Source organism: Rhinatrema bivittatum, chromosome 16, assembly GCF_901001135.1.
Source record: "Rhinatrema bivittatum chromosome 16, aRhiBiv1.1, whole genome shotgun sequence".
NCBI classification, from domain to species: Eukaryota; Metazoa; Chordata; class Amphibia; order Gymnophiona; family Rhinatrematidae; genus Rhinatrema; species Rhinatrema bivittatum.
Genome location: NC_042630.1, coordinates 32571789 through 32643310, shown reverse-complemented (window position 1 = coordinate 32643310; position 71522 = coordinate 32571789). Strand labels below are relative to the sequence as shown.

Below are 71522 nucleotides of genomic sequence, written 5' to 3'. Positions count from 1 at the left end.
AGCCCCACCTTCGGGGACACAGACATCTCAGATGCGAAGTCAGAACTCCTGGAGGAAGGGGAACTCCCTCCGGGTCAGAACCCCATCGAACCATGAGACGCTTCTTCACCAAGGACGAACTTCCAGACCTGGTCACGCACAGCTTAAAAGAGCTTGCCATCCCGGGCACAAGTGCCTCGGGGGAACCTTAGCTGATCCCACTTTTGGAGGGACTCCGTCAGACCTCCCGTCATTTCCCACTATTACAAGCCATCCAGCAACTAATTGACCTGAAATGGGATGCCCCAGAAACCACGTTCAAAGGGGGCCTGGGCTCTGGCAGCCATGTACCCTCTGGACCCTGCCGCCAAAGATCTCCTGGCATGTCCAAAAGTGAATGCCATGGTCTGCGCGGTCTCGAAGCGCACTACTATCCCGGTGGAGGGAGGAGCAGCACTCAAGGATGCTCAAGACAGACGTCTGGAATCTATCCTTAAACAGTCCTTTGAAGTCTCCGCTATTTCTTTACAGATCGCGGCCTGCTGTGCCATGGTGACACGCGCCTGCTTAGCACAGACCAGGAACAACACTCCTGGGGAAGCCCTGGAACCAGCCGCATCATTCCTCGCGGACGCCGCTTCAGATCTGGTACACACGGCAGCTTAGAGGAGTCTCATCCGCCGTGGCAGCCAGAAGACAAATCTGGCTCCGATACTGGTCAGCCGACGCATCCTCCAAAACGAGACTCACAAGGATGCCTTTCAAAGGAACACTCCTGTTCAGAAACAAACTAGAGAAGCTAGCCAACAAATGGGGTGAGTCCCCACTACCGCAGCTACTGGAGGACAGGAATAAGAGAAACCAGCAACCCTTCCCCCAGACCTCCAGGGGCAGAGGATCACAGCGCTTCAACCCATATAGAAGCTCATATCAAGCGGCCCGCCCCACAGGCCGGAGCCAGTCCTTTCGGAACAAGCACAATAAAAGGGGAGCCAGCTCGGGCCCAGGACCCAGCCGCACCCCACAATGAAAATCAGCCGACCCATCCAAAGGAAGAAGCCATAGGGGGCAGACTGGCCCTATTCTACCAAAGATGGGTCAAGAGAACTTTGGACAAGTAGGTCCTGTCCATCATTCGAGAGGGATATTACCTGGATTTCCATCACCTCCCTCCGGACAAGTTTGTGGAATCCCCCTGCCACGACCCTTCCAAGAGAATGGCAGTGGAAGCTACACTGACCAGATTACTAGCCTTAGAGGCTATAATACCGGTGCCTCCACAACAAATAAATATTGGCCATTATTCCATCTATTTTATCGTTCCCAAGAAGGAAGGAATGTTCAGACCTATCCTGGACCTCAAGGCAGTCAACCGTCACCTGAAGATTCCTCACTTCCATATGGAAACCCTACGCTCGGTAATAAGGGCGATACAATCGGGAGAGTTCCTTACCTCCCTGGATCTGTCGGAAGCCTATCTACACATTCCAATCTATCAAGAGCATCAGCGTTTTCTATGCTTCTCGATCATGGACCGTCACTACCAGTTCCGGGCACTACCTTTCGGGTTAGCCACTGCACCCTGGTCGTTCACCAAGATCATAGTGGTGGTGGCAGCAACACTGAGGAAGGAAGGAATCTGCATGCACCCTTATCTAGACGATTGGCTGATCAGAGCGAAATCCTCAGAGGAAAGCCACCAGGCAACTAACAGAGTCAAAACTCTACTGGAGAGCCTTGGGTGGGTGGGGAACACAAACAAGAGCTGCCTGCAGCCTTCCCAATCTCTAGAATACCTGGGAGTCCGGTTCGACACCAAACAAGACAAGGTCATCCTGACACCGACAAGGAGATCAAAACTAATGACCCAGTTACGAACCCTGTTTAGCGAACTTCGCCCCACAGTATGGGATTACCTACAAGCTCTCAGCCTCATGGCATCCAAACTGGAAGTGGTCCCATGGGCACGGGCTCACATGAGACCCCTACAACGCTCACTACTATCACGATGGAATCCACTGTCCCAGAACTACACCGTACGGCTTCAGCTCCCGGACAGAGTTCGGGCCCAACTACGATGATGACTACAAGAAGCCAGGGAACGAGACTATCCTCCCCAACCTGGATCCTACTCACCATGGATGCCAGCCTACGAGGATGGGGAGCACACTGCCAGGAGCTAACTGCCCAAGGGCAATGGAACAAAGAAGAGTTGGGATGGAATATCAATCGCCTAGAAGCCCGGGCAGTCAGGCTAGCCTGCCTAAGGTTCGGTCACAGACTCCAAGGCAAAGCGGTCAGAGTAATGTCGGACAACGCCACAACAGTGGCCTACATCAACCATCAGGGAGAAACCAGAAGCCAACAGGTGTCTCTGGAAATAGACCCCCTACTGTCAAGGGCGGAAGTGAATCTCAAGAGATCTCGGCTGTCCACATTGCCGGGAAAGACAATGTCGCAGCGGACTACCTCAGCAGAGAGAATCTAGATCCAGGACAATGGAAACTGTCAACCACAGCATTCCAATTGATAGTAAACCGTTGGGGAACACCAACCATGGACATCCTGGCAAGCCAGTCCAACGCCCAGGTACCCAGTTTCTTCAGCTGCAGGCGGGAACCCCAGTCCCAGGGAATCGATGCCCTGGTACAGACCTGGCCACAGGAGACTCTTATATACCTTCCCTGCCGTGGCCGCTATTGGGCGCGTTCATCCACAAGATAGAACACCACAGGGGGCCAGTACTAGTGGCCCCGGACTGGCCAAGAAGACCATGGTACGCAGACATGCGAAGACTGCTGGCAGGGAACCCCCTGCCGCTACCTCCACGCAGAGACCTGCTCCAACAGGGACTGATCCTCGATGAGGATCCAGCTCGATTCTCTCTTACGGTCTGGCCATTGAGAGGGCTCGCCTAAGGAGGAGAGGATACTCGGGGCAGTAATTGACACCCTACTCCGAGCACGTAAGTTCTCCACATCCCTAACATACATAAGGATTTGGAGAGTATTCGAATCCTGGTGCAAGGACCACGACATCATACCACACTCAGTCAAAATTCCTGCAATTTTGGAATTCCTACAGAACGGACTACAGAAGGGATTGTCCGTCAAATCCATCAAGGTACAGATGGCCGCATTGTCATGCTGCGGAACCAAGAGCGAGAGCGGCAGCATAGCCTCTCACCCGGATGTCTCCCGCTTCCTGAAAGGAGTCAAGCACATCCAACCACCCCTAAAGTGGCCGGTGCCTCTTTGGAACCTTAACCTGGTCCTAGATTTCTTAGCAGGAACCTCCTTCAGACCTCTCCGTGGCCTGTCTCTCCGACTATTAACATTGAAGACAGCCTTCCTGCTGGCAGTCTGTTCAGCCCGTCGTATATCCGAGCTGCAAGCACTGTCCTGCCGGGAGCCGTTCCTCAGACTCACCCCGGGAACCATCCAGTTACGCACAGTTCCGTCGTTCCTCCCCAAAGTGGTGTCTCACTTCCATCTCAACCAAACCATCTCGCTGCCATCGCCAGATGAGCATAAGAATTCGGAAGAGGCTCGAAGTCTACGCCATCTGAACATCTGCGGGTGACAGGGTGGCGACATGGTCCTCCATCCACACCTTCTCCAGGTTCTACCGCCTGGATGTTCAGGCTCGGGACACAGCATTAGCAAGGGCAGTACTAAGTGGGTCACAGGCAGCCTCCCACCTGGTTCAGGAGAAGCTTCTATCCATCCCATTGGTCCTGAGTCCATCTGCTACACACTAGGAAATGAAGAAATTACTTACCTGGTAATTTTGTTTTCCTTAGTGTAGACAGATGGACTCAGCATCCCACCCATGGCTGCCGTTACTCATGGAACTCTCGGGGGACATCCCCCGGGAGCGAGTGATTCAAGGGTAAGCCATGCTTTCCTTCATCTAGGACACCCATCCTACCGGGGGTCGACGCTTCTCGGTTGAGGGCACTGGCAGTCTCCAGCTATAGCCAATTCAACCAGTTCAAATTAATCAAGTTAACCAAGTTATAAAGTTAATCAAGTTGTTCAGTCACACATATATCCACAATAGCTTTTCGAAGAGAATACTGAAGAGCTGCACTTCCTGCAGGGGTATATGTACTAGGGCTGACGTCAGATTGAAATCTGATCCGTCTCCAACTGCTATCAGGAGTACACTGTACCCATTGGTCCTGAGTCCATCTGTCTACACTAAGGAAAACGAAATTATCAGGTAAGTAATTTCTCCATTGTAATACAGCTGCTGAAGCCTTCCGTTGCATCTCTTCTTTTGCTTTGTCCCGGCATCACAGTGACCAGTGCCCGCTCTGTACTTTTGACCAGTCAGAAGGACATGCTGTTGCGTGACGTCCATGACTCTTCCCTACTTCATGTGGTGGCTTCCTTCCAATGCATGGGGCATTGTGGGGGGAGGGGGGTTCCCGGAGCCAGTCCTGGAGGAGAACCTTTACGGTGCGGGGGCTGAATGTTCTGTGTAAGAGTCGGGTCTGTTGGGGGGGGGGGGGGGGTGTGTCTGGAACCAAGCATTGTCTAGATGTCTTGTTGCTGGGCTCTTTATTGTTCCTTATTACAACCTACGGCGCTAGGCCCTGGAAGTGGCCAAGAGGATATTTAAATAAGGCACGGGTGGGAATAAAGTATGGGCAAGCTCTTTTTGGATTCTTGCCCCCAGGTTGTGCTGACATGGCAATTCCAGCTGTTTGTGACAGCAGCAGCCCAACTTTGCCTGTCCTAAAAGGCATGATGAGCCTTGGGCCTAGTTTACAGAGGAAGATACTATTCTACCCTACAAGGAGGTTAGAAGATAATTAGAAACTGGCAGCGAGAAGGGGGTAAATGAAACACAATCACACAAACCCCTGCCAGTTGTTGTTTCCCACGGGTTTGTGGTCAGCTGTATTTCTGACACAGGTATGACCCCAGCGGGTTATTTCTTTTTTTGGGCAGAAAATATGATTCAAGCACACAAAATATGCTTTCTGCGCAGAAAGCAACTTTTGTGCGCATAGAGCATTTTGTATGCACATAAAACATGCTTTTCTGTTGTTTATTATAAAGCATTCCGTGGATAAAACGCACCTGAAATTCTTGCCTTTGCCCATATATCCAGCGCTAGTGTGCATCTTTTAATCTACATGTGACACAAGAGTAAAATCTTCAGTGCTAAGAAAACCTGAGTTAAGCAGCGTGCCTCTCTGCATTGGGGGGGGGGGGGGGGAGAGTAATAACTAAAGCCTTCATTTGCATGTGATTTGCATGCGAGGGTGGTAAGTAGTGCTAGGCACTCATTTTTGGCACCCAAAACTCCTCACTGCATCCGGAGTAAAGTTGGTACACAAACAAATGCGTGCCCAAGTGCGGATTTAAAGCGAGCGTGCCTCCTCACATCGGACCCCGCAGTTAGCTAAGCAATCCCTTTTCCAGATTACATCCCAGCAGACTTTGCCCTTTGGCATCTCTGTACCTGCTCTGCTTTTCTCGGGGGAAATCATTAAGAATAGCAGATCTTTGTCTGCAAAGGTAAGGTTGGTGCAGAATCCAGGACTGGCTCAGCTTCTAACCTGGGGTGGATGGAAATATTTATTCACCTTTGCCGGGGTGGGGGTGGAGTCAGAGCTACAGCTCCCTGCATGCAGCCAGCGAAAGCCAGGAGTGGATCAACCTGTTCCCTTGACCTGGGATGAGGCGGCCCATCCTATAGAACAGGGGTGGCCAGCTCCAGTCCTACAAAGTCACAAACAGGCCTGGTGTTCAGGATATCCCCGGATGAAACGTGCCCTAGATAGATCTGCATGCACTGCCTCCATGGGATGCAAATCTGCCTCATGCATATTTATTACGGATATCCTGAAAACGTGGTCAGTTTGGGGCACTTGAGGACTGGAGGTGGCCACCGTTTGTCTTTGTCGATTTAAGAATTAGGAAATGGCTTGCTCCGGGTCCCTGGAGAGGTGGCATGATGACCTCACGCTCAACACCCAGGATTGGAGAGAAAAAAAAAGGAAGAAATGCGGGCTTCCTGGTTGCCTTTCAGTGTGGGCCGTCACAGGTCCGGCTCCTCCTCCTCCTCTTCCTGCTGCTTCTCTCCCTTGTGACTGATCCCCCTGCCATGGCTTCTGAGAGGACCCAGTGCAGGCGGAAGCGCTGCCTCTTTAGGAGGGCTTTCTGCCGCTTCAGGACCTGCCAGCGGAAGCCCCGAGCCGGCTGCCCTGGGGCTTACGGTGAGGGGAAGGCGACGCGGGGTGGGGAGAAAGCACAAGGCATTAACCGCGGCCACTGGACCTTTGCAAGCCATCGTCCAAAAAAAAAAAAAAAAAAAAGCAGGACCGCTGCCTCGACCCGGGTCAACCCGGGACCTGGGGGCGCCCCGTTGCATGTGTGGACCTGTAGTTTGCATTCGCCCCTCCCCAGCTGATCAGCTAAAGGCAAGATCTGGAAGCTGGAGCCACCATAGCGGGCGGTGGGGGGGGGGCGACCCCATGACCATGGGAATAAACCATCGGGCGCCTTCATGCGAGCACTGAGGCAAAAGCAGGGCTCGATCGGCCTCTCCGGCTGACCCTGCTCGGAAGGTCTCCGTGAACCTGAAGCTGCGGTCCTCGGAAGATAGGACCCCTTTTGAAACATAGAATTTCTCTAGAGCTCCCAGAGGTGCGCGGCGCTGTGCAGACAGGCAGAAGGGACAGACCCTGCTCCCTTGAGCTTACAGGCAAGGCCTAAGGAAAGGGGCATCCCTCCCTGGCCTGGAACGCTCGGGGGGGGGGGGCAGCTTGTGCTTGCTTTGGGTGCTGTCCTTCCTGGCATAGGTGGCAGGGGCCGACTGGGGCGAGGCGCTCTCCTCCCTTGGAAGACCACGAGTGCCCTGGAAGGCCCAGCTGGAGGAGTGGGGAAGGTTGCTTTCCCGGGTGCTGCTTGCGTGCTATGCTGTCCTTCTTTCCTAAAGTCGTAGGACTGGTTTTTCTTCACTTTTGTTCAGAGCTGGAAGGGGAAATTAGCTGGGTGTGTGTGTGTGTGTGTACGGGGGCAGCAGTGTTGGACAGCTCTGAGGTTCTCAGTTTTTTTTTTTTCAAGTTTACTGGCTGGATTGGTGGGAGATCCTTACAAGGGATCACTGATGATGGTGGTAGGCTCCAAATCCCACCATTGCTCCTTGTCACTTTACCTTCCGTTGCCTCAGGTACACAATTAGATCGTGAGCCCTGTGGGGATAGGGAAATGCCTCCAGTACACTTTGACGTGTGGAAAAGTGGAATCTAAAAATCTAATAAGTATAGGAGGGGGAGAGGTGAGCGTTATGGGACACTTAAAACTGTGTTCTGGTAACCATGCTCATCCTTTGCGGGCTGTGATGGCGTTTATTGAAGCAAGGCCAGAATTATCCATGTATAACGTACGTGGTCTTTCCAGGTTACATGGCCTCTCCTTCTGGTGAGGCTGCTGGGGGTCCCGGGGACGTCTTGAAATGAAAGGGTCACTGCGTGTTTTGTAGGGGCTGCTATAGCAGAACAGCGAAAGTTCGCCTAGATCTCCAGTCTGCCGCGGCACTCCCGCCCCGCAACGTGGGAGCCGGCTTTTCTAAATGACTGGGGGGGGGGGGGGGGTGCTAAACCGTATACAAATTACTCCCTCCCCAGACACAGTGGAAGCGTTTGCTCAGTACTGGCTCAGCCACCCACCCAAGCCCTGCGTATGGGACAAAATGAGACCTTTCCGAGGCTTGCCCCCCCCCCCCCGGGAAGTAACTGCTGTGGTCTGGAAGGGAGGGATGGATTTCTCACCCCCAACTGAAGAGACTACAGAGAGCTCTATGGACTTTTTCAGATTTTTTAACCCATGCTTTACTGGCAGGAGATGCAGGAACCAGACAAATTGGATATGGGTGCCACTAAGCGTCCCTCACCACACCATTGCTAGTTTTTACTTCTTTTAGACGTAGCTCACGCCTTTGCAATGGTAGCTCAAAGTTCAGGAGGTAGGTCCCTGCCCCAGTGGGCTTACAAAGCTTAACTCTGTACCTGAGTCAATGGAGGGTAATAAGGAGCATTAGGAGGGATTCAAACCCTGCCTTCCCTGGTTCGGGACCCACTGCTGTAACCACTAGGCTATTGTAACTCTCGAGTGACGGCTATGAAAGGTTTATGACTCTGGCCGGGGCTGTAGTCCTCTTTCCTGCTACCACAGTCTTCGTGTGTATGGCAAGAATGAGTTTCAGAGTTTTTTTGGGCCCCTGCACGTTCGGCTTGGCTCTGCCCTGTAATGAACTGGGACAGCTTATCTTTGCTTCTCTCCCTCAGAAATCGGGGCAGACTCATCCCAGGACCTGGTGGGACGCTGGGTTTCGCTTGACACAATTCCCGGTGAAGTAGACTCCCAGCGAGCTCCCCATGACAAAATGGATGCGTGTCTGGACGAGAGCAGAGATGCCAGGACGGAGTCTCCGCTCACCGCAGGCAAGTGCCGGGACCAGGTGGCTTCCAGGTCTGATTTTCAGGAGCGGAACAAATCTTTGATACGTGTTCTCTCCTTCCTCTAGGTCATCAGCTGAACGGGATGGGAGGACTGGCAGAAGATTCCCTGCACCTGTATTTAAACAGAATGGGAACTCCGTTTATGGGTGCGGACTTGTCTTCCGTCTCACTGCCTCAGGTGCCCGTGGTGGCCATCCCTCACCCACGGGCTTCCTGGCCTCCGTCGCCAAGTGAATCCAGCATGGGTGAGATTTCTACCTGTGTTTTCCCACTCACAACATCGTTCCTAGGTTTTCTGATTTTGACGTGGTGGTCTCAGGCAGATGACCCCCCTTCCTTTTCAGTGCACTCCCGCACGTCCGGTGATGAAGTTTTGTATTGGAGTTCCTAAAATTAGTATTCCCTCACCAGATGGCTCCAGGTCATCAGGGACAGGCTGAAATGGTCCTGGTTTCAGCCCCAGTGCATCTGTGGGACTTGTAGTTCCCCTCTTTCTGATGATCTTAAGGTGGCCAAACTGGTGGATAAAGTGACAGTAAAAGCCAGAAAGATGCTTGGCTGCATAAGAGGAGGAATGGTCAGCAGAAAAAGGGAGGTGATATTGCCCCTGTATAGCTCCCTGGTGAGACCTCACTGGGAATACTGTGCACAATTCTGGAGACCGCACCTGCAAAGGGATATAAACAGGATGGAGTCGGATCAGAAGGTGGAGGCTAAAATGGTCAATGGTCTTCGTTCTAAAGCATATGGGGATAGACAAAGATCTAAACATGTGTACCCTGGAGGAAGGGGGCAATATCATAGAGACACTTCCCTGCACAGGGGGTGAGACTCTTTCAATAAAAAGGAGACTCTAGAATGAGGAGTCATGCAATGAGTTTGAAAGGGGGTAGTCTGGGGAGTAATATTAGGAAATATTTCTTTACAGAGAGGGTGATGGATGCATGAACGGCCTCCCAGTGGAGGTGGTGGAGACAAGGACAGTATCTGAATTCAAGCAAGCATGGGATAAATACAGGGGATCTCTGAGGCAGTGGGAGGGATTGTAGAGATGGGCAGACTGGATAGGCCATATGGTCCTTTTCTGCTGTCATGGTTCCATATGTCTCTCTCTCTCTCTAATGTGCAACGTTTGTGTATTGGTTACTGCTCCAACCACCATCTGAGACATTTAAAGATTGACTTTGTTTCCTTAGGGTGCACTTTTCGTAGCTCACCGGAAACTGCACCTCAATTACTTCAACTGAAGACAAAAAATATCCTAAAAATGACTTTCTCATGGGCTGCATAGATGGCAATTTTCTGCGCATTTCACCTAAATAAAAATGTTGTTTACGTGCACAGACAGCGTCTGCCTGTGTAAAAGTGAGCCCCGCTGTCTGCTTTCAGCAGCTCAGGAAAGGTGTGACCCCGGGGACGTAGCTTCCCCCATCTCTCTCCATGGGTCCTCGCCCTAGTTTCCCTGAGAAAAGCAGAAACGAAAGGTCCCTGTATGCACTGGGGCAGAACAGGGAGCAGCTCCACCTGTGCCTCGGGTCTTGGGTGGGTGTGTGGGGGGGTGCTCTGCCATTATTTAAAGACTGGTCAATGGGATTGAGGGAGGGGGGAGGTGAGCGGCTTCCCCGCCGATCGAGGCTAAGGCAATGCGCTTGAAATGTTTTCAGAGATGGATCTGGCCGCGGACGTGGATCCGGAGACGGGAGAGCGGGCCATGGGATAAGCCCGGGCGGAGCGGCGCACCCGGAAATCCGGCAGCCACCGTCTTCCGAGACCTCCTTCGCCTCCTCGCTGCCGCGCGCCTGGAAGTGGGACCCCCACGGAGGAAAGGCTCGTTCTGGCGGTGTGAAGCGACAGAGAGGGGGGATAAGAGAGAGAGAGAGAGAGAGAGAGAGCCCTTTTCCTGCTGGGACCTGCCGACGGCCGCACTCCCGCTCTCTCTCGTTTTTAGCTGTGGTCGGCGGGGCAGTAATGGCGATGTACCCGCCATTACGCTGTTCTGCCACGCCTGCCTTACACATAGCCCCCCCCCCCCCCCGACATCTGCGGGAAAGGATTTTGTGTTATGCTTTTTTTTTTTTTCCCCCCCTCCCCCAAGGCCTCGCGTCTTCTCTTCCGGTTTCCTGCGGGGAGCCGTCGTGCTTGGCGTCCAGCAGCCCGCTCCCCTGGTTTTTCTCCCCTCTCGTATCCAGGAGGACTGTTACAGCGACCCCTGCTGTCGCCAGCAGCGGGACCCCTCCACCTTCCCTTCGAGATGACTCAGTTACTGCTGCTGGGAATGTAGCTTTCAAAGATCTGTCTGCATTTTCTCTGTAATAAATGTCGTTGGTCTCTGGTTATATTATTAGCATTGCCACCTCACCCCGCGTGAACTGAACAGGCTGGATCCCGTCCCCCTGGTTTTGCCCCATTGCATGCAGGGACTTGTAGTTCTGATTTTCTTAGGGAACTCAATGGGAAAAATCCAAATGGCGACTCCCTGTATGCAACGGCAGCAAAGCTGGGGCTGGCTCTGCCTGTTTGGTTGAGGTGAGAGCCCGAACTGCAGTCCTCAGACAATGACTAAGCTAGCAGATACAGCAAGAACCCATGCAGGGCTTCCCATTCCATTGTCTCACTGCAGTATTTAGTATTTTAGATAAAAATGGATGCAGTGTAGCTTAATAACATAAGGACAGACATGCTGGGTCAGACCATAGTCCATCAAGCCCAGCATCCTGTCTCGACAGTGACCAGTCCAGGTGGCAAGTAGCCAGCAGCTCCCAGGGATAGCAAATGGCTTTATGTACCCGTTCCACCCCCTCTTGATTTTATAAACTTCCCCCCTCTCTTTTCCAAGCCGAAGAGCTCCATCTGCGTTGCCTCTGATCATAGGAGAGCCCTCCATCCCTTTATCAGTTTTGTCTCCCTCCTCTGCACCTTTCCTAGTTCTGTTCTGTCCTTCGAGAGATGGGGGGGGGGTGACCAGAACTGCACCCAGTACTGGAGCTGCAGTCGCACCGTGGCTCACTACAGAGGCAATGTCCCGTCTCCTTTTTTTATTCTCCATTCCTCTTCTGCATCGCTGCTGAAATCTTCCAGCTGGGAGGGAAAGGTCTGACTTTTATAGGGAGTTTTAACCCTCTCCCCACCTGCTTGGAGATTTGTAAGAGCCAGCTGGTATCCACCCATCCTTTTATAGATGTATAGAGGGTACAAATGGGGGTGGGAGTGGGGAGAGAGGGGCAGGGCAAACAGAGCAGGCACCTCCGTTCCACCAGCACCGGTAGAAAAGAGCTGCCTGCTGGTTCATAATCTATTTTTATATTTTAAACCAAACAGCCTGCTCCAGTCCTCGCTCTGTCCCATCGCACGCAAAGGCTTTTGTTCCCTGGGCTTTTCACGCCGGCTGGGGGGAGAAGGGGCACGCCCAGGGTCCTGGATCCATTCCGCAAACCCTACCCAGGGACACCTGCAGACAAAGGGGGCTAGCTTGGTAACCTTATGCCACACTGGCTGCTAGCCAGTTCTTTCAGCCATGCTGTGCTGGCATTAATCCAGGGCAGGAGCAGGTTCTGAAAGGACAAATTGTTAAAAGAAAAACCAAAGAACGTCCTGTGTATACACAAAGTGTTTGCGTTGTTACCTATAAAAAAATATTACATGTACCAAATCCCAGGTTGGGTTATGTTTTTTAATAAGCTGCTGCGCCTGTACATCGAGAATCAACAGCCCTGAGCCTCTCCCAGTGTAATTCTTGCTGTGTCGGGTCTGATTTCTCATAGTAACATAGTAATGAGGGCAGAAAAATACCTCTGCTGCTGAAATCTTTTGCGACTGAAGGCGTTTAATCCCTTCTGTAACCCGTGACCCAGGTGTGCCTGGGGTTGAAAAGATCTGCACTGCACACCCTGCAGAAACAGGCTGGCTGTTCCTGAGCACAGGGAGGTGTAGTAGAGGTGAGCACAGGAGACTCGAACAAGGCTTTGTTACAGCATGTCAGTTCATTTGATGATTAAAACATTAATTAGGACCCCCGTCTTTTCCTGTTGCCAAGGTGGTATTTGAAAAGCGCCTTCTGCAAGGCTGCTGCCTTCGTGAGGGAGCAAATGTGGGGTGCTGCTGTGCTACCCCACAAGGGGCCCCGTGCTGGCAACGCACTGCGCCACGTAGTGCAGGAATACAGCACAGGCAGCTGACGAGTGGATCTTCATCAGAACCCCAGGCAGGGGAATCACACATACGTGTAAAGCATGAATACAGCACCGATGGCTGAAGAGCAGATCTGCACCAAAGCTCCATGCAGGCATCACACTGATTATATTTAAATCATGAACACAGCACAGACAACTGAAGAGCAGATCTTCACCAGAGTTCCATGCACAAATCACATTGATTGACACAAAATACAAACAACACAGAGCATGGTTTGGGTTAAAAAAATACAATTAGTCAGAAGACACAGTAAATTTCAGCAGAAAAGATGGACACAGGCAATCTGCGCCGTTGCTTAGTGCACATACTCAGGTTGCATCCTGGCTGTCGGACACAGAGCATGCACACCAGCAAGGTATCTTGCCCGATCCAGGACAATCCTGGTCTTCTCCCTTAGTATTCCACCCTCATGCATAGAAGATCCTCCCCTCAGTTCAATATCAGATCTCACCACATTTCTAACCATAAGGCCCTGTAATCTAAATAGCCAGCAAAAGTAACAGATGTATTCTCCAAACATCCATCCCTTCTAGACACGACCATAATAAGATATGCTCAGCTTTTAATCCAAAATTTCAAAGTGGAAAAACACAAGAAATACATCAGCAGCAGTCCTGCGCTACTGGACTTCATCATTACTATCGAAAGAAGAAGCAACACCGCCAAGCACTGAAAGTTCTGCTTTCAGTCACCACACAAACAAGGCTCATTCAAAGCAAGGGCTTATGCCAATGATTACAGACTACTGCAATGCCCTCCTATTGGGTCTCCCCGCCTCTACCACCAAACCCTGCTCCAGAACGTGGCCGCCAGAATCCTGATAAACACCAATCGAGGAGATCACGTCACACCCATCCTCAGGAATCTACACTGGCTCCCCCCCCCCCCCCATAAGCTTCAGAATCCTACATAAGTCCCTCACCATTATTCACAAGCCCTTACACAATCAGCACTCACTCGACCTTCAGATCCCGCTAAGACTGCACACTTCCATAAGACCTATAAGAGAGGCTTATAAAGGGACCCTGCACACCCCCACCACTCGTACATCCACCAGAGAAGGAGCCTTCTCAAGAGCGGGGCCAGCCAGCTGGAATACCATGCCTCCAGACCTCAGACAGGAACCCTGCCTGGTGACCTTTAGGAAAAAACTCAAGACCTGGCTGTTCCAACAAGCCTTCCCATAGCCCTTTCCCCTCCTCTCCCTACCCCTTCCCCCCTCCTAACTCCTTGATCCTAGAAAGTCCTCCTTCACCCCCTGCTAATCCTCCCCCCAGTACTGTCACAGCCCCGCGTTGTTAGCCAGTTTCATGATTATATATATATTTAAGAGTGCCTTATTTCCGACCCAATGCACTTCCAGTAGAGCCTCGTTAAGTTTACAGCGTTATTCCTCTGGCTCCCGCACATCTCTGTTTCCAAGTTCGCATAATCTTGTTTTATTGTAACTTTTCTTCCTCTTCAATATTATTGTTACAACCCCCCTGTTTCCTTGTGAACCAGTATATGATTATGATTTGTATCATGAATGTCGGTATAGAAAAGAGTTAAATAAAATAAATAAAGGCAAATATTCTCTTTTACATAAGAAGCTGTTTCTCCATTGATTTCCCCTTGTGCCTTTCCTCAACACATCCCCCCCCTTACTGAGCCTTTCTTGGAGGGAGGTGCAGCCAAGTGGACCTCCCTGGCAGGGTCAGAATCAGATCCACCAAAAAAGGTTTTGTTTTTTTTTTTATGTAAGAGTTAGTGCTACTCCTGAGGATGCATTTAACTTAGAGGAAGCATCTGAGCAAACTGCAGTCAGAGAAGAGACTCGTCTGTGCCTCCACAGAAAGCAGAAATTGGGATCTAGCCAAGAGCAGCGGGCTAGCGAACACCGCAGTCTGAACTCTAGTTTAATAACTAAAAACAAACAAGCCCCAAACTTTAAAAGGATATTCTCTAAGTATCTCAGGATCAAGTACAATAAAACATACACACATCCCAATTCATGAACTTTTATTTCATAACTTAGAATGGAACAAGGTTTTCACATAGCAAAGCGTTGAAAGAAAGTATCCAAAAAGTGATTGCTCTCTCATTCACATTTAATAAAAAGCAAACCAAAATAGAGGTGCAAATTGCTTTATATATTTTAGACAGCAGGGGGGGGGTCACAATCAGCAGCTGGGTGGAGGCCCCACCCATTGATATGGAAGGCTCTAGTGGAGGCTGCCATCTTGCTTTGCTGCACTTCCTGTGACTTTATTTTGTCACTTCCCTTCTGGTCTGATTTCCATACATATTTTCCTGAGGCTTCTCCTTTGTCTCAGTCGTTGGGATTGATCTGACTATATGTGCCATGGAGAAAGGATTGCCCCCTTAGGTGGATCTGGCCAGTGCTGTGTATATCGCACTAGCGCTATTTTATTTCTTACATCCATTAAGACAGCTCTCGAGGTAGGGGCTTGAGGTGAACAGCAAAATGTGCGATATAAAATACAATCAAGAACAAACAGTTGTGCAAACTCATTACATAAAGCAATCAAGATCATGAATACACTGTTACAGCTGCTAAAAACAAGAGACAAAAAAAAGTAACATATACCACAGTGAAACCCATTAAAAGCCAGGGTCTAGGGTGTCAAGCAAGTGTAAACATAACAATCCCATCAGTGGTGAAGATCAATCACATAAGGCCAGATCCTCTTATTTTGGCCAAGGGCTGCTCTACTTCGAGGGTGGGGGGTAGTGGAGGACCGACCCTCAAGAGCTAATACATTTTAGCTCCCTTGCTGAAGAAGAAGTGGTATCTTCCGTCTCACTGGCAAAAAGCATTGTGCAAGAGATGAAGAGAACCAGCCTTACCAAATGCGAGCGTGGGTGGTAGTTTTCTCTCTCTCTTTTGAGCAGTGGACACATCACTATTTTGAGTAAGTACTCAGGGAAGACGCCCATCTGCTAATACAAATCTGTGCTCCTCTGGCTGGTGCACTCCAGTGTAACGCACACCTGCACCTCCCCCCAATCAGGGGCGAGGGGCATGGACTGAGGTCGCCCTCACTAAAAACCCGATTGTACTGGAAATCTGCAAGCCCCTCTCTAACAGAATTCAGAAGTATCAGTGCAGTCAATCGTAGCAACCGGAGCAGTCAGGTCCATCGTGGGCACTATTGCGGCAGACGGCGACTGGTCCAGTCCCCTATGCATTTGTTCAGTTTTTTTTTTGTTTTTTTTTTAAACAGCAGTGAGCCACAATTCCTAACAAGTATTAACATGTGTCATTCTATTAGAGTTAACAGTGCTAGAAGGTTGCTTATAGGAGATGCTAAACAGGAACACGAGTGGTGGATTTAGCCAAAGGGTAGCGAATGCTCCAACGGCCCAGGACACGCAGCGAGGCTATAACGTAAGGAAGGCTGGGACTGGGGGCTTGAGGCCAGGGCAGAGCTGCAAGAAGAATCCGTTAATGACCCCTGCAAGGAGGATCCACCCTGGACTTTAAAATGCCAGAGAGGTAAAGGAATGCTTTGAACACAACAGGGGGGAAAGGTGACACAAGAGCTTCTTTGGCAAAGGAAGGGAAAAAAAAAAAAAGGACAACCCGTTGTAGAAGGTCAGTAGGCAAAAGGCCAGAGACCTCTCCAAGTCCCCTTGGCAACCCCTGCAAATAAATAACTATTAGTGCAAGGGGAGCCAGCCGTGCACGAGAGGCAGAACGCGCCCTGGAAACCGTCCCTGTTGCAGGCAGCCTGGCAAAAAAAAAAAGTGTCTTTACACTCGACCTCAACTAATTCCACTCTTTTTCCACTTTTAAAACAGCAATAGTCAACACCGAAGAGCTTTCTGCAGGCAGAAAGGCCCCAGCTTCACCTCAAGCAGGAGGAACCCCCCCTTCCACCAAACTTCCAGCCCAAGGCTCCCTCCAACTCCTTTTTCCTAGAGCTCTTTGCCCCGGCACGAGCAAGGGCCGACGTCTGACCCCTCCCATACCAAGCCATGACTAGACATCAGAGCTGGGCTTCCTCCAGTTAAAGGGCAGCAGGCCTGATGCTATTTCCACCTTTTCTGGGGTGCTGGTGAGGGAACGATGCTGCTTCTGCAGGTTTATCAGGCTCAGCATTGAACTGAGCTTTTCACCAAGGCATATCCTTAAGAGGGAACAGCGTGACAAAACTTCCATGGCCTGCCAGCTCTGTGCTCCAAGGCATCCTGGCTTCAGCCAGCAGAGAGGGGCTCGCCCCGGCCCAATCTGCCACCAGCATCACATGCAGACCAATGGGGAGAGGGGCGAGATGCTCAGGGCCTCGGCGGAGGTCGACTACTAGAGGCAAACCAGTAGGCGGGGCCCTGGCCGGCCTCTAGAAGTCAGGCAAACCTAAAAAGGGATAATGTTAAAAAGTAAAATGGCTTGGTCTGCAGCCTGAACGTGTCGGTCCGGAATGTGTTCGGTGCAGGGGAAGAGGCAAGCAAGTCCAGCCACAGGCACGACGTCACAGAGGAGAGAGAAAGCATCTCATTACTGCACCCTGCAGTGATATTTTGGTTCCCCAGGAGGCGAGAGGGAGCACAGGCCTCTCCCCTAGCAACCCTTCCCCTCTCCCCTGCCACTTTACTTCCATGTTCCCCTGCTGCTTAAGCATTTACGCTCCTTGCCTGCCCAAGTGCTAGAAAGCAGCAGAAGCCAAGGAATGCAAACATCGCACAGCAGCAGCTGAAGTAGGAGAGGGGACAGGACCACAAGAAAAAAATGTAATCCTCACCCCCTTCACTGTGCAATACACCAGCAGCTGCAAACAGGATTAAGCTAAATTATTCCAAAGTATATTATTCGATAAGAAACACTGTAAGATACATAAAGGGTTTATAAGGCCTGACACAGCTCTACCACAATGGGCTGTGGCAACTGTGACCTCACACCAGCAAGGGCCAATTAGATCACATCTGTGTGTCAGGTGACTCACCTCACTTCCAAAGATGGCCACTGCCAGTGATTGTTCAGGAAATGGCAAGAGCCAGCAGCAGGGTTTTGGTTTTTTTTCCCAGGATATCCCTCTGGCTCCAAGAAACAGGCTGCATTGCACACCTTGGTTATCCTCACCATCACATGGGGTAAAGGTAGGCAGGGACCAGCTCACTAACATGGTGGTGCTATGAGAACAGCAGAGCCGACCTTGCACTTCCTCCTTTGTGTGGGTGCAAGCTGCTGTCATGCGTTCACAAGGGGGGAGATCCTGTACAGAGTTGCCCAGCACAATGACCCAAGGGTGACAAATCTTGAATTGTTGAAGGAAGTAAGTCTGTTCCTAGGTGCTAGGCATACTGCAGAACAGGGACAGTTCCCATTTTTTGGGGGTTTAAGACATAAAATTCCTTCCACATACTTGTTTTCCCTAAAACTCTAATTCTCTCCTCAGGGTGGTGGGTGCAGGGTGCAGATTCCTTACCCCGCGCAGTTGCCGGCACCGCGGGGCATTCTCAGCACCGTTTCTCTTCCCAGTCTCAGTTTATTGGCTCATAGTCAGAGTAACGCTGCTTCCTCAAGACGCACATGATGACACCGCCCACAGTCAGCAGTGCCAACGGCATCCCCAGCGCCACAGCCATGATGGTGATCACCACGGCAGAGAAAGAATCCTGCGGGGGGGTCCCGAACCCTAGCAAAGCAGACCTGGTAGTAAATATAAAAAAAGGTAAATTGCCATTAGGTACAAAAAAATAGGCCTGAACATATATATAACTTGGATTGGCCACTGCTGGAGACAGGATACTGGACATGATGGACCCTTAGTCTGACCCAGTATGGCATTTCTTATGTTCATGCTGAACAAATGTTCATCGTGCTGCACACATGCGTTTATACACTGTCATGGGAATACACTATAAAAGTGTCCTAGCAGAATGCCAAAGGCACATCGTGCCCGCTTTATGACTGGCAACGTTGGATAAGCAAGATTTGCAAATGTTTATTGGTGCTTTTGTAGGGGGGGGGGCTGTGGAAATCTGCTGACAGCACCAATAACATTTGCAAATCTTGCTTATCCAATGTTGCCAGTCAAAGCGGGAATGATGTGCCTTTGGCATTCTGCTAGGCCACTTTTATAGTGTATTCCCATGACAGAGTGTATAAAGGCATGCGTGCAGCATGGTGAACATTTGTTCAGCATGAATATAAGAACATAAGGTTTGCCATACTGGGTCAGACCAAGGGCCCATCAAGCCCAGTATCCTGTCTCCAATAGTGGCCAATCCAGGCCATAAGAACCTGGCAAGTACCCAAACCTTACATAGATCCCATACTACTAATGCCTGCAACAAGCAGTTGCTATTCCCTATTGATTAATAGCAGTTTATTATCCAAAAGAGTAAATCATCATTTCACATTTACTCATTCAATTCCTTTCATGATTTTGTAGACCTCCATCATATCCCCCCCCCCCAGACATCTTATGTGAGCTCACAAGAATGCACGCTCACAATTGCACAAGCATGTGAACTCACAAATGCACAAGAACGGCAGAACACATGTGCAGGTGGGAGCTGCACAGTCCTTATACGTACCAGATGAGATAATGGTTCTTCTCATAAAAGTCTCCCTCTGCAATCCCAAAAGATATGTTGAGGGCCTCCACGTTGTAGTGCTCCCTGGCATCCTCGCCAAAGAAGGCGACGACCAGGCCTGGCAAGGGCCAAGTCCTGCTGGCGTTTCGCAGCCGGTGATATTGACATGGCACGGCCTCTTCTCGGATGCTGCTGGAGGAACCGTAGGCCACCGTCTTCCACTGCAGGAAACTCTGGGCACGACTGCCGTTTTGGGCGCTAGAAACCAGCTGCGCCGTCTGCCATAAGAGACACAGCAGGCAGGAAGTCAGCACAGGCCTTTCCAACAATCCCTGCCCCCCCCCCAAAACACTGCTGCCACTACCATATGCCAGCTCGGATCCGCAACGAGCGATATCCTCACCATATGACCAAAGCAAAAAGGTTAACAACATTTTCTGACATTAAAGACTATTTCTTCACAGCATGTTCAAGATGGGGCTTTGCGATGATCTATTTATTTTCCCACCGCCTTGAGTTAGGCAGTAACCTCTCAACGACAGAACTAGCCAAAAATAAAGGCATGATCCTCCTCCCCCCCGAGTTTTGTTTTATTCTGGAAGAGATATTCGTGTTTAAAAGCCTCCAAAAGCTACTCCTGCTTCATCCCTTCCCCATTTTTTATTATGAAGGTGAAGGAACCGGAGGGTGCTGCTGTGCTCATCTGACCTCTCTGCCACCCCACCCCCCTCCCCAACCCTCTCACCTCAAAAATCGTGGGGGTGTACTCGTCGTCGATGCTCCAGACGGAATCCAGCCTTCTCTGCCCGCCCTTCCTCTCCAGGGTCACCATCTCCAGTGCAAACCGAGAGCTCGCGCCGCGCGGGGTCACGCCGGCGATCACAACTCCACCTTGGAGCAGTTGGCGGTGTGGAGGAGGCGAGGCGGGAGGGGGTCACGGCTCCCCTCCCTGTATGCAGAGACCTACGGAGAAGGCGGGGGCAGAGGTAATATCAAGCTATCAGCTGCCATTTACATTAGGCTTAACATTTTTTTGGGGGGGGGGGGGAGGGGTGGCATGGCATGGCGATCCCAGCACAGGCCACCCCCCACACATCCGTTGTGTGACCTTCAGAAAGGCCCCGGACCTCCCCCCTGCTCAAAACTTGCAAGCTGTCGGAGCAGGGATACAGACACCCAAATTCTCTTATACATGGACTGCGTACGCTCATGGCATTAAACAAACAAAGCAGAAAGAGATACACCTGGATCTCTTATATATATATATATATATAAAAAAAAAAAAAAAGTCAACTTGTTTTGCAGTAGGGGCTGAAAACATGCAGTGGGGACAGCTAAGGAACTGGGAGAACTAAAGACATCTCCGACCTTAATGGACTAAGCCAATGGTTTTCTTGGGCTGTACAATGCCAGAAGATGGCGGAATGATATTCCTTATTAAAAAAATGTTACTCTCTCAGTAGTTTGAGATAAGAATTCCACCCTCCCCTTCAAATAACCACAACCTTCCCCTTCTGAGCCAGTCCGGGAATTCTTACAGTGATCTTCACAGGAGGGTCCGAGATCACTGGAAAAAATATTACATTTTGGTCTGAAAGCGTATATGTGCAATATTTACAGGTCACCGTTAAAGAAACGCATCTGGAAAACCTTCAGAATCCTTCTACTGCTTCTCGCCCAGAACCCCCCCCCCCCCCACCTTGATTAATTAAATATCACAGAACGGCTTGAGTCAGCCAGGAGGAGGAGGAGGAGGGAGAACCCTTGGGACATTCTCCTGGCCTCTCACTCCCTCGCTCACCTGGAAGGAAACGCTGCCGTTCTGAAAGAGTCCGGCGGTGTCGGAGGCGTTGGTGCCCCGGAACGCCGCGCGCAGGGCCGTCTCGTTCAGAGTCCTGCTCACATCGCCCCAGACGAAGTCCGCTAGGTCGTACGCAGGGTAGAAAGCACTCCGCGGGGCCCCGGAGAAGTTTGCCGTGTTGTTGCTGTCGTTGTATTCGAAGATCTGAAAAAAAAAGAAGCCGCGGTACTGATGAGAGCCAGGACATGGGATGCCACACAGAGCATCCGAACACCACCACCACGCAGCCATCCACGTTTCCACGTCACAGCAGTGCAGATAAGGAAAAAACAAAATCCCCGGGAGGAAGGCTCAAAAGAAAAGCATTAAAGACAAAAAACCCCCACAGAACTGCAGGTAGAGTACCCTGTGCCATCTGCTAGAGACAGAAAAAATACTGAGGAACTGCAGGTGGCACTAGGCTTTATGCAGCAGGGTCAGGCAAGTTTTTTCCTCTGTCGCCACCTGCTGGCAGGGATGTATGAGCCCAGGCATTTGGACTGATCCGGGTACGTACAGGGAATTCACATTTAAGATCAGGGCGCAGTGTCGACAGAAGATTTGCCCCAGGGAGAGCGAGCAAGAAAATGTTATTAGCTGCCCCAGCGTCCCCCTCCCTCTTACCTTTGTGAAGACGATGGCTGTGGCATACTGGATGCTCTCAGCCGGTTCAATGCGGAGAGCCCCTGAGGGGGAGGGCGAGAGGAGCTTCGTCCAGTTGACATTCAGGGTGCTCTCTGTGCTGTTGGTGTACACCAGCAGTACCACGGGGGCTCCCAGCGTGCCCCACACATAGTGGATGGTGTCGCCCTGCCCCACTGCCCTTAAATGCAGCAGATTGGCCCATGAGCTGTTAGATCCGGGGACAGTGTCTAGGTGTACCTGTGTATGCAGGACAGAGAAAGGAAAAAACAGAGGGTTTAGTATCCGAGCCCCATCACCACTTGGCAAGTTACTTTATACCGGACCCCCCCACCACAGGACCAGCCAGGGACGATATTGTCCATGAGATCTGGACACTATAGAGGCTCCTCCTCCTCCAAGGCCTGTGCTGTCTGGAACACACAGGGACAACATCATCCTTCCGACAGCCTTCGTGTTTATTCAGCGAGAAGCTTCATAACCTGCAGAGAATCTTATTGAACTGCAGAAAGGACAGAATGGGGTGTAGGGTGAGGAGAAACAAAAGTAGATAGAAAAAAAGAAAAAAATGAGAAAATACCACCCCACCTGTTAGCTGCATTCTTCCTCCCCCAACCCTTCCCCCTCCATCTGTGGATCAGGATGTCATAAGACACTGTTTGCAGACCAGCTCAGTCAGCCTTACAACTTCCTGAAGGAGGCCACAACCTCTCTACAGACAAAGAGGGAAAAATAAATTCAGTCTGAAAAAGGGGGAAGTGAGTCAGATAAAGAGGTCTTGCAAAAAACATGAGTGTTAAAGATTTACTGAGAACAAAAAAAAAAAAGAGACAAAACAGCGGGACAGAGGACTAAGGAGGTTTCAGAGACATAAGCCACGAGGCACTCTCTCAGGCCATGTCTGGGGGATCTTGGCAGAGCCGAACGCCAGCATCAGAATGCGTTCGGATACGCTGAACGAATTTGCAAAAGCCAAGATTGCTGAAGACATATTAAAAAAAAAATAAAAATTCCCACAGGAGGTTCAGTGGGCAGATCTCCAAGATCTTCCCCCACCGCCAACTGATCCTATAAGTTGCAGCAGTTACTACCCTTAACAGAAACGTGGGGGCAACCTGCATGAAGCAGCGGTTACTACCTTGGGAAGCTTGCTAGGCATCGTCGGTACAGTGTGCTGCGGCAGTCAAAAAAGCAAACAGATTGTTGGGAATTATTAGAAAGGGAATGGTGAATAAAACAGAAAATGTCATAATGCCTCTATCGCTCCATGGTGAGACCGCACCTTGAATACTGTGTACAATTCTGGTCGCCGCATCTCAAAAAAGATATAATTGCGATGGAGAAGGTACAGAGAATGGCAACCAAAATGATAAGGGGAATGGAACAGCACCCCTATGAGGAAAGACTAAAGAGGTTAGGACTTTTCAGCTTGGAGAAGAGACGGCTGAGGGGGGATATGATAGAGATGTTTAAAATCATGAGAGGTCTAGAACGGGTAGATGTGAATCGGTTATTTACGCTTTCGGATAGTAGAAAGACTAGGGGTCACGCCATGAAGTTAGCATGGGGCACATTTAAAACTAATCGGAGAAAGTTCTTTTTTACTCAACGCACAATTAAACTCTGGAATTTGTTGCCAGAGGATGTGGTTAGTGCAGTTAGTATAGCTGTGTTTAAAAAAGGATTGAATAAGTTCTTGGAGGAGAAGTTCACTATTAAGTTCACTTAGAGAATAGCCACTGCCATTAGCAATGGTAACATGGAATAGACTTAGTTTTTGGGTACTTGCCAGGTTCTTGTGGCCTGGATTGGCCACTGTTGGAGGCGGGATGCTGGTCTGACCCAGTATGGCATTTTCAAAAAAAAAAAAAATCCTCATTTAAGTGCCTAAGCTGTGCAGCCAGCATGGTGCACTTGTGGAGTGAATAGAGAAAACCTTCCCCCTGTCTTCACCCCACCCTTCCTCCAGTATCACAATGGGCCCAACTGCTCTCTTTCCTGAATGCTGGCACAGAATTACTGTGGCCAGCACCCTCTCCCTCCCCTCCACAGCTCAGAGGAGCAGAAAGCTATGAACTCACTGACATTTAAAGGACTTTGAAAGTCTTGTAAAATCCAGAAGATCTACTCCTCTCTCTCAATTTTTAAATTGTTATTTCTGGAAACCAGTTGGAGAAGGCCTCTCCCTCTCTAAGGGCTCCAGCATGAGGGGTATACCTCTGCAAACAAGAGGGTGGATGCATAGGCCCTCCAAAAAAAAACCTTTGGTGCTATTGCTAACAAGCTGGATATGAAGTCTTTATCAATAAATACATTTTATTTTCTTCTTAGGTTTATTGTTAGCTTGATTTCCAAAACCAAGCAGGTATAGCTTTCAAGCTTTCCTACATGGAGTTCATTAGACTGTAGCAGAGTCTCATGTTAGCCACCAGGCAGAGACAAGGATTCAGAGGTTAGATTGTATTTTTTTTTACTTCCAGACAGACTCCGCCTATCAGTGGCCTTTTCATGGAAAACACCTCCCCCTCCCAAACACCAGTCCCACAAAGTACCTGGGACAGGCTTCCTCCAAGCTCCCCAAACCGTCACTGCAGGGGGTGACACTGGCTAGGCCATCATCCTGATCCACAGTAAGCACCCCCCTAGGTCACCTTTTCACTGTGTGATCTTGATTGAACACTTAAGGCTCCTGATTGTCAAGCTAAAATACAGGAGTCACATTTGGGCACAGGGATTGCACCCGAGGGAAGATCCTCATACTGAGTGTGATAAAAAGATGGTGCTATGCAAACAAACAAACAGCAGAGCCAGCTCTGGAAAGGACTCGGCCCAGGGAACTGGCAGGTGATCTTGGATGGCTTTGTAATATGGGAGGGCTCAGAAAAACAACCCAAGTGCTGCTTTATACGTGGTGCCTGCCCCCTCCCACCTCTTACAGCTAGCTGTACCATTATCAAGGAGGTGTAGGGTGATGGAATGGGCATCCACATGTTTTCTCTTTGCACTGGGGGGAGAGGGGAGAGGGAAAAAGGCTCTCATTTTCTGCCATAATGCTGGTGGGAGATCACAGTTTGTTTGTACCCTCCTGGAGTGGTGGTGCTAGCCGGAAAGGGATAGAGGAGGGTGGAATGGATTCTACCCCACTGGTGTTCTTGCTGGAAGGGGAGGAGAAGGATTTCTTGCTTTCTCCCCACAGGAGTTGGGGAGGGGGGAGGTTAGATCTCAGGCTCTGCCCCACTGTTAGAGGTGTTGGGGAGAGGGAGCTAGGTTTCTGTCCAGCTAGTGGGGGTGGGGTCGGGAGGGTGAATCTCTCAGTTTCTGCCCCATCAGTGCAGGTTTTGGGGAGGTAGATCTCTCGGTTTCTGCCCTGGCAGTGCAAGTGTTGGAGTGGATCTCTCAATTTCTGCCCCAGTGGTGCAGGTATTAGGATGTTGGGGGTGGCTCTCTCTGTTCCTTTCCCACCAGTTCACGTATTAGGATGTTGATATGGATCTCTGGGATCCTTCCCCACGGATTGGGGGGGGGGGGGTGAATTTCTCAGTTCTGCCCCACCAGTGCAAGTGTTGGGGTTAGATCTCAGTTCCTGCCCAACAGGCCCAGGAGTTGGGGTAGATCTCTCGGTTTCCTCCCCAACAGTGTTGGGGATGGATCTCTCGGTTCCTGCCTCCCACGCCGGTGCTTCCCCAGACTCGCAGCCTCACACTCACCTCCCGGCGGTAGTGATCAGTGGCCCCCCGGCACAGACCAACGTGCAACAAAACAAGCAGCAGCCACACGAGCCGCATCTCGCGCACTCCGGGTCTCTTCCTTAGCCCCGCGCTCACGTGACCGGGCAGCTGACGCCGGCCGCTTTAAAGGAGCAGAGGCGCTGGCAACTTAAGAGGAGATCGGCTCGAAAAGAAGGTGGAGCTAAGTGGCAGCCAGTCCCTCCCTCGCTCCCCTGGAATCCAGGAGCCTCTCGTCCCGAGAAAGGCCGAGGTTCATTTTACACCTGCGTCCCCAGTCCCTTCATCACCTAGGGCAGCGATTCTCAAGCGGTGTGTCGCGTGCTCCCGGTCTCTCCCGCTGCTCTTTCTTCCCTGCTGCAGTTGCCGCCGGGCTATCAGAACGTTCAAGCCCGGCGGGAACGGCAGCGGTGCTAGAAGTAGCTCTGGCACCCGTGCCTGACCTTTTTTTCTTCCCGCGCTCCCCCCCCCCCCCGTGACCCGGAACAGGAAGTGGTGCGCGGGAAGGAGAAAGAGCCGCCCGCGCCGCGTGGAAAAGTAGCAGCGGCAGCAGCGGCCCCCGAGCAATTGAAGCAGCCGGAAAGGAGACAGCAGCATGAGCCTCCCGCGGCCGATGGGATTCTTCCTTCTTGGCCTGCGGGGGCTGGAGGAGGAGGCTGCAGCTACCGTTTGTGCTCGGGGGGAAGTGAGTGAGAGAAAGAGAGAGAAGCAGCCAGCCAGTGTGTAAGTAAGAGAATGTATTTGATTGAGAGCCTGTGTGTGATTGAGAGAAACTGGGCAGAGAGCTGATGTGTGTGTATATGTGGAAAGTGACTGCTCAAGGAGATGACTGATGTGTATGTGAGAGTGTGAGACGGTCAGGGGGGTGTGTGTGTGTGAGAGAGAGAAAAAGCATGGAAGTGAGAAATCTGGGTATGTGAGAGAGAGCATAGGGGTGGGAAGCCTGTGTGTGTGTGCATGCATGAGAGAGAGACTGGTTGGTAAGGTGATGGTGTGTTGAGAGAGAGACTGGTGTGTATGTCAATATGAGAGAAAGAATGTGATTCAGGGAATGAGAAGCCTGTGCACATGGAGAGCGAGCATGGAAATGAGAGAGAGGCGTGTGTGTAACAGAGAGAAAGTGATTATGGGAATGAGAAGCCTGTGCATGTGAAGAGAGTGAGCATGGGAGTGAGAACCTGGGTGTGTGTGAGACACAGCATGGGAGGGAGAAGCCTGTATTTCTGAAAGAAAACATGGGAGTGGGAAGCCTGTGTGTGTGTATGCATGAGAGAGATCAGGTGACTGGTGTGTGTCTGTGAGAGAAAGAAAGTGATTATGGGAATGAGAAGCCTGTGCATGTGGAGAGAACAAGCATGGGAGCGAGAGACTTGTGTGTGTGTGTGTGTGTGAGACAGAGAAAGTGATTGAGAGTGATAAGCCTGTATATGTAAGTAGAACACAGGAGTGGGAAGCCTGTGTGTGTATGGCATGAGAGAAACTGTTCAGGAAGGTGACTGATGTGTGTCAAAGACTGTTTGGGAGATGATTGGTGTGTGAGAGACAGAAACTGGTCATGGGGGCATGACTGGTATGGTGTGTGTGTGTGTGAGAGACATGGGCATTAAGGAAGAGGACCATGAGTATAGAGCTTAGCCTCTACTGCTGCGTGCTATGGCCTGCATGGAAGAGGAGTAGGAGAGCTGCTGGAGGGGGTAAGTAAAGGTGGCTTTTTAAGTTTATTTTTCTTGATTGACTGCCATTTTAATTATTCAATATTATGTGATGTGTCTGCTTTTTTTGAAATATTTTATTGGTGTTTGGAGAATTTTTAATAGTTTGAGTTTTTAATTGTTGGATGTTATTCTGTTCATAGCTGTTTTGAAACATTTATTCTGCTTATTAGTATAGTTTTACAATTATTTCTGTGTGGGGATCTATAGCTGCTTGCTAGTTCTGTTTTCCTAATAAGAGGTGTTTTGGTTTTTAGGGCCTGATTTAATAATTTGTAGTGTTGCCTTTTCATAGATAGGGTTGCTCCTGTTTGAGTGTATTCCATAATACAGGTGTAACTGTGTGCGGATTAGTTTATGTACATTACTACAGATCCTGGGAGTATGTTAGGTCGGTTCTGTGTGTGTTACCGAGATGAGATATTTTACTAGCATGTAAACGTTTGTATCAGTCTTATTTGTTGTGTTTTCTCAAGAGGACATGCATTGGGGGTAAACTGCTGTCTTTTCATAAGTAGGGCTATTGAGCCTGGAAGTAGAAGGAGTTTGAGTTGCTGTTACTGCGATGACACCAGAACCAGAATATCTTTTTTTAGGGTGAATTGTATGGGGAATGTCATAATTTTGCTTTACATCCATTATTGTGGGGTCAGGGGGGTTCCCGTGGATGCAAACTGCACTTTTACATCTAGCCCCGTGACGATCATGGGTCAGTGTGTCACGCATGTGAGAACCATCTGTCAGGTGTGTCCCGACAGAAAAAGGTTGAGAACCACTGACCTAGGGGATACTCCTAGTGTAGCAAACACACACCGGAAGTGATGCTCATGCGCACCTACTACAGAAATTTAGGGGTTTTTTTTGTTTGTTTAATAGGATTTAATTACTCCTTTTGCCACACCCTAAAAACGAGTTACGATTCAGGCACAGTAGGTAGGGCCCTGTTCCAGCATACCTGGATTTTAAAGACACATGGCATTTAAGTTTTCTTCCCAATAAACAAAAGCGAGCGCGCATATATTGCGATATTGGAGCTAGGGAAAAGTGTTACCCCACCCCTCAACCAACCACCACAATACCAACACCCGTTTCTTACTCCCCTCCACATAAAGCATAATGTGGTGGAGCAAGCTGGAGCAGACCCTAGCGCTAAGCCACGCGAGGCCGTTTTCCAAAATAGGCTTTACCCAAGCGCTGCCTAGTCTTTTGGCAAAATACAAGGTGAAAACCACACGAGGACAGATTATTTTAGACATCATAAAGATTGTTTTTCTGATTTTACTAAAACTTTCGAAAACAAAGTAGACTATACGTATAAACCAACACTGTTACGGGAAGAAAAGCTAGCTGGGACTTGACAGGATGATATAGGGCTTTGGGGGGGGGAGAAGGCCGCCTACCCAAATAGATGCTGTCTCTGGCGGTTATCAACGTAGGTCATGAGTACCTGGCAGATCCTATAGAGTAGCCTTCTTTAGTCTATCTAAGAATGGGGCTGCTGTAATAACGTGCACCCAGCTTATCCAACGGGTGGATGTGCATTTTAGACACGTATCCATACGCCCTGATGCAATAAGGGGGATTAGCACAACCAAACCTCATGTAGCTAACAGTGCTCATCATTAGGGATGTGAATCTGGCTTCGGACAATTGAAAATATCGTCGATATTTTCAAAATCAGAAATCAGGGGCTCCCCAAAACAATAGGAAAACCCCACGATATTGCTCGTGGGGGTTCTCTTATCGTTTTAGGGGAGGGTGGGAAAAACAGCACCCAAAAATAACCCCTAAACCCACCCTGACCCTTTAAAACTAATCCCTTAGCTTCCCCCACCCTCCCAAAAAACATTTTACAGGTACCTGGTGGTCCAGTGGGGGTCCCGGGAGCGATCTCCCACTCCCGGGCCGTCAGATGCCACTAATCAAAATGGCGCCGATGGCCCTTACCATGTGACAGGGTATCCATGCCATTGGCCGGCCCCTGTCACATGGTAGGAGCACGGGATGGCCCGCACCATTTTTAAAGATGGCACCGGCCATCCAGTGCTCCCTCCATGTGACAGGGGCCAGCCAATGGCACAGATACCCTGTCACATGGTATGGGCAAAGGCCATCGGCGCCATTTTTATTAGTGGCAGCCGACGGCCCGAGAGCAGGTTTGGCCTCTGTTGGAAACAGGATGCTGGGTTTGATGGACTCTTGGTCTGACCCAGCATGGCAACTTCTTATATTCTTATAATCTCTGGTGCTCCGGCCTGATGGCTATGTGCAGATCTGCCTCTATCAAGGCAAGAGATGCCAAGAACTCTCCTTTACATACCACCGCTATAACAGACCTCAGAGTTGGAGTTCAGTTTCCATGTGGAAATGGGGAATCTTGAGAGCTGCTTTTACCTTCTTTAAATCCAGTATCTCTTGAATTGGATACAGTAGGGAAAAGAAACATGATGTTTAACTTAAAATTAAGCTCCGGCCACACTAAGGGTGTTCAGGGTCTGAGCCAACACACTCTGGCCACGCCGAGCACATTCAAGGTCTGAGCCAACAAACTCAGCAACACATCTCTATGAAAAAAGAAAAAAATCTGAGCAGAGTCCAAAATGGCACTCAATCATATACAATTTCTCCCTCTTCTAGAAGTGAGAAGGCCAATTCCCCATCGAAATCCTCTGATGTCTCATGATCTACATCCTCTTGAACATTACCAGGGACAGCCTCCCTGCGGCATTTGCCCATCATGACTGACAAATGGGAGGCCCGAGCATGTGATCCCTACATAGTAGGTAGCTTAGCCTTTACTGGGCAGCCCTGTAGAAATGTCTGCAGGCCCTGGAAACATTCCATCTAGTAGGAGAATGGATCTATACTGGAGTCCATAGGCCCAACCTTGCCCTCTCCAACCTCTCTCAGGGAAGCTTCTGGCTTCAGGAACAAGGGAGGAGAACTTCCACTCAACTCCCCCTCCACAGACTCCATAGGCAAGGCGATGACCCAATATGGGCAAAAGCTGTAGTAATCAAATCGCTTTGAGCATCTAAACAGCGCTGACACAAATGGATAGAGAGTGAGGACAGAATTGTTATCAGACGGCAAGCCTCACAGATAGCAAGGTGCTTGGACCTGTTCGTCCCCAACGCCTAGCTCTCCTGAACTTCAGCTCTTGGCGGCCTCCTGCATGCACACCAATGCCACCTGGGCAAATACACACACCCTTCCTGGATGTGCACAAATATGCACTCAAGACTAGATTGTGCTCGTACGTGCACAAGTACGAGCTCGTATAGGCCATGGTCGTACACGCAGAAGTAGCTGCACAAAAACTCATGCTCAATTTTAGATTGCAGTCTTATGCACACAAGTACCCATGCAAATACACTTTCCCAGTCTAGGTCATGACCTTATGCACACAAATACCTATGCAAAAATGCGCTCTAGTACCTGCGCAAACATGCGCTCAAATCTAGGTCGCATACATGCTCAAATCTAGGACATGGCTTTATACTCACAGGTCCTAGCACATGAAACCGCCACACGGTGAGAATGCGCAAACGCCTACACCCGTGAGAAAAGAACTGCTGCAGTGGCCTACCACACAGCTAAGTAAAGCCTGCCTGCACCTTTCATGGATTTAGGCCTGTATCCATTTAACATCCGGCACCGAAAGTCATAGGCCTGAAAAGCTTCGCAACAGCTCCGGCCTCTTGATTGGCAGAGAATCCATGGAGAATGGGGCCAAGAGCCATCATCTCGCTAAACACGCTTTACTCATAAACAAATTAAAACCAGAAGACCTCTACCAGAACCAGAGACTCCTCCTCAGTGCCTCTCTGCACCTCTGTGGAACAGGAAATCACTGGTGATAGTTGGAGGGGATTTCCCTGCCTCTCCTGCCAAAACTGCTAGGGAATTGTTATGGCAGCTGTTTCCACACTGATGGGGAAAACCTCAGCACTAGACCCCATCATGCATAAGGCTTGTTCTAGTGGTGCGGTCATGCTTGATGCAGACCCCTGAATACTTCTGCTGCACACACACTGTTCCTCCCTACACCTGTGGCATACCAGCACCTCAATGGCAAGCAGAACAGTCCCTCAGCACCACAGAGCCAACACCCAGTCTCCTCCGTGGGCAGAGAAGCTGCTGAAAAACCTCATCGCTGAGCTCTCAGAGCTGCTAAGCTAGCTTCCCCTCCTGGAACATCACTGCTGCACAGATTCTTCTATCTAGTTCCTTGTTTTCTAGAATGAAAAAAAAAAAAAAAGGCTGCATGGCAGATTAGAAAAGAGCTAGACCACTGGCTATATCAGTCTCCTTTTGCCAAACTTTAGCAACCCAGCCCAGGACAAACCATATAAAAGGGATATTTCCTTGCTCCACTGGGCTTGCAGTGTAGAACTGCCAGCAGATTTCACCGCTCTTTCATGGGGTTTGAGGGATCTGGAATACCAGACGACCACCCTACAGACTGAGCTATTAGAAGGGACACTAACCCACTGCTCGTCCACCTCAAACCAGGGGGATGGCCCCACCACACAACCCCTGGGAGGATCCAGAAATTTTGTTTAGTAATCTTTTTTTTCTCTCTCTCCAGACTGCAAGTTTTACACCATCTACCATCTGCTGGAGATAGAGAAATCCTGAGGGACTGCAGGTAGCACACTGGGGTTATGTAGAGTGTCCATGAAACTTTCTCTGTCTCCATCTGCTGGCAGGGAGGCAAAACCCAGGAGTCTGGACTGATCTGGGTACATAGAGGGAATGTAGCTTCTGGATAGCACCTTGCCCCATACAAAAGGCCGGCAAGAGGCAATTCTTGAGAAGACCTGATATACAGCACCCGATGAAGTTGCAGGTCCTAGAGCTCCTGCAGGCTCTAGCACATTTTTTAGGCAATGGCGAGGTAGGGGGAGAAGCAAATCCCACTCAGTGCCCCATGGCAATAACATGTCTGCAGACTTTCCTGCTGCTTGGGATGCTCTTGAAACTCAGCTGTCCTTCCCGCGGCTCCCCCTGCCACAGTAAACGCGTTGGCCTGGAGCTCTCAAGGCAGTATCTTGATTCTCCCCCGGCCTACACCTTCCAAAGGCTGCAGGTCAAGCAAAGTGCAGCTTTCTTCCCACAGCTCCTGACACTGTCCCAAAAACCTGCAAAATTATGGCAATTCACTGGCACTGGCACTGATTTAGGTGTAGCCAATAAACTCCAGCCATGTGCCCTTCACTACTAAAGCAAGCTCTGGATGTTATGTAAGATTTTTTTTTTTTTTACTGGACTCTTTTCCTGAAAACAAAGAACAGCCCCAGCAATTAAAGGGGAAGGCACCCCAAGGAGAAGGGGAGACAGCGAATTTGGGAAGGGGAAGAGAGAATGGGAGTAATCCCGATCTTTCTGGAAACCCCCCCCCCCCCCCCCCGGGTCCTGGTATGCTACAATAAGGGAGGAAGCCCAGGTCTCTCTCCTCAGGAGCCAATAGAATTTTTTTTAAACCAAGGTACCCCGCTCAAGGAGGGAGCAAGAGTTAATCTTTCATCTCAGGAGCCTCTCCAATATCTTCCTTTTCAACCTATCAGATTACATTGTACAGCAGAGGATGCTTGCCTACCATTTGCTGGAGACAGAGAATACTGGCAGGCTGGTGTCAGTACAGATGCTCATAAAGGTGTGGCATCAGCAAGCCTGTTGATATCTGTCTCCATCTGCTGGTCGGTGAGCATAACCCACTTGTCTAAAGATGAGAATTTTTTGCCCAAATTCTAGGAAATCAGGGTGAATATGACAAGAGATCCTGTACAGATAAGCAAAAGAAAATAAATGACTCATGTCCATTACACAATGAATTGAATTCACGAGTTCAAAATTCACAGGTGTTTATTGTTGAAAGGACACAGGAACAGAGATGATCTCAGCTGTTTCCCATGCATATCTCCATCCAGAGCCAAACAAGTGTATCACCAGGATCTCATTCCTGGTGATACAGCTCTCTCTCACCCTCTTTAGACAACAATAAATACTTGAGCACATCATCCCCGCCTCAACACAAGGCAGAAGAGGGGAAAGGTAAAGCAGCAGTCTGTGTAGGACTCTTCAGCACTGCATTCCTCTCTGATGCCACGGTGCACACATTCTTCTAGCCTTCAGGTCACTCCTGCTCTGGCGCTGGAGTTGGTCGGTTTTGTTCGTCGCCCTTCTTCTTGTGCCCTGACACAATGTCATCAATTCGGAGCAGGAGGATAGCAGTCTGAAAACCAGAGAGATCCATAAGCTCAGACAAAACATTTTCACCCTATTTGAGAGCACAGCCTGTCTCTCACCATTGCTGGCAAAGCCAGAGCACACAGTATGTACGCTGCCTCTTAACTTTTAGCAGAGAGATTAACATTAGCATTTCAATCATTGGCTAACCAGGGAATCCTGTCCTTGGGGTGGGGAGTTTGACTCTCAGTGTTTCATGCCACTCAACTGTTCCAAAGTTACATCATCTTTGCAACAGGATGTGCTAGACAGCTAGAGCAAGAATTCCAGAAATGGAGAAATTAAAAATATAAGAACATACCCGATAATTTTATTTTCCTTAGTGCAGACAGATGGACTCAGGACCAGTGGGTTTATGCTCCCCTGCCAGCAGATGGAGACTAAGTAAGTTGATGTCACAGTATATATAACCCTGCAGTGACCCCAGCCTGCCAGTATTCTCTTCAAAAGCAACTGAGGACAGACTAGTAAAAAATTTGATTAAACACATGATTAAAAACAGGTAACCAGAATTGTACTTAACCAACCATAAACACTGAACTCATGTAAGATTCTAGGTACCCTAAGCTAGGGACTGGGTGAATACTTACGTAATCCCTTGGGACCCAGAACCCCACAGGAGGACTACTGACCCACTCATGTGGCAGCCAAAGGCAGGAAGCCAAGTCCATCTGTCTACACTAAGGAAAACGAAATTATCAGGTAAGTAATTTCTCCATTTCCTGGCGTGTGGACAGATGAACTCAGGACCAGTGGGGTGTACCAAAGCTATTCCCCAACAGGGTGGGAGGCTGCCTGCAGTCCAGTCAACACTGCACGTGCAAAGGCTGCATCCTCCCAGGCCTGCCATCCAGACGATAAAACCTGGAAAAAGTGTATAAGGAGGACCACGTCACAGCTCAGCAGATATCGACGAGAGACAACAAACTAACCTTCGCCCTTGACACTGCCTGAGCCCTAGTAGAATGAGTCCTAACCTGAGCAGGCAATGGCTTTTTGGCATCCAATTACGCGGCTGTGACCTACTTCCTTAATCCAACGAGCTATGGTAGCCCGCAAAGCTGAAGTGTCCTGCTTACTCCCATCATGGAGAACAGGCAATCCATCTTTCGAAAAGGTTCAGAAACCAGCAGCTACCACACAAGTCGCTTAAAATCCAAGGAGCGCAAGAGGCGATACTCTTCTGCATCCCTGACCTTATCCAGGGATGGCAAGGAGACGGACTGATTCAAAAAAGTCTGAGACTACCTTGGGCAAAAAGGATGGAACAGTACACAGTTGTATCGCCCCTGGAGTCACCCGAAGGAACGGCTCCCAGCAAGACAAGGTCTGCAACTCAGAAATTCAATGCGCTGAACAGCCACCAGGAACAGAGTCTTCAAGGTCAACAACTGCAAGGAAAGGCTACGCAGCGGTTAGAACAAAGGGCCCACCAAAAAATCCAGCACCAAGTTAAGACTCCACAATGGAACCAGTAACCAAAGGAGGCCTAAGATGCTTCACTCCCTTCAAGAAACGTGCCACATCAGGATGAGACAAGGAAACACCATTCACTAGGCCTCTGAAACAGGCAAGAGCCACAACCTGCAAGGAATTAAGGGCCAATCATTTATTCAACCCATCTTGCACAAAATCCAGAATGAGTAGGATCTTAACTGAATGAGGAAGAACACCCCGCTCCTCACAACAAGCCTAAAAAACTCTCCAAACCCACCCATAAGCCAAGGAAATGGAGAACTTGGAAGTGCGGAGTAAGGTGACAATCACCGCAGAGGAAAAACCAAGCTTTAACAGGCGAACTCTCTCAAGGGCCAAACCATAAGACAGAACAGAGTTGGACCCTGGTGAAGAACCGGTCCCTGCTGTAACAGATCCATGTGTGGCAGAAGAGGAAGGGGGGTCCACCAGAAGTCTTCGCAAATCTGCATACCACAGACGCCTGGGCCAGTCCTGGTGCAACCAGGAGTACTAGCCCCCTGTGGCCTTCATTCTTGCGAATCATCCTACCCAGCAAGGGACATGCAGGAAAGGCATAAATCAATCTGTCTTCTGGTCAGACCTGTATGAGAGCGTCTATTCCCAGTGACCATGGGTCTCTCCTGTGACTGTAGAATCAAAGAACCTTCACATTTAGAGAAGTCGCCAGGCAGTCTAGGAACGGAAGGCCCCAGTGATCCGCAATCAGCTGAAACACCTCGGCTAACACCACCTACTTTCCTGGGTCCAGACTCTCCATACTGAGAAAATCCGCTTTTACGTTGTCTTTTCTTGCAATGTGAGAGGCAAAGATCATCTGCAGAGGACCTTCACCCATTCCATCAGTTGGTCTACTTCCTGTGATATTTGCTGGCTCTTGGTTCCTCCCTGACGATTGTTATAAACCATCGACGTTGCGTTGTCAGACATCACGCGAACCGCTTGATCGTGCAGCCTGTGGCTGAACTGCAAGCATGCCAGTCGTACCGCCCAAGCTTCCAGGTGATTGATGTTCCAACGGGACTCTTCGGCATTCCAACCATGGAGACTCACATCTGTTGCGAGTACCAACCAGGTCAGAGAGGACAAGGGAACTCCCTCTCTCAAGATGATGCTCCTGCAACTACCACTGGAGGCAGGAGCAGATTTCCATCGGCAAGTGTAGCCGAACCGTATAGTCCTGAGACTGCGAGTTCCAACGAGACAGCAGAGTACTGAAGAGGATGCATATACACCCTTGCCCACAGCACCACTTCCAGGGTTGCCACCAATAAGCTGAGCACCTGTAGGCAAGACCGCAGCGTCGGGCATATGGTGTTCAGCAACTGACGCACTTGAGACATCAATCTCTGGATCCAAACATCTGGTAGGAAAACTATGTCCTGTCCCGTGTCGAACTGGACCCCCAGATACTCCAATGACTGGGATGATTGAAGACTGCTGTTGGACAGGTTTCCCACCCAACCGAGCTCCTGAAATAAGGAGATCATCTTGTGTGCCACCAGGCGGCTCTCTTCCCAAGATTTGGCTCTAATCAGCCAGTCGTACAATATCGGGTGCACCAGGATCCCTTCTTTTCACAAGGAAGCCGCTACCACCACAACCTTGGAAAATGCTCTAGGAGTGGTAGCTAGACCAAAGGGTAGTGCCCGAAACTGATATTGGCACCCCAACACCACAAAGCATAGAAAGCGGTGTTCCAATCGGATGGGAATATGAAGGTAAGCATCTGACAGATTCAAGGAGGTCAGAAATTCCCCCGACTGCACTGCCATTATCACAGAGCGTAAGGTTTCCATGAAAAATGAGTCATCTTCAAATGATGGTTGACTCTCTTGAGATCCAGGTTGGGGACAAAGAAGCCCTCCTTCTTGGGCACAACAAAATAATTGAAATATCACTCCAAAGGCTCCTCAGCGCCTTTGAAGCATAAACTCCACTGCCTGCCTCTTCTGCGGGGCAAGGGAACACCATGAACATTTCCCGAAGAATACTGCAAAATTCCAGCACATACCCTTCTTGTATCATCTCCAGGACCCTCTGGTCCCACTAGGGGGCACTCTATGAAGTTAGCAAGTAGTGCATTTAAAACTAATCTGAGAAAATTCTCTCACTCCACGCACAATTAAGCTCTGGAATTTGTTGCCAGAGGACGTGGTTAGTGCAGTTAGTGTATCTGGGTTTAAAAAAGGTTTGGATAAGTTTTTGGAGAAGTCAATTAACTGCAATTAATCAAGTTAACTAAGGGAATGGCCTCTGCTGCTACTACTGGCATCAGTAGCATGGGATCTTCTTAGTGTTTGGATACTTGCCAGGTTCTTGTAGCCTGGTTTGGCTACTGTTGAAAATAGGATACTGGGCTTTATGGACCCTTGGTCTGATCCAATTTGGCAATTTTTTATGTTCTTACGTGATCTTGATTCACCTCAGTTAGAAGAGAGAGAGAGAGACGTCCCTCTATCTCTTGTTCTGGAAGGTGGTTTGGCAAACCTTCACTGGGAAGCTCGGGAAGGTCCGCTCCTCTCTTCGGCTGTCGGGGATGAAAGGACTGAGACTTACTGAAAGGCAGAGTCTGCTGAAAGGTTGACCTTCTGTAGGAACGAACCCATCTGGAACCCCGAAGACGACCCCCCTCATACCAAAGAGGCGCTCTGCTTCTTATCCTCCACCCCACTTACTGGCCAGTCTCTCCATCTTGCTCCCAAACAAAAGTGAGCCTTTAAAGGGCATCTTGGTAAGATTAGCTTTGGAGGCTGTGTCAGCTAACCAATTTCGCAACCAGAGATAGCCTGGCCACTATCAGCGAAGCCACTCCTCTGGCCGAGGTATGGACCAAATCACATCCTGCATCTGCTAAAAAGGCAGCAGCAGGATCCATAACCATTCTGGAATTCCCTCCAGACACAAAGGAAAACTGGTTCTTACCTGCTAATTTTCGTTCCTGTGGTACCACGGATCAGTCCAGACAGTGGGTTGAGCCTCCTGTCCAGCAGAGGGAAACAGAGAAAAACTGAAAAGGTATCCTATATCAGGACAGTGCTCACCCTGCATCCCTTCAGTATAATCGATATCAAAGCAGCCAAAATAGCATAGAGAACCAGGATAAGATCAAGTAAACAATTGTAACTATCAAAATGAAACAAGAAATTCAAACATGTATGAAAAATGCTCTTATACAGCTATCAATATATATATATATATATATCTATATATCAGATACCTCCGGTGCCTTACAATTCGGATGAAATTCCAGTGTCTTAAAGCTCAAATAGGAAGTAGAGAATCCCAAAAAGAACCTGTGAAAGAAAAAGTCCGAGCGGACGTAGCAATGTAGATGTAGTCAGGGCGGGAGTCTGGACTGATCCGTGGTACTACAGGAACGAAAATTAGCAGGTAAGAACCAATTTTCCTTTCCCTGTACGTACCCGGATCAGTCCAGACAGTGGGATGTACCAAAGCTTCCCTAAACAGGGTGGGACCGAGACAGTCCCACTTGAAGTACCTGTCTGCCGAAAAAGCCAAAGACTGGTGCCTGAACATAGAGGCGATAATGACGCGCGAAGGTATGTAGGGATTTTTAAGTAGCTGCTCTGCAGATTTCTGGTGGCGAGACTGACCGACTCTCCGCCCAAGAGGTAGCCTGAGAACGTAAAGAGTGAGCTTTTAAAACCTCTGGACCCGACCGGCCCCGACAAATATACGCAGACGCAATAGACTCTTTTAGCCAGCAAGCGATAGCTTTAGAAGCCTTATTCCCCATACTCAGCCCGCTCCAAAGAGATGATCAGAGACTTGAAAATCATTCGTCACCTGCAAATATTGCAGTAGGACCCTCTTCACATCAAGGCGCTGTAGATCCGCACCAGGCGTGTTCGCAATGTCCTCTGGAGAAAAAGCAGGGAGCTCCACTGACTGATTTACGTGAAAGGAGGACACAACCTTTGGCGAGAAGGATGGGAGTGTTTGGAGGGAAACACCTGAATCAGAAAAGCGAAGGAAAGGCTCCCTACAAGAAAGGGCTTGGAGCTCGGACACTCTCCTGGCTGAGGAAATAGAGACCAGAAAGACAGTCTTAAGGATCAGATCCTTAAGTGTGGCTTGCCGAAGGGGTTTGAAGGGCACCTCGCAAAGAACGCAGAGAACCAAGTTAAGGCTCCACGACGGACAAGTAGCCCGGACAGGCGGGTTCAAGTGCTTAGCTCCCCTGAGGAACCGAATGACATCCGATGGGCAGCCAACGTGTAACCATCGATCCACCCAAGGAGGGAACAGAGCGCCGAAACCTGTACCCGCAAGGAATTGAAAGACAAACCTTTGGAGAGACCATTTTGCAGGAAGGAGAGAACCTGGGACCGCAAAGCCTTAAGCCCCGGAACTCCGGACTCAGCGCACAGTCCCAAACACTCCATACCCGAATATAAGCCAGAGAGGTAGAATTCTTACGGGCCCGCAACAGAGTGGAGATAACCACCTCCTTATAACCCTTCTTCCTTAGTCACCTCCACTCAAAATCAGGCCGCTAGACAAAAGCGATCTGCCTGATCGAAAAATACGCCCAAAACTGATAATGGCAGCCCACTACCGCAAAGTCTAAGAAACACTGGTGGTCTTGACGGATTGGGATATGAAGGTAGGCCTCTGAGAGGTCCAGAGAAGTTAAGAACACTCCCGGTTGTACGGCCATTATGACAGAGCAGAGTTTTCATGCAGAAGTGGATTATCTGCAGACGAAGATTGATGCTCTTGAGATCCACGATGGGTCGATTGAATCCCCCTTCTTGGGTATGATGAAATAGATGGAATAACGCCCCGTATTTTCCTAGAGTATAGGTACCAGGGTTATAGCGCTCAAACGAGGAGCCTTAACGTGGATTCCACTGCCAGTTTTTTTGTGCTGAGATTGGCACGGTGACATCATGAATATGTCCCGAAGGATACTGCGAAAGTCCAGAGCATATCCTTCTCGTATGATGTCCAGTACCCATTTGTCCGACGTGATCTCAATCCACCACTGATAGAAGAGGGATAGTCAGCCCCCTATCTCCATGTCCCATGGATGGGTCGGCAAAACTTCATTGGGAAGTTTGGGTTGAATCAGAGCCCAAACCAGTTCCTGTTTTTGGTTGTCGACTCCAAAAGGACTGAGACCTTCCCGAGGGCAGATGTCTGAAATGACTAGTTTCTGTAGGGCCAGAAGCACTGGGAGCTCCTGGCCCGACCCTTCATGGGCGAGGGGTGCCGTGACCTCTTTTTTTCTTATCTTCCAATAGCTGATGCACTGGAGATTCACCCCGCTTACTGGCTAGCTTTTCCAATTCGCTTCCGAATAGAAGGGATCCCTTAAAGGGCATCTTTGTGAGGTTTGCCTTAGGAGGTCGCGTCCGCTGACCAATTTCACAGTCACAGCTGTCTTCTGGCCGCCACCAAGGCTACTCCTCTGGCCGAGGCACGCACTAGGTCAGAGCTTGCATCCACAAGGAAGAACACGGCAGGCTCGATCGCCTCTCTGGAATGCACTCCTGAGCTATCTGCTTCTCTCAAGAGAAGCACTCATGAACAAATCACCAGGGCACAGCAGGAAGCGATTTGCAGTGACATTGCTGTCGCATCAAAGGCTTGCTTAAAGATGGACTCCAACCGCCTATTGTGTGCATCCTTCAAGGCCGCTCCTCCCTCTACTGGGATAGTTTGCTTCGAGACGGTGCAGACCAAGGCATCCACTTTTGGGAAACGCAGGAGTCCTTTGGCCGCCTGGTCCAGCAGGTACAGGACCTCCAATGCCCGACCTTTTAAACTGGCTTCGGTGTCCCATTCCAAGTCAATCAACTCCTGGATGGCTTCCAGCATTGGGAAATAGCAAGAGGCTTTCCGTAGAGACACCAGGATAGGATTATTTTTTGGATCCAACATAGGGACCGTGCTAGCAACTCAGAGTCTTCAGGGTCTAGGAGACCAGGGCCAGCAATTCATCTCTGTAGAAAAACCGTAGCATGGTCCGGTATAGTTCCAGGCCTGGAGGGATTTCCCTGTCCTCCAATGAGTCTGCATCCCCTTCGTCATCCATGATGTCTGGGTCCCTTGTCAGGGATACCCTTGGTGAGGCAAGGCATGTCCTGAGGAATGCTGATAGGGCTGGGAGGACAAGGCCTTCCCAGCAAGGGCTCAGATCGGGCAGGGGCAGCAGCTGACTGTGCCTGAACAAAGGCTTGAAGGCCCTGAAAGAATTCCACCCAAGAAAAAGGTTGCTGGGTCCATGCCTAGCCTAGGAGGAACTAGGGTAGGGGCCTCTGAACTGCCCTCTCCCAGGGAGGATGCAGCCCCGGGATTGCTCAGATCTGGGGTGCTACCAGATAAGGTCATGGCTGACCCGACCTCCGAATGGGAGGGGCCGGGCTTGGAGAAGTTCTGAGAGTCCAGCCCTCTCTGGGCTTCCTCACAGTGCTGACACAGAAAGGATTCTAGGTCAGACTGTGCAGCCCTAATATGGCAGGCAGCACAAAGGGATTGTCGCTTGTTCTTCTTTGTGGCTGGAGCCATAGTTCACTGTAGCTTGTGCATTCGGCCGGTTAGCACCTGAGCTCAAGCATGCACAAATTTGCCCCAATGCGCGTAAGTATAAGCGTCCAGTTGTGCATATATTTATGCGCGCAGGTAGGCATGCGGTTGTGTGTGTGGTTACGTACGGTTATGCGTGCATTAGGCGCACAAAGGGCTGGCCTGCACCGTGCATACCAATGGTCAATGGGGGAAAATGGCGTTGCACCAAATCTCACGCAAAATGCACCGCCACGGCCTGCCATGTGGAGTGCCCTCAGAGCCTGAAGTGGGGCCTATAGCCCATTGGGGGGCCACTCAACCCGCTCGGAAACCCCCTTCCCTTACCTTACAGGATCAGGAATATCAGTAAGGCACGCTGAGCAAGGAGACCGGAAGAAAGACTTACCGAAACCCTTCCAGGTCTCTGAATCGGAGTTCTTCTCTACTTACCTGGACTCAGCATTTACCGGCTGAGTACAGAGACTGTCTCCAGCTGCAATGGGAGAGGGCTAGGTCCGTCACCGCTCGACTTCCTGCACCTGCTGCCTTTCAGCTGCTTCAGCAGCAAAGCCAACGCTGGGGACTGGCTACCAGACCAAGGCACACCTCTGAGGGATCTCGGAAATCGCCTCAGGAATTCTCAATTGGGGGAGGAACCTTTAGGTATCACCACAGGAGAGTGAGGCTCGATCTTTCTCCAATTTAAAGGTAAATTTTCTTCTTCAAACTAGTACTGCAATCCCGCTAAACACTAATGCTGGTGTGGGGATAGCACATCCACATCTACTAGGAGACGGAGAGATACTGAATGGCTGCGGTCACTGCAGGGGTATATCTAAGGTGACATCAGCTTTGAAACCTGACTTCATCTCCATCTGCTAGCAGGGAGTACATAACCCATTGGTCCTGAGTCCATCTGGCTACACGCTAGGAAAACATGAAACATCTCTAAAGAATAAATCTGGTGCCCTCACTGAGGGGGGAGAGGTGGGAGTTAGCATCTCATAGCAAACATGCCACTGAAGACCTCCCTCCTGTCTCACAGCTTTTACTGTAATGCCAGCACCAAAAAATTTGTGGGTCAAACTATGCTAATATTGTGCATTGTGAGATTAGTAGAGGGCCCGGCTTTGCTTCTCTTACCTCGACTGCTGTTTTGTAGATCTGTAATTTGACAGCCAGAGGTTCCCAAATACCCAGCTCCTTCATATCTGCCAGTACACCAGTCTCTCCATTGACTCCCCATGCCTGATTACCTTCCTGGGTATGTTTTGCCTTTTCAAAAAAGAGGAAACCAACAATACAAAACAATTAGGTACTGACAGCTCTAGCAAGCTTGTCATCTTGTAATGTCTTTAATTTGCTTTATGTCAGACTACTCATATATATATATATATGTCACAGAAGTTTGCTCATATCTTCCTATGGTACTTTATTCACTCATCAGCAAATGTGGCTCAGTTTGACTGCCCTTTCTTAAACTAATGGAGAACCTCAATATTTTCAGCACACTAGCTGCCTTCAGTCTCAACTCCCCATATTTCCCAGGAATAGGAACACTCAGGATGGTTTAAAAGGCAAACCAAGTACCCCCCCCCCCCCCCCTTACAATGGCTGCTTGGTGACAGCATTTGTAGGGAAAGAGCAGAGCATGCTTTTTACCAAAGGAGCTCTCTAGAATTTCCTTACTCTTAGCGAGGTCAGCACACGGATGCTGCTGGCGCCACAATTCTGAATAAGCGTCCTTGGGATGACTTCAAGGGCCTGGGACACAGCACGGTACGGCCACTGTTCTATTCCAGTCATGACTTTGGATCTTTCTGTCAAAACATGAGCCACCATCATCTCCACAGCTCCTCCACCTGGCACCAGGTAGGGGTCAATCAGTACATTACGACACACCTGCATGGCATCCTGGAGATTACGCTCCACCTCCTACATGGCAGGAAAATCAGTAAAGGGTTACAAGGTTAATCAAATCCAAAATCACACCAATGTCACTGCAAGACTATCAAGAAAGCAATGTCTGGAGATTTATCCTAATGGACCATTAACTGCTAACAAATAGCAATAGGACATCCAATCGCTGGCTAACCATACTGTTAGAAATCCATTTTTGGGAGGCCAACCCATTGCTGCTGTGCAGTGCCATGCAGAAGATCCCAGAGTCAAAGTATCCCAGCTCCCTGGGGTGTTCCTGGTCATTGCTTAATGGTGGTTGGATTCAGGACCTGACTACAGAGTTCTAGGAGGAGCCCTGATGCATGGCCCCCACCCCAGGATCGGGACTGCAATGTCTGAACTAAAACCTAAGTTGGGAGGTGATATAAATAGGAGAGAAAAACCCGGGTGGTTTCTAACGAAAGCTTCTAGTGCCAGATCCTAGTCCAAGTTCCAACTGAGCTGGAGTATAAAGGGAAACTGCCAGGGTCCAAATGAAATCAATTTCCCCCCCTCCAAGAACATTTGGTTCCTTTTTAGATAAAACAATATGAAAATTCAGGGAGTAACTAGTTTCTAATTAGACCAAAACGATATCTATAGAGAAAATCTTTCTATATAAAAAGATTTTCTCTATAGATATTACGACATATTACAAACGATTAAAAATTAGATAGTAGTTTTAATCACATAAGAATAAAAGAAAAAAATTTTTAAATTCCATATTACAACTTCAACCACTGGGATTCAGTTGTGTCTCAATTCTGGTTACATTAACTGGTTATCGTTTTGGTCCTTTTTAGATAAATCCTGTTCAATTTTTGCTGCCTCATTTTTATAGCCATAAGTGTTTTTAGGAGTTGTTCTTAATGTTCCATGTTTAAAATTCTTGATTTCTATTATTTTTATAATTTTTACCTGTTATGTAATATTTTTACTTGTTTTACTGTACATCGCTCTGATTTATTTGTATAAGAAAGGCGATTAATTAGGACTAATTAACTAAACTTACTGCAAGGATCTCCTTGCTGGCTCCACGAAGAACGATGGTGCAGGCTTTAGGGTCCTTGCACTCTGTGATAAAGGTGAAATAATCATCTCCTATTTTTTTAATTTCGAAAAGTGCTGCTCCCGTGCCAACATCCTCTTCACGCAACTCATCTGTGCGACTGGCGATGCGAGCACCACATGCCCTGGGGGGGAGATGAAATGGGTCACTCTCGACTGAAGGAAGAGCCGCTAAGCATTACCCCCCCAACCTGAAGAAAAGCATGCAGGTACTGGATTCACTGACTATTCTGTGCAGTAGCAAAGTAACTCTACAGGGAGCAAGGTACGAGGCAAGGACAAAAGTGAGAACAGAATGAGGCTAGCTGAGGCTGTGTTCACATCGGGCTGCAGCGAGCCCACAGCGTGACTAGCGTTATCGTCACCTGGCAATGCGGTTGTTGTCCGTTTTCCTAACGCGGCGGATAGCTGTGATGTTAGCCTTCATTAGGTAATGCTGAGCCAAATCTGGAATAAAAATGTAACAAGTCATTTCACTGTAACAATGGAATCTAACACTGAAACTCTTCTACAACACACTGTTTAAACAAATAGGCCTCATGCAATGCAGAGAATTACAATGCAGCACTAGCTAAGATGCCAGCCTGTAGTTTGAATGTTGTTAGGTCCTATGTTTTATCTATGCATCAATGATGACAAATTAAAATTACAGCTAAACGGGTTTACTTTAGGTCCTTGTGGAACGAACCATAGCACGCGGTTAACCACGGAGCCCAGCAAGACCGTCCCCCGAAAAACACCACCCCGATAGTGAAAACGCCGCCCATAGAGCCCAGGAGAGACTTACCGCCCCGCTGCAGCTGCTTCCTGCTGACATTTTTTTTTTTTTAAACTTTACAAAAATAACAGGGCCTCTGCTCTCCTAAGGCCGAGGGGAGCTGTGCAGCTTCAGCTCAGCCTGAAAGCTAGGAGAGAAGAGCCCTAAACCAAAAAGCAGCTGCCCCGAGCTCAAAAGCCACCTAGGTGGCCTCATGAAGGGAGGGGATCTGGACCACCAGATTTGAACCTCACGGATGACAGCCGGAGCAAGCATACAAAAAAAGTCACCAACCTCCAGCTCGTCCACCTCAACCAAACAGGGAAGGCTTCCCCCCAGGGAACCCAACTCCTGGGAGAAATGCTCTTGAGAAAAAGAAACGGGAAAAAAAGACCAAAAAATCACCAGAAACTGCAGGTGAATGCGCCAGCCACCATCCGCTGGAGACAAAGAAATACTGAGGAACTGAGGGTGGCACCAGTGCTTATCAGTGTCAGTTAAACTTTCTCTGTCTCCATCTGCTGGCATGTATGCATAAACCCAGGAGTCTAGAATGATCCGGAGATGTACAGGGAAAGAAGCAATTCCCTTAGAGAACGGTTGGAGGCTTAGTAAACCCGGACATCCGGTTTTCAGCCCTGTCCGGTACTCAAGGAGCAAGCTTAAAAAAGGTCCCCAACCCCCTGCTAGTCTGCCTCTTAAAACAGAGGGTATGGCCCCACCAGGACTTAACCACCCCCTGGGAAGCTGAAATCCATAGTCAAATCCTTTTTTTTTTTTTTTTTTAACTCAGACTGCAAGACTACAGGCTTTGCACCTCCACCATCTGCTGGAGACAGAGAAATACTGAGGGACTGCAGGTAGCACCTCAGGTTAAGTGTCAGTGTCAGTAAAACTCTCTGTCTCCATCTGCTGGAGGACAGGCAAAACCCAGGAGTCTGGTCTGATCTGTGTACGTACAGGGAACTTTTTTTTTAAACTTCTATCAGACTTCAGATTTGCACCTCTACCTTGTGCTGGAGTCAGAGAAATACAGAGGGACTGCAGGTGGCACTCACGGTTATGTAGCAGTGCCTGGAAGGTTTTATTCCCTGCCTCCATCTGCTGGTAGGGATGCATAAACCCACTTGTCTTGACTGATCTGGGGTTTGAACAGGAATGTACTTTTACCTGAGATTCCTTTCTCTGTGAAGACGACATCTGGTTTTAGTCTAATGACATCCTCACATATTTGCTGAATGTACTCTTCCTCCAGCTGCAGGATGCGAGCAAAGTCTTCCTCACGAGTGATCTCAATGTCTGTCTGCATCAAAAGAATACACACACACTCTATCAACCTCTATTAAGTTAGTTTTGGTTGTTACATCTGTGTCTCCAGGGAGCACATTTCAGATTAACAAGCTTAAGAGCGACTAGGCTAGCTACTGTATAGCGTGCGCAGTTCAATAGAAACAAAATCACAAAACACTGCAATATGAGGAAGACTACGAGGAGTTACTGCAGATCTAATTGTGGTCTCAAACTGGACATCAATGGCACTACCATATAGCCATTAAAGAGTGACTCTAGATGGGACAGACACTTTGGAAAAATATAACCTTCCTTATAGGTTGACCCTGATCAGTTTACTGGTTAAAAAAAATTTTTTTTCAGGGTCAGTGTGCGCATTAGAGCAAAAGAATTCTTTCAGGAGCAAGTATCATCACATGAGATCTTCCTGTTGTCTAATGATATTGCAACCCCTAAAGGAATGGAAAAGGTCACTGATTCTGTTTCAAGCTCCTCTCTGGTCTAGAACCGGTGCTTCTCAAGCTAGTCTTGGAGTACCACCTAACCAGTCTGGTTTTCAGAATATCCACATGCATTCAAGATTGGCATGAAATGGGGAAATGCATCCAAATCTCTCTCAAGGAAAATTAGTTACTTACCTGATAGTTTTTGTTCCTGTAGTATCACAGATCAGTCCAGACTCCTGGGTTTTGCCCCCCCCTCTAGCAGATGGAGACAGCAGTTTTCAAAATAAACTCCGCCTATATATAGGATGGTGTCACCTACAGTTATTACTTAATGTCAAAGCAGAATGGATCCCCAAAACCATGATAACTATGTACAATAACACTTTAACAAGGAAAATAGAAACAACTGGTTCACTACACCCTCCTGGGAACTGAACCTGTAGAAGCACTTGAGGACAGTGCAGTCCAATTTTGTGCAGATCCGAAAAGAAAAGGAATTCATGTAGTACCGAGTGGACTCTCCCTTACTTCCATGTCTCTGACGGGCAGAACTCTGGACTGATCCGTGGTACTACAGGAACGAAAATTATCAGGTAAGAAACTAATTTTCCTGTCCCTGTACGTACCCGGATCAGTCCAGACTCCTGGGATGTACCAGAGCTACCTTACCTGGGATGGGATCTGGAGAGACCCACTCGGAGCACTCCTTCTAGATCCATCTGAGGCAGCCCAGTACGGAGAGGGTGCTTAGGTTTGGATGGTTCCGAACCCCCCTTAGACCCAGACCGCTTCTTAGCAGGAGGTCTGGACCCCAGCGAGGCTAATTTTCCTCCAGCCTGTAGCTTTCCAGACTTCCTTGCCTTAAAAGCCTTAAGGAGTAACAATACAAACTCCGAAGGAGGAAGAGGAGGAGGAGTCAGTAGCCCCCTCAGGGCCATCCTCCGTCGCAGGCGAATTAGGCTGGAAAGGTTCCCTTTCTCCTGGAAACCTTGGCTGAGGAGAAAGAGGCGGCGGTAAAAACCCCTCTCCCATAGCTGCCTGAGTTGCAGATGTAAATGACTGCAAAATGGCCTTGGATCAGCCCCAGCCTGACCAGAAACAGCAGATCGTGAAGGAACTCGGGCAGACTTAGTTTTAGTGATTTTCTGCACTTTCAAGGCCCCGGAGGATCCCTTCCCCCCGTAGACATGCTGAGCAGAGGAAGAGAAGAGAATCTATACAGAAAAAAATAAGAATAGCAAATTTGGACACCTCCACACCAGGAAGGAGAGAGAGCGAGCCACCACCGCAAGCTGACAGGAAAGTTAAAGTTTTTTTGTGTTTTTTTTTTTTTTAAACTTGCTCGGTAGTCCAAGGTGCTAATCCTGCAGGATGGAGTAAACCGGCTCCCCGGTGTCGCACCCAGAGCTGCCAAAAGAATATAATAGGGCCCCTCGACCCTGCCTTGCAGCTGCCTCAAAACCAGCGGAGGATGGTGCTCTCAGAACCTGACGACCCCCTGGGAGGCAGAGACCACACTGTAAGTTACACTGACCAAGCCAGAAGAAAAACTTTAAACTAACTCGGACTAAAAACAAACTTCACCACACAGGTTTTGCACCTCCACCATCTGCTGGAGACAGAGTAATACTGCCGGACTGTAGGTGGTACCATCCTATATATAGGCAGAGTTTGTTTTGAAAACTGCTCTGTCTCCATCTGCTGGGGGGGGGGGGGGGGGCAAAACCCAGGAGTCTGGACTGATCCGGGTATGTACAGGGAATGCCTATTCACTTTAAGTATTCTGGAATCCAGACTGGCCAGGGGTACTCCAGGATCAGATTGAGGATCACTGTGAAGGACCACCTTAGTGTACAAGGCAGAGCAACTCACCTTCCTACTGCACAAAAAACACTTTTCTTTCCATTTTTCATCTTTAATGGAGTTTTTTTTTTGTCAGAGTATAATATATGGAGTACAACAAAATGCACTGCTGTCTCCAAACAGCACCCTTACATAAGAAGTTGCCATACTGGATCAGACAGAGTCCATCAAGCTGAGCATCCTATTTCCAACAGTGGCCAACCCAGGTTACAAGTTCCTGACAAGTACCTAAATATTAAGGAGATCCCATGCTACTAATGCCAGTAATATCACTGGCAATTCCCTAAATCAACTTGATTATTAGCAGTTTATGGACTTCTCCAGGAACTTATATGAAAATTGGTTCTTACCTGCTAAGTTTTGTTCCTGTAATACCACAGATCAGTCCAGAAAAGTGGGCTGTGGAGTCAGAGAACAATCAGAACTTTGGGCACTGCTACATAACGAGAGCGCCACCTGCAGTCACTCAGTATTGACCTCTACCCAAGCCCATGCTAACAGAACTAAATAACGAAGGGTAGCACCCAACCACATTTCCGGACTACCACTTCGTCACTGGCAAAAAACCAGACCGAACAACTGCTAAAAACTGCTGCATGAATCATGTCTGCAAAAAAAGGAGCTTGAACAATAAAAAACTTAAGCAGGTTCTGACCAAGACAGTCTTTCAGTATCTGAAGAAAGAGGTGGGCCTCTGGACTGATCTGTGGTATTACAGGAACAAAAATTAGCAGGTAAGATCCAATTTTCATTTCCTGAACATACCCAGATCAGTCCAGAAAAGAGGGATGTACCCAAACCACCCTACATTGGGCAAGAACCTGAAAGACCCGCACGAAGCACACTCTCCCCGAAGGACGGTTCATCAGAAGCCTTAACGTCCAATCGGTAATGTTTCATAAAAATGTGAATAGACCACACCGCCGCCCTACAGATGTCCTGAGGCGACAGTAACTGACACACTGCCCAGGAGGTAGCCTGAGCCCTAGTGAAATGAGCTCTGAGACCCAAAGGCACCTGACGCCCTCGGGCTATGTATGCCGCGCAAATGGCTTCCTTAATCCACCGTGATATGGTCGCCTTTGACACTTTTTGTCCCCCTTCTTTGGGCCACCAAAGAGAACGAACAAATAATCAGAATGTCTGAAGTCATTGGTAACCTCCAGATAACGCAATAAGGCGAGCCGCACATCCAAAAGATGAAGGTCTCTGTTCTGAGAAGTCTCCTGGGACCAGTTAGAGAACCCCGGAAGCTCCACAGTTTGATTGACTGGAAAGGCTGAAACCACCTTAGGGACAAAGGACGGAATCGTACGTAACGATACCCGATCGTCGTAAATCTGAAGAAAAGGATCCCAACAAGACAGCGCCTGCAACTCAGATCCGACGGGCCGAGCAAATGGCCACCAAAAACACTGTTTTCAAAGTCAGATCTTTCATGGAAACTCCACGAAGAGGCTCGAAAGGAGCACCACACAGAACTCGCAGGACTAAATTCAAACTCCAATCTGGACACACTGAATGTATGGAGGGCACAAATGTTTGACCCCCTTAAGAAACAGAGCAATATCCGGATGTGCTGCCAGCGAACAGCCGTCAAAGTTTCCCCGCAAGGCACCTAGAGCTGCAACTTGTACACGAAGGGAACTGAACGCCAAGCCCTTAGCATGGCCCTGTTGCAGAAAGTCAAGCACCCGAGGAACATGCACCGCTAAAGGGTCGCAGGAATGCTGACGACACCATGTCTCAAAAAGCTTCCAAACTCTCACATAGGCCATAGAGGTGGCTGGACGTCTCGCCTGTAGGAGGGTGCAAATGACTTGTTCTGAATAACCCCTCAAGCATAAAAGTTGCCTCTCAAAAAGCCAAGCTGCGAGAGAGAAGCGATCCTCCCGATCCGAAAATATGGGCCCCTGACGGAGCAGATGCATTAGATGAGCCAGCTGAAATGGACCCTCTAAAGCAAAAATGTACCAGATCCGCAAACCACAGACGACATGGCCACTCTGGCGCCACCAGAATCACTCTTCCCAGGTGCCGCTCTATGCGGAGAAGCCGACCTATGAGGGGCCAGGGCGGGAAGGCATACAGCAGAATCCCTGTGGGCCAATGACACACGAGAGCGTCTATGCCCACTGAGTCTTGTTCTCGGCGATGGCTGAAAAAAAACTGTTTTTGCGTTCATCTGGTGGGCAGTGACCAGAATCCAAATTCTCCCACTCCCGGGTCACTAGTTTGCGAACCTTCTTAGGCAGAGGAAAAGATGTTCTGGGACCCCTAATGCCGTCGAGGACTGGATTGATGCCCTCGTTGTCAGACTCTTCTTGAGAAACCTTAAGTCCCAGAACTTCAAGGACCTGGGGAATAAGGGGTATTAACTCATCCCGCTTGAACAAACGCACCACGCAGGGGTCATCCCCCTCCGTAGGAGGGTCATCGGGCTCATCTGGATCATCAGTATCCACATCAGCGGGATCCGGCTGCGGATTCGGTCTGCCGCCTCTACTACCTCAGAAGCCAGCGTCGCCCCAGGATCGGATCTCGCGTACCCTGGGGAGAATCCCGTGGGGTGAGCCTGATTAGAGAAGTGCTGATGAGGGTCCGTACCCAGACCTCTTTTCTCAGGCGGGTCCAAACCTGCCCCCAGGAAACCGGGCTGCTTTACCGTCGAGCGTTTCCTTGCCAGGAAAGCCTGGTGCATAAGGAGGACAAATTCTGGGGAAAACCCCTCTGGGTCCCCCTCCCCCACTGGAGAGTTGGCTGGGGTGAAATCATCATTTCCCCCGGTGAGGTCTTCTCTCACCGGGGCTAGAACAGGCGGAGAATCCTCTTCCCGCAAAGCCGAAGGAGAGCCAGATATTCCCTCCCCAAGGGAGGAGGCAAGCAGCCCTGAAAAGCTCTCTAACCCTGGGGAACACACTGCGCATAAGGAGGGCCGCATCTAACGCCTGGCCGCGTGAACCACACACGCGGCAGGCCTGCGATTCTGTTTTCGGTCCCATCCACAGCAGCGCGCCAATAGTCTGAAGTGAAATAGAAAAGGGTGCGAATAAAAAAAGAAACGCTCAGAGCCGCAAGGCAGAGAAATTTTCAGTCAGGCAGGACCAGAAAACAAACTTTCATGCTGCAGGCTAAGAGACTACCGGCTGAGGAGAAAAAATGCGCGCAGCCATGCCGCGGGAAAGGAGCCTGTCTATAGTGAAATCGCAAAGCCCCTAGCAGGGAAGCAGCGACTAAACGAGGCACATGGAGAAAAACTCAACAATGCCCTCAGAAAACGACCCGGAGCCCCAGGACCTGAGGGGAACACTGCTGACAGCTTCCCCGGCCGGCCTTAAAAGACCCGGTCCCTCCTGCACCTCTCCTTACCTCAGCACTGAAGACTGTCAGTCAGCCGCAGTGAAAACAGCTTTTTTTTTTTTTTTTTAAATTAAACTTTACCAAGACACAGAGAAAAGCTGTTGCAGGAGACAAGAGAGCAGCTGTAGCAGAGATGGTGGTGAGTAGCCAGGAGCCCCTGGTCGTCAGACACCGAACTGTGGCAGGCGAAACCCTGACAGGAATATCCAATTCCCTGGACGCCCGGCTTCTACTGAGGGATGGCCCACGAAGGCGCCTAACACCTCAGGAAGCGACCGTAAACCATAAAATTAAATTCAAACTAACTAAATAAAAAATATAACTAAAGATGCAGGATTGCATCTGTACCACCTGCTGGAGTCAGAGAAATACTGAGGGACTGCAGGTGGCGCTCTCATTATGTAGCAGTGCCCAAAGTTCTAATTGTTCTGACGCCACCTGCTGGTAGGGATACACAACCCACTTTTCTGGACTGATCTGGGGATGTTCAAGAACCAAACCTTTTTTAAACCCAGCAACACTATTGTCCTAACCACATCCTCTGGAAACAAATTCCAGAGCTTAACTGTGCAGAGTGAAAAAATTTATCTCAGATTAGTTTTAAATTTGCTACTTGCTAACTTCATGGAATGCCCCCTAGTCCTATTATTCAAAAAAGTAAACAACAGATTCACCTTTACCCATTCTAGACCATGATTTTATAGACCTCTATCATATCGCCCTTCAGCTTTCTCTTCTCCAAGCTTAACAGCACAGTTCCCAAACAACGACAATACACATGTGAAAAGCTGATTTAGAAAACATCCCACCACCTCCAATGTCCTGAGATTATTGAAATTGTGGAGAAGAATTCACAAAAGAAGAATACTGTCCCCCCCCCTCCATAGTACCTGGCTCTCCCCTTTCTTGTACTCCAGCGAGCAGTCCAGTAAAATGATGCGAGGATTCTTGATGCACCTACGCATCTTGGGATGAGTGACATCTTTGTTTATCATTACTCCACGTAGGACACATGAATCTTCAATTATACCTCCGGGAATCTAACAGGCACAAGAAGGTGAATCAAAATTAATATGAAGGCAAAAAAATGTCTTAAGGCTGGACTGCAATATACCAACCAGGACCCTTGAAGACAGGCTGATGTCAAGATATAGGTCAAGAATTCTCACATTCCTTTTTCCCCAAACAACTCAGTTTAAATTTTAACAGGCAGAGAGAAGTTTATTGATAAACTTTCTCTAGAGTGAAATGTGGCATTACCTTTTCTACTTTGGCATATTTCTTGATGTCAATTTCCTTCCTGCCGTTCTCCTCAAACTCAACGGTTTTCACAGCATCAAGGGCGATGTTACAGGCCAAGTCAGACCAGCGACTGATCACCTTGGTGTTTATAGCACTGTTTATGATCTTCAGCATCATCTCACGATTATTCACATCAACTGACATGCTGGGGCAAGGGAAAGCAAATGGCTTAAAAAAAAAAATCAAAACACCAACTCAACTGACCACTTCACTACATCCACAAGACTCTGCATCATCAGTTCATTTCACTATAAAGGTTTCTCATGTTATCCCGATGTGCCTCAGTTCTGTTCTGAAGTGAATGCCTCATGTGGTGGTTCTGACAAGTCAGTTTCTAGACTTATTTGTGGCAGTGATCACCAAACTGGTCAACCTCACAAAAGCATTGCCAAAAAAAGAAAAACACTGTTTACCTGTTTTCTTTCAGGGTGGTGATAATATCATCCAGCGCCTTGCGATATGCACTAATAATCACAGTTGGGTGTATCTGCTGTGCCAGGAACTGTTCTGCAACAGCCAACAGTTCTCCAGCTACAAATCAGAGAGCAGCATTAGCACCAACAGAGCAAACAAAGCGTACTAAGAGGACTACAAGGATTGACAAGTAGTATAAGGCTAGCAAATTTGGACTTTTAAGCTAGTAAAAGCTGAAAATTAACTGGTCATGGTCAGTATTCCCTAAAGATTCAAAATAATGCCACTGTTTCAGACTGTTGTGTCTATGTAGCAAAGATAACAGTTAATGAACAAGTCTAAGGAGGAGCCAAGGATAGCAATTTAGTGAGAGTTAGAAAAAAGCTGCAGGAAACCAGAGGGGAGAGGGTCACAAGTAAGAGGCACTCATTGGCTGTCAGCAGGAGAGGAAAGGGTGCAGAAACACCACCATGAAACAAAGGCAATGTTTACATTTTCCAGAATCATATGCTGAAAAGGGCCGAGTTTTCCAAAACAAAATAAGAATCCTGCTTAACACACAGGGCTCATACTACTCTATATTGAAAGGCAACAAAACACAAGATGCACCAATTCTCCTACCAAGAATAATGACAGATGTTGTCCCATCTCCAACTTCCTCATCCTGTGTACGGCTGATCTCAATCATGGATTTTGCTGCCGGATGCTGGACCTGAATCTGTGCCAATCCAATTTAAAAAAAAAATGAGAAAGGCTTGTTTAAAAGGATATTAATAAATAAGAAAAATATTAGATATTGCTATACAAAACGGTAGAAATTTCTAACCTCTTTGTCTTTACATAAGAAAATTGATCCTTACCTGCTAATTTTCGTTCCTGTAGTACCATGGTTCAGTCCAGACTGCTGGGTTATGCCTCCCTTCCAGCAGATAGAGACAGAGAAAATCTTCGAGCACGCCCTCTCTTAACCTGGTGTGCCACCTGCTACTCCTAAGTATTTGCTCAAACCCAAGCAGAATAATCTTATAGAATAACCATTTTTTTTTAATGCCTTAAACTAACTCTATCCCCCGAACCAGCAGAGGATGAAGAATAGAATTTTGACAACAGGAAAAAGTCTTATAAAAACCTATACATTTCTTCAGAAAAGCAAAGAGTCAACAGTACAGTACAGAGCGAGCAGGCTCTCCACCCACAAAACTGGAAACCCCTCAATGGGTGGGCGTCTGGACTGATCCGTGGTACTACAGGAACAAAAATTAGCAGGGTAAGGACCAATTTTCCTTTCCCTGAATGTACCCGGATCAGTTCAGACTCCTGAAATGCACCCTAAGCTCTCCTAATTAGGGAAGGACTGCGAGAGCCCCGCTCGGATGACACTGGCCCCGAAACTGCCGGGGTCTGGTAAAAGTGTGTAAAGACCTTCAGGTAGCCTCCCTGCAGATTTCCTGCAGGGAAACCAGCTGGCACTCTGCCCATGATGCTGCCTGCGCTCGGGTAGAATGAGCCCTCAAGCCCTCCAGGACTGGGTGACCAGACACGATATAAACAAACGCTATTGACTCCTTTAACCAATGAGTGATAGTCGCTTTAGACGCTAACTGTCCCTTCTTCGCACCTTGCCACAGAACGAAAAGGTGATCAGACAAACAGAATCCATTGGTAGCCTCTAGACAGAGCAACAAAGCATGTCTGACATCCAGCTGTCTAAGTTGTCTCGCATGAGGACCTGTCAGCTCCACAGCTGGAAAAGCCAGAAGCTCCACCGATTGAGTCACATGAAAGGCAGAGACCACTTTTGGGCAAAAAAAAGATGGGACAGTTCGTAGTGACTCTCCGGAATCCGAGAAGCTCAGGCCGACAAGGCCTGAAGCTCCGAGACCCTCCTGGCTGAGCAAATGGCCACCAAAAACACACAGTGTGGAGATCCTTTAAGATGGCCTTCCTGAGCGGCTCAAAGGGAGCCCTCGCACAACCCCCGGAGAACCAGGTTCAGACTCCAGGAAGGGCATAGTCTGTGAGTCGGGGGGGCGCACATGCTTCACGCCCCGGAGAAAAAGCACTACATCCGGATGAGTCGCTAGCGGAGCACCCCGAGTATGGTTCCTCAAACATCCTAGGGCAGAGATCTGAACCTTCAGCGAATTATAAGACGATCCTTTGTCCAGGCCATTCTGCAGAAAAGAGAACTAGAGACACTGAAGCCCTACAAGGAGCCACCCTTGAGGCTTGCACCTTCCAGACGTGAACATACGCCAGGGACGTGGAGGCTTTCCAGGCCCGCAGCAGGGTGGAAATAACTGCCTCTGGATAACCTTTCTTCCTCAACTGTCGCCTTTCAAAAGCCAGGCCGCAAGACAAAAGCAATCCGCCTGATCGAAAAATATAGGTCCCTGTCAAAGGAGATTTGGAATATGACCGAGACGGAGAGGGCAGTCCAAGGCCAGATTCACGAGGTCCGCGAACCAAGGCCTCTGTGGCCACTCTGGTGCCACGAGAATCACTTGCCCCGGGTGAAATTCTATCCTCCGGATTATTTTTCCCACCAGCGGCCAAAGGAGGAATTCGTGCGGCCAAGGGACCACTAGGCCATCGACTCCCTCTGCGCCGTAATCTCTTCTGCGACTGAAAAAGTGCATTGCTTTGGCATTTGTGAGTCGCCACAGGTCCAAGTGAGGTTCGCCCCACCTGTGACAGATCCCACTCTCCTGGGTCCAGCTGTTGGCGGCTGAGGAAGTTCGCCTGCACATTGGTCGATCTTGCAATGTGGGACAGCGCCATTCCTAGATGCTGTTCCGCCCAGGACAACAGCTTCTCTGCTTCGATCACTACGGGACGACTCCTGGTTCCTCCCTGCCGGTTGATGTAGGCTACGGTCGTCGCATTGTCTGACAAGACTCAGCTGCCTGATTGTGCAGGAGGGGAAGGAAGCTCTGCAGAGCCAGCCAGATGGCCCTAGTCTCAAGACGACTGATCGACCAAGACGCTTCCACCAGAGACCACTGACCCTTAATAGAGTCTGGCATACCGCTTCCCAGCCAGAGAGGCTAGCATCGTTGTCACCACCATCCACTGGGGCACTTCCAGACTCACCCCAGTAATGGAGCCACAAGAGCCTCCTAGCAGAGACTGCAGACACTATCATCTGCGACGAGGTGCGAAGGTGGTCATACAAAGCATCCGCGCCATAAGCGACGGCAGCTTCCAGACGTTCCGCCCTACTTCACCTCTTGGGGCTCCAAATCCTTGGCGCTCAGCAACTGCTGCACCCAGCAGAGGCCTGCCCTGAACATGTACCTACTGCAGACCACAGCACGAATACCCAGGGCAAAACTTTGAAAATCCTCGAGGTGACCTTCCAGATTGTGATCCTGGAGATCTTTCAATGCTGCTGCTCCCAGCCACTGGGATGGTAGTCTGCTTCATGACCGCTGAAACGGATGCGTCCACTTTTGGAACCCATAATAGCTCCAAAATGTCTTGTCCATGGCTCTGCCAACCTTGGGCCCAATCTCTGGAGTATCCCACTCCTGAACCATCATTTGCTGCAACATGGCGTTGAGAGGAAAGGTTTTGAGCGGGACTCAGCATCCCCTCTAAGACTGGATCTATCTTGTCTGGACTCTGGTCCACAGGAGCTGCCGCAATACCAAACTCCAGCAGGACATGCAGAATTAAGGGGGGCCAGCTCCTCACAACGGAATATACGGACCACCTTAGTGTCATCACCCTCAACTGAGGGAAGTATGCCAGACTCGCGTCCAAACTATCAGAGGGCGAAGGCAGATCCCCCCTGACCCTCTCCTAATCGGACTCATCCGTCATTAAATCCCAGGAAACTCCTCACCCCACGGGGGTATGAATAGTCCAGATTTGCGTTGCCGCCAGCAGATCCTCTTCCTGGCCACCTTTCCAGAGGGGCCCTCAGGAACTTGACCTATTGGAGGTCCCCTCTTCTAAGCACCACTTTCCAAGGTGGCCTGGTGCATTAAAGAATGAATGAACTCTGGGGGAAAAAGCAGACTAGAGACCCTCCCAGGGTACTGGGGCCCCCCATCAGAAGTTTTAACGGACTCCATCCTTCACCCCTGAGGTGCCACCTAGAGTCTTTCAGTATTACACTGTACCCCAAGCAGAATTACTTCCACCTATAACCAAACTTTTCCATAACCCAACCTCCTACCCTAAGAGCAAAGGGAATGAAAAACTTGGAACAGAATGAACGAAACTATGCCCCTAACTCTTGACCTGTAAAGGGGGGCATATGGTATAAACAACACAAGCTGATAGATTATCGAATATGAAAGATAACACTACCGGCCGAGCAGACTCTGGACTGATCTGTGGTACTACAGGAATGAAAATGAGCAGGTAAGAACCAATTTTCCTTTCCCTGTACGTACCCAGATCAGTCCAGACTCCTGGGATGTACCAAAGCTTCCCTAACCAGGGTGGGATTGGAGAGAGTCCCGCTCGAGCACACTTGCCCTGAAGGAACGGGCTCTGGGGCCCAGACATCCAGGCGATAATGCCTGGCAAAAGTATGAGCAGATCTCCAAGTAGCCATCTGACAAATTTTCTGCGGCAACACATGTTGTCATTCCGCACACGAAGCTGCTTGCGATCGGGATTGGACGGCCCTGAACAAGGTATGCAGAACCAATAGCTTCCTTCAGCCAGCGAGCAATAGTGGCCCTTGAAGTTTTATGACCCCTCCTGGGACCGCTCCACAGGACGAACAGATGGTCCGAGAGACGGAAAAGATTTTTGTATACCGTCATTCGTGGTTACATCACAACGGTTCACAGGGTATTAACATCTAACACACGTCATTTTCGGTAATTACATGATAAAAACAAATTATATAAAAAACATTCTGGTAGGGATGCAATAAACCCACCTGTCTGGACTGATCTGGGTATGAACAGGAATGTCTATCATACTCTTCCATCTCTGCTCCTCTAGAGTATATGTGTTTAGTCCCTTCATTCTCAGTCTCATGGTGCTTTTGGCTTACACCCTGTACCATTTTGATATCCTTTCTCTGAACCACCTCTAGCTTGTGTATATCCTTTTGGAGCTATGACTTTTAGAACTGAATACAATATTCTAGCATTTGGTATCTTTTAATTGAATGACAGGTGGGCAAGGACTTTTAAGCTGCTGGGGTTACTCTGAAGAACAGGTTCTCTGTTATGGTAAGGAAAATTGTTTACCTGCTAATTTTCATTCCTGTAGCACCACAGATCAGTCCAGACTCCTGGGTTTTGTCTGCCTCTCTATCTACTCCACTCCCCTCTCCCCCTCCCCAAGCCCAGAAATGTCCAAAATGCAATTCCAAAAATATATCGCGAATTGCATTATGGCCATTTCGGGCATATCGCCACAGCTTAACGCCAGGGGAAAAAGGTGTAGTTATTTCTGGCATTAAGCCCGTGCAAATGCATGCGTTATGCTATCACACAGTGCAATACGTCCTCTAATTTGACTAATTCCCGCCCCTCCAAAAAATTTGCATTCGTGACATGCGCTACAGCATTTTTCGCTTGCATAACGCATTTTGAAGAATGATGCAGTTAGTTTCTTACCACCGAATGAGGAAGATGCTAGAGCTGGGTTTGACCAACTGTTTAAGCTAGTGATACCTAGAAACAGTTATGAACTGTTGGACTTTCCTTCATACATATGCAGGGGAGCAGGTGGTTTTGCAGGAAGACTTTATGCTGCTACTAAACAATCCCTCCCTGTCTTCAGATGGGGTCAGTGGGGTTCTGGAGGACAATATGGTGGGGCCCTACAGGGTGGAATGTTCACAATGTCTTGGTTTATCAGCATTGCCAGTAAACCAGGCTAATGGATCACCCAGAAATCAGACTGCAAGTTGTCCTGAAAGTTCCTGGATGAAAAGTCCATAAACTATTAAGGTGGACTTGAGGAAATGCAAGCCCTTTTCAGAGAAGAGAATGCTAGAACAAGAGATCACGTATGAGGCTCCAAGGAGGTAGTCTCAGAAGCAACAGCAGAAAATATTTCTTCACAGAAAAAGTGGTGGATTCACAGAATGGCCTGGCCTCTCAGAGGAGCTGCTGGCGACAAAATGATAACGGATTCCAGAAGATCCCTAGTCAAGGAAGTGAGGGCAAAGCTAGACATCAACTGAGGTCTCTAGCACTGAACCAGGAATGAAGATGGATGGATGGATGAGCCTTATGATCCTTATCTTCCATCATGTTCAACGAATGAAGGCACGTACCTCTCTAAGAATGGCATTTCCATCGTTGGTCATGACAATTCCACCCATCGGGTCCAAAAAGCATCTGGAAAAGGGAGAATAGGGAACTATACCTTTGGAAAATGCTTTAAAGTGACATGGAATAGCTTAAAAATACATACTTTCAGCACAAAGCAGTGATATTTTAGAAACTTAAGGAAAACTTACATCCTGGTGGTAACAATGAAGATAGCATGACGTGCTTTTTATAGAAAAACAAGTTTGCTTACCATAAACAGTGTTTCCATAGATAGCAGGATGAATTAGCTATGCTGTCTGGGAAGTGTCGTGACCCCAAGTAGGCGGAGTTTCCTCAATGAGTCACAGAGCTTTGACTCTGTGCGGCTGCGTGGTGGTGTTCCCGCGCGATTCCCTCTCCTCCTCAGTTTCTTTGTAGCAAGCGAGAGGTAATAAAACAGGATGTGTCCTTCGTGGGAATGTCTAGGGAGGAGGGAGGGGTCGCATAGCTAATCATCTCTTGCTATCTACAAAAACACTGTTTACGGTAAGCAAACTTGCTTTCCCCCCCCCCCCCCCCCCCCCCCACGTCTATAACAGGGCTGAATTAGCCATGCTGTCTGGGAGTCACTGACTTCTAGCCGATGTGATAGCTACCAGGAAAACCATTTTCCATTTTAGGTATTTTATGTGGCTTATGTCTAATGGTTCAAGGGGGGTAGCATTAGTTGTTCCAAGACAATGTTCAGGTTCCATGGCATGGGTGGATTCGTCACCGGTGGTCGGAGTCGGAGCATGCCCTTCATGAATCTGGAGATCAACGGATGATTAGAATCGGTAGGTCATTATGAGAATGATGAAAAAGCTGCATAGTGCTGATATGTACTCGAACAGATGTGGTGGCCAAACCCACTTCATAAAGTGTATGAAGATACTCTAGTAGCTGAGTGGCAGTAGTTGAGAAGAGATCTAGGTTCCGTAGCTTACACCACATTTGATAGTGTTACTTTTGCCCGCATAATTACGTCTGGTTTGAAGGCTTCCGAGAGGAAGCAATGAGGATGTCCTCTACTTGGAGGATAGGCCTCTAGATGGTTTAATATTTGCCTTTCAATCTCCATGCCGTGAGATGTAGGGATTGATGCATTGGATGGAGGAGAGCGCCTCCTTCTTGTTGTTAAAAGTTGCTGATGGTTCTCCAGTGGTATTAGTGGGCAAATGGAAAGTCGCATGAGATACACATACCATGGTTGTCTTTGTCATGCTGGAGTGAAGAGGATCATGTCCGCTATATCTTGAATGCATTTCTGAATTGTCCTGGATATCAGCAGAATGGGAGGGTGTATCGAAGTTTACTGGGGTAGATGGAGCAAAAGACCAGAGTCTGACGGTTGATTTCCGTGGCAAAGAGGTCGATTGCGGGGAAGCCCCACTGTTGGCAAATGGTGAGGGCTACATCTCTATTTAAAGGTCCATTCGTGTGGGTGAAAAAACCCCTGCTTAGGCGGTTTGCCGTTGTGTGTCACTGAGGAAAACTCCGCCTACTTGGTGTCACGACGGCTTCCAGACAAGCATGGCTAATTCAGCCCTATCTACAGGAAATATATCACTTTTAAAGATGAAGAATGACAAATCCTGTGTATAAGGTATTACCACCCTAAGAGCACTTCTTTCCTTGTTAAACAGCAAACACGTACATTACCTTCATCATTGCTCTTGGTCCCAAACATGTACGAATCACATCTGCAATGGTCTACAAAATGAAGCAAAGTACACAGTGGTCAAATGTAAACCGATTTAAGGTTGTGAATAAATTACACAAATTATTTGGTTTCTAAGCTCCCTTTTTGTGGAAGGTCTAAATAAGAGTTTTCTCCACTCCATTTACATACAACACTTTGGACATCATGATAACTATGCTGGTTTTCTTTAGAAGTCCATGCATGGTAGTAATAAAGGGTTCTGGAATAAGTTGCTTAATTAAAAAAAAAAAAACAAAAACCAAACCAACCCCAGTATCCCCTATTATGTCATATTCTAGCTAAACTAACATTTGTTATTGCATTGATTTCATAATCTTCTTAAATCAGTAAACATTTTCATTTCATTCAAAATAAACTTCTGGTAAAATATGGCCACTGATGAAAAAATACTGCTTTTTATGAATAAAGCCCCCACACAGTATAATGAAAAAAAATACATAAATGAAGAAATACTCTACCTTGGCAGCATTGATGTTTCCTGTCTGGACCTCTCCTTCCAGACTCGCGTTTCATATTCTGGCCTACCAGAAACAGAAACACATGCCAACAGAATTAAGACTGGGTAGATTATTCAAAGATACATTTCTGCATACCCAGGGTCGGTGTTAGCTTTTTTGCTGCCCATGTGAACAAGTAGTGCCTGCGCCCCCCCCCCCCACCCCGGTGATTCACTCTAGCAATCCAAACCCTAAAATCTGACATTCCTCCCTAGCCAGGTCCACCCCCTCCTCCCAGAACCCATGGCCAATGCAAGAGCACTAGGTGCCATAGCACCCCCTACCCGGCCCTCTACAAACACACAATTAGAAATTATGCATCTATAATAGCAGATTGTGCATTTAAATAACATTCAGAGTAGTCTTCCGAGGCGAAAATATGCTCACAACAACCTGTACACTAAATCCACATGCACTGTGGTGCCAACAAGAAAACCCTGCAAACACACACCCACCAGGCCCACTGCAACGCATGTTGAATGTGGGCCCGACCCCCAGAAAACCATGAACAACAACTACCCACGGCAAACCTCCCATGCCAAAACAGCACCAACTGCCAGCGCTCAAACAATCTCACCCATGAAAAAGTAACACTGCAAATACAGCACCAGCTCTTAAAATATAAATATACCTCCCACCAAGAAAATGGAACAAGCCAGGCTGCCACACAACCCCACATAAAAGCCACACACCAGCAGAACACTTCACCTCTGCCACACATGCAAAAAACAGACCCCCACCAAATACAAAACAAAGAGACCACAAAGTAGAAATAGAAATGTGCAGACAAAAATCAAACTGGACATCACAAGCTAGACCCTGTCCACAGAACAACAATGCAAAAACAGAAACATCACCATTCCCCACTAAACAAACAAAAAAAATATATTTATTTATTTATTTATTTAACTTCTTTTACTATACCGACACTCAAGACCAGGTCTTATCGTACCGGTTTCATTAAAACATGGGGATAAAACATCAATCATAATAGTAAAACCATACCAATAACGAAAATAGATATTTCAAGACAGCTGAAGAACAAACATCCAATATTTAAAAACTCATTCAAATTGTCTATTAATATCCCAAACACCAGCAAAATACCTCAAACAGCAGAGGCAAACACCCAAAACCAAAAAGGATAAAAAAAATCCCACTCCCCATACCTGGGAATTAATGGTGGAGGGAGGGCACACAAACCCTCTCCCTTCTGTCTCTCACATATGCACACACTCTCCCTCTCCCACACATACTCATGCTTCCTCTCTGACACGCACGTGCACATACACACTTCACCTTTTCTTTTCTTCCACTTGCTCCCCTGGGAGCTCTGGGCGCGTCTCTTCACTTTGGCCTCTATCAGGCTGGGATCACAAGGTGGCCTCCACTCAAGCCGCTGGTGGTATGCAGTCCGCCGACAGCCCAAAGCCTCTTTTCCACTTAAGCCATTGGCCTCACATCAGCTCCTTCCCCCACCACCCCAGCTCCTCCTCACCTCTCTCCAACCACCCCTCCCTCCTTCCCCACCAGACAGTTCCCCTTCCTCCCCTTCTCACACTACCTCAGCTCCTCCCCATCCCTCCAGAGTCCCCTGCCTTTCACCCCAATGATTCCCCTTTCTCATCTTATTTCCTCAGTATCCTCCCCCTTTTCCCCCCCTCCATTCCTTGCTCTTTCCTTCCCATGCTTTCATCACCTTCCTCCTCCCCCACCCAGTCACTCCCAGGCTATTCCTCCTCCCGCTCCAAGTGGAGTGACTGCTCAACACAGTCTACTAGTGTCGGGCTTCTCCCTCACCCTGCGTGAGCCAGCAGCAGGAGCAGGGGCAGCACCCGAGTGACACCACCCCTGCCCCTCACCACTGCAGAGCCAGTCTTGCAGTAGGAGCTGCTAAATCTCGCTGCTCCTCTCACGAGACTGACCCCGCAGCAGTAGGAAATGACACCACCCAAATACTGACACTGCTCCTGCTGCCAGCTGATGCAGAGGATGTGCCTTTTTTCCCCCCTAATCAGATCAGGCACAGGTTTGGCAAGCCTGCAATATGTCCTATGGCTTTTTTTCCCACTTCAACTGCCTGCGGGTGGAGTCCTCCAGGTAGCCCTGCAGCCTCCACTCCATCTCGGCCACCGGTTGACCAATTGCATACCAATGATCTTGATTACAAACAACTTTCAATAACTATTTTGTAAAAATATCATTCCTGTCACCATGAACACAGAGAGAGACAACCTAAACAAACCACATTCTCGTGCACACTTTTCTATAACACAAGAACAAGCAATATCTCTAAACAGAACCCATTCAAAGCAACTGCTCACATCAGTCACTAATACCCCACCAAAAATGAACCACTTCAAACAAGACTCTCTTCATGCCAAAACTCAGCAACAGAAGTAGAAATACAAAATTCTAGCCCAGCAAAATTAAATTACCATTCAAAATAACACAACTGAAATTTGTCACATCTAGGGTATCACCCAAAAGTGCATTTAAGAGATCAAAACAGTTCAGCTTTTGGCAGAAAGCTAATCCGTCAACTCATCCCCGTTAGCAACAAAAAAAAAAAAATCTAAAATGAAGTTCCTACAATAACACAGGATCAGGATGAAAATAATTCCCATTCAAAACCAACCAGAAGTATTTTAATAGCTACAGTTTATTGTCACATAACACCAAAGGTCCTCTGATCTACTACTGAATGTATTTATATTCTGCTTTTCGGATTACATTTAGGTACTGTAGATATTTACCAGTCCCCCGTGGGCTCACAGTCTAAATTCATTCTTTCCCTGTATGTACCCAGATCAGTCCATCCTCCTGTTTTTGCCTCCTTTCCAGCAATGGAGACAGAGAAAGTTTCACAGACACCGCCTCATAATCTGGTATGCCACCTACAACTCCTCAGTATTTCTCTATCTCTGGAGGTGGAGCAAAACCTGCAGTTCTGAACCAAAGTAAAAGAAGCAAATTTTTCAAGTAGATTCTGTCCTCCTAGGGGGTTGGACAGGTCCTGGTGGGACCATCCCCCCTGGTTATAGGTTAAAGGACGAGCAGGGGTTGGGAACCCCAAATTTGCTCCTTGGGGTGCCGAGGTGACAGGTGGTCCAGCTCCCTCCCCTTCAGTGAGGGTTTTGAGTAGCTTCTATCATTTCTTCAGGGAAGTATCATTTATTTTTCTGGTTTGTTTCTTCCTTCCTCTCTCCTAGGCCTTTGTTTTAATAAAGTTAAAAAAAAAAATGGAAACCGGCAGAGCAAGCTGAGGCAAGACTGCTTAGCAGGCTGCCTGCCCAGACGAGGGAATTGCGGAAGGCTGTGAATTATTTCCTCCTGCTTTTCCATCTCGGCGCTTTTCCCTTCTTCCCAAGGTTACTGGGGCCTGTCGCGCAGTCCGCATCTGCTGTGCCATGCCTCGTGCGAGCCAGTGCTCGCATTGCGGTGAGCGTCTCTCGAGCTTCATGCAGGCCGGCCGGTGCACCCGCTACCTCCCCGGGGGAGGTATCTTTTGGGGGACGCCATGACGACAGCAGTGAGGCAGCAGCACGGCCCTGGATGGTTGTCGGCTGCTTCAGAGCATCAGGCAGACCCATTCTCTCTCAGGTGCCTAAAACACCAGGGTGGGATGGTCCCCTCAGGACCTGGCAACCCCCTGGGAGGCTGAAGGATCTTCAATTCCTCTCACTATTTCTTCTTCAGAATCCTTTTTGTTCTGTTTTTGTTTTTTTTAAGATCTTATTCATCTGTCTAACAGGCCAATACTGTACCGTGCGCTCTGGGGGAGCACAGTGTTAACCCCGCATTTTCTACGCGCTATGTTCCCCTTACTGAATAAGGGGTAAAACTAGCATGTCAAAATGCGCGTCCAACCCCCCCCCCCCCCGAAACTAATAGCGCCCCTCAACATGCACATGCATGTTGATGGCCCTATTAGTTATTCCCGCGTGATGATCAGTAAGTAAAACCATGCAGCCAAGCCGCACATTTTACTTTCAGAAATTAGCGCCTACCCAAAGATGGTGTTAATTTCTGCCCGGCACCAGGAAAGTGCACAGAAAAGCAGTTAAAAACTGCTTTTCTGTACATCCTCTGACTTAATATCATGGCGATATTAAAGTCAGAGGTCCCAATAGTTAAAAATAATAATAAAAAAAAAAAATTAAATTGGCCCTCGGCTTGAAAACCGGACACTCAACTTTGCCGGCATCAGGTTTCCGAACCCATGGCTGTCAGCGGGTTTGAGCACAGACACCGGCAAAATTGAGTGTCGGCTGTCAAACTCGCTGACAGCGCCACTCTTGTCAAAAAAGAGGCACTAGGGACGTGCTAGTGTCCCTAACGCCTCTTTTTACCGCGGGCCTTAATTTGAATTATTTTTTTTAGTGAATTGCACGCACAGGAGTGGCCTGTGCGCTCGCCCGCTCTCCTGCGAACTTTACTGTATCGGCCTGTATTGACTTTTCTTTCTAACGGGCCGATACAATAAAAGTCACGGGAATCCCGGCACATGCACAGGCCACATGATTCAAGAGGGTGGCCTATACAAATTAGGGCCGTGGTAAAAAGAGGCACTAGGGGACACTAGCGCGTTCCTAGTGCCTCTTTTTGGACAGGAGTGGCAGCTGTCAGCGAGTTTGACAGCCGACGCTCAATTTGCCAGCGTCGGTTCTCAAACCCACTGACAGCCACGGGTTCGGAAACCGGACGCCGTCAAAATTGAGCGTCCGGTTTTCAAGCCGAGGGCCGATTTTAAATTTTTATTTTTTACTTTTAACTTTTAGGACCTCTGACTTAATATCGCCATGATTTAAGTCGGAGGGTATACAGAAAAGCAGTTTTTACTGCTTTTCTGTACACTTTCCCGGTGCTGAGAGAAACTAACGCCTACCTTTGGGTAGGCGCTAATTTCTGAAAGTAAAATGTGTGGCTTGGCTGCACATTTTACTTACTGAATCGCACAGGAATAACTAATAGGGCCATTTGTATGTTGTGGGCACTATTAGTTTGAAGGGAGTTGGACGTGCTATTACCCCTACTGAATAAGGGGTAAAGCTTGCGTGTCCAAACAAGGGTTAACAGTGCGCTCCGCTGGATGCACTGTACTGTATTGGCCTGTTAGTAATCAGTACAGACTGTGAGTTTTGCACCTCCACCATCTGCTGGAGACAGAGAAATACTGACGGACTGTGGGTGGCACCTCAGGGTATAGGGCAGAGTCTGTCAAAACTTCCCTGTCTCCATCAGCAGGAGTCTGGACTGATCCGGGTACGTACAGGGAACTCAACCTCTTTAGTGCACACTTAGTCCCTGGCTCCCAGAACTGATCAGTTATGTTGCTCCTATTCTTACTGGAACTTTAGCGCAAAGAAAGAGAGGGAAATATAATGCCTCGGGGCATTTGGTAGAATCAGAGGTTGCGCAAACTCCTGCAATTTGGAAGCCGTCCGTCCGTCCGTCGTCGTCCCGCAAAAAAATTAATTACAGATAGAAACGGGCCGGAAGGCGGTCCTTTCACATTACTTTCATTAATATGCAAGGTCACGAACTCTTTTGTTTTTTTCTTTTACTAATTTGAATTTTCAGTGCAATCTGGCCAGAATGAATGGGCCGAAGCCGGGCCTAAGGGATACAAATAAACGCGCAAGCCGCCGCCTCTGGCACGAAATCCACTTCCTCCACCCTCTTTCCCACCCCGGTTACTCACTCAGCACGAGCACCGGGCGGCTCATCATCTCGCCGGCTACCGGAGGAAAACAGAGAAAAGTAAAGAGAGACACGCTACAGCGAGGAAGGAACTTTCTGGAGAGAGGGCTAGAATCGCCGCTTCACAGGACACAGCCTAACTCCACCGAAGGAAGCAAAGGCGCCTGCGCCCCATGGACCACCCAGGCAAGGCTCCGGTTTGACAGATGGCTGAGGCAGCCAATCGAAATGCTGAGATTAAGGAAAGGGGGAGGGGAAGCAGGAAAGACATGTTTGCCTACGCCGTACACAGAGGAATTAAAAAAAAAGAGGCAGATCGTTGGTGGGTGCTCGCGTGCCTGCTATTGGAGCACTGCGCAGGCTCAGAGCGGCTCGTGGGTAATGGTCTCTCGGCGCAGGCGCGGGGAAAATATACTGCTCGGTGACAGTGGGCTTTGCACAAAATTCCGACCTTTCTTATTTTATTGACGTTGTTACGATTATCACCTATCCTCTTGAAATAGCCATGAATGGGTAAGTGTTGTTAGAGAGTGAAAGCGCCCCTGGTACCTCCTCCCCCCCCCCCCCAGTAGGTTTTTGAGAGACCGGAAGGCAGATTAAGAGGCATGCTGGGAAATGTTCTAAAGCTGAAGTGTGGTAGGACGAGGATCAAAAATGTGTTCATTTTTAAGAGACTGAATGTGGTTTTCCAAATAAGTAGCTGAAAATGTAGAGGATAAGCGAGGTTCAGGAACAATGCCTTAAATAGTTAGGATAACCAGGAATTTTACTGAACCATGATAGGAAGTGTAGTACAATCTCACAACCATGCGGCACTGAGGCATGGTGGGAAATGTAGTTTCGATCCTTCTTCGTACATTAATATGCGCTAGCTGCATTCTCCGTGGACAAGCATGCAGTACAGCCACACAAGTGCTTTGACGTCCCTCTCTAGTGTCAAACTGGGACATGTTCTCCTTAGATGGCTCAGAAAGTCCTTGAACTTTTAACTGAGCATTCTCCAACAATCCTCTCTCCTCATCATCAGTTTTACTTTGTCCGCTTTCGCAAACACAGGGTACTGTTCCAACTCTCTCACAGGATGTCCACGATGAAAGGTGAAAAGCCTTTTAAATTATAGGATTGCTATAGGAGAAAAATGTCTGGCTTGGATACCCCACCAACTATGCCTCCGCCATTGGGGACCGCACCACGATTCCACAAACTGTAAGTCCTGTGGCAGAATGACACCTAGGGGGCCAGGATTACAGAAAATTAAAAATGCAAAATGAGATTATGGCAATGATGCTCAGTAACGAATAAAGGCCTCTAAAAAAAAATTGACAAACACAACCTATTGAAGTACAAGTTGCCCCTCACTCCTCATTTCACATGTCTACTTTAGAGGAGGATAATAGGGGCCATTCAGCGAAAACTCACACCATGTGAAAATGTCGACAAATGATGCCAACTTCGGTGCAGGTCTCACAAAGCAAATATTGGCATAAAGTTCAGCATAATCAACGCAAACTTAAAGATCGATACTAACACAGAACATGACACAACCTGAGCCAAAAACATCAGCGCAGAGAACATCAGCACCGAGCACATCAGTGCTGAAGACATCTGCGCTGAGTGCAGAAGACTAGGTCACCACCATGACTCAGAGGACCTGGCCATGTCTCACTTAAGCCAAATTAGTGACAATTCTAAGCATTCCCTCATGCTAGCTCAGGAGACTTTGAATTTCTTACCAAGGTGAAGAGAAAGTCTGGTCATATAATCACACTCACAAATTCTGAGCCTGATTACCTGGAGGAAGAACACATTTCAAAACATCGAACAAATAAGTAGATATCGAGTATGACTCGGATGGGAACATAATTCTTTCCTTCCCAAAAATAGAAGACCATTCCTTCATAAGAAAGATGTGGTCACGTTTTGTTAAAGGATATATGAAAGACCCAATCCAGTTCCATAGAAAAAAAACATCAAAACAAACATCCAAAACACACCATCAACAAGATCTATACTATGACACAGATGATACTTGTCATACCTTTACATCAGATACATCCACTTCAACTGTAGACTCACTTCAATGCCCAATACCGCATGTTTGCCCAGATTTGCCATCGGCACCATCGCCAGATAGCACCAGAAGTGTTACGCCTACGGATGATAACACTTATCATTTATAAAGAAAATGGCAAAAACAATAATTTTGTAGTTGAAGAGGAAAAGGCAACACCAACAGAATCTGGTGTTCTCCAGTTTATACAACCTAAAAAAAAAAACCCCAAAAGACAGTTCCAATGTTGGAAGCATTCCTGGATGTCCAAGACAATAGATGTTCCCCAAATAATCACATATAGAACATGACAAGTGCAGAGAATATTTCCTAGGCCATATTACTTCCAATATATTTTTATTTCATCACTTCATCATTCATATTCAAGTGGCAATATCACTGTTATAATAATTCAAGTTAAGTCGGGTCCCCCGACACAGACCCATGTTTCGCCGAGGCTGCGTCGGAGGGACATGAAATTCAGAGCAAATCTGTAAATAAACATATAAAAATATGGACTATGTAAAGTTAGGCAAACAGACAAGAAACATAATAGAAACTTAAAAGCGCAGACATACCAGTGTGCTTCGAGGTTAGATTTTGACAGGGAGCGCATAGTAAAAGGTATACAGGGTTTTAAACCATTGAAAACAGTGTGAAACAGTTGCACCAATCAAACCACAGGCATAGGAACCAATCAAAAGGCCGCCTTAAAGGCCATACAAAATCTAAATAAATAAATGCCATTCCAGTTCTTTATTGAGTCCTTTAGGTGAAATTGTGTCCAAAATATGTATCCACCTCTGTTCCTTACATATTAAAAATTCAGAATAATCCCCACCCCGATTTGAACAATCTACTACCTCCAAAACAAAAAAAGAATAAATCCGATATAGTGTGTGCAGATTGTGTCCAATGTTCCACAAGGGGGGCGTTCTCATGAGAGTGTTTAATATTAGAGCGATGCACAATGATTCTAGTCTTTATCATCCGAGATGTTTTTCCTATGTACAACCTAGAACATGGACATTGAATTGCATATACTACTCCTTGCATAGCGCAGTCAGACAAACCTCTCAATGGTAGATTTTTTTTCCATAGGATGTTGAAAGCTAGACACAGTATCAGTGTACGGACAGACTGTACAATGTCCACATGGGTTGTGAAGACCAGCCAAAGACTGGTCAGGACTTCTATGATTAAAGTCTGAGTGTATTAGCATATCCTTTAAATTCCCCCCCTCCAATAAGTGAATCTTAAGGGGCCTTGAAAAATCCTGTTCAAAGAAAGTGCATTCCAGTGTCTACGAATTATATCTTTAAGGCAGCCTTTTGATTGGTTCCTATGCTTGTGGTTTGATTGGTGCAACTGTTTCGCCCTATTTTCAATGGTTTAAAACCCTAGTATACCATTTTACTATGTGCTCCCTGTCAAAATCTAACCTCGAAGCACACTGGTATGTC

General features: G+C 48.4%; 3 protein-coding genes across 3 annotated transcripts; 1 reads left to right on the top strand and 2 right to left on the bottom strand.

Moving 5' to 3' along the window:
• Window positions 1-5934: 5934 nt before the first annotated feature.
• LOC115078156 lies at window positions 5935-14237 on the top strand. Its single transcript, XM_029580863.1, has 4 exons — window positions 5935-6211; window positions 8285-8440; window positions 8524-8703; window positions 10123-14237. The coding sequence occupies exons 1-4, from the start codon at window positions 5947-5949 to the stop codon at window positions 10176-10178; spliced, it is 657 nt and encodes a 218-aa protein (XP_029436723.1). The 5' UTR covers window positions 5935-5946; the 3' UTR covers window positions 10179-14237.
• A 398-nt stretch (window positions 14238-14635) lies between these two features.
• Window positions 14636-25669, bottom strand: LOC115078218 (glycosylated lysosomal membrane protein A-like). The gene is given in 7 exon segments (XM_029580988.1): window positions 14636-18302; window positions 19193-19470; window positions 19938-20077; window positions 20080-20155; window positions 20994-21197; window positions 21657-21914; window positions 25382-25669. Coding segments are annotated over 7 exon segments (1203 nt in total). The 5' UTR covers window positions 25460-25669; the 3' UTR covers window positions 14636-18133.
• A 7279-nt stretch (window positions 25670-32948) lies between these two features.
• LOC115077923 (T-complex protein 1 subunit gamma-like) lies at window positions 32949-68173 on the bottom strand. Its single transcript, XM_029580363.1, is given in 15 exon segments — window positions 32949-33349; window positions 42520-42651; window positions 43066-43311; window positions 44330-44510; window positions 44751-44832; window positions 46313-46445; window positions 52992-53141; window positions 53362-53548; window positions 53817-53934; window positions 54439-54535; window positions 60071-60134; window positions 61744-61799; window positions 62268-62297; window positions 62299-62330; window positions 68011-68173. Coding segments are annotated over 15 exon segments (1635 nt in total). The 5' UTR covers window positions 68039-68173; the 3' UTR covers window positions 32949-33250.
• Between the last annotated feature and the right edge of the window lie 3349 nt (window positions 68174-71522).

Coding starts and splice junctions, on each gene's coding strand:
- LOC115078156 (XM_029580863.1), top strand. CDS start 5,947: ATGATGACCTCACGCTCAACACCCAGGATTGGAGAGAAAAAAAAAGGA. Junction 8,441..8,523: donor GGAGTCTCCGCTCACCGCAG/GCAAGTGCCGGG, acceptor TCCTTCCTCTAG/GTCATCAGCTGAACGGGATG. Junction 8,704..10,122: donor GCCAAGTGAATCCAGCATGG/GTGAGATTTCTA, acceptor AAATGTTTTCAG/AGATGGATCTGGCCGCGGAC.